Here is a 72,089-nt window from a genome sequence, read left to right on the forward strand (position 1 = left end):
GAAGGAAAGGAACATGATAGTAGGAGGATAGAGATGGGCGTACCGTACATCTTGCCCTCGTCCGAGAGGATGATCTTCCTTCGGCCACAGGGGGGGTAGATGGCCAGGGCCTCCTGGAAACTCTGCTCGATGTCGGGGCTCCAAACGCCCTCCGCATCATTCTCCAGGGTTTTTTCTAGTCCGTCTCCCAGCTCCTCACTCCCACCCCTGGGGGAGGGAGCGGGCACCCACTCCGCAGACGTGGTGGGACGACGGGAAGGGGTCCAAGGAGCAGATGATGGAGGGTCTGGGTTGGGGGAGACAATGGCAGAAAGGGAGAGACCAGTGCTCACAGCTTGTATGACATCCACAGAGGAGATGATGGTCTAGTTTTGGCAGGGCAGTCCTGGGAAAGAAAAAAAAGGAAGCTGAATTTGATATGGTGTGTAAAAAGTTTTTTTTTATCATATTAGTCAGGCAACATTTGACAAGGGTTTCACCGGTGACTCTTCAACATTGTAGGCTTCTTAAGTAATTCTAATTTACTCTTTCTACTGGTCTGACATATTGACCAACATGAACTATTTCACAAAGCAAGAGTAACCGGACAAAGAATACAAAAAAACATTAGCCTTTCAACTAATCTCCACATTTGTTTGATCAATCAGAGAATGTCTCTAAATGAAGTACATGAAGTACATTTCTTCAAATGCTATGTTTTGTGCAACCAACAGCAAAGCACTGCCTTAGAGACCGTAGGCTATACTCAGGAGATTCTCCAGTGGGTGATACAACAAATAAACTCAAGGCAACCAACATTTGCAGACCATCTTTTACTTAAACAATAAAGCCTTGCAAGGTCATCATAAAGCACTTTACTATAGTAAGAGCAGGTGACAACCAAGCTGCTACACAAAGGCAGTCATATGAAACAGTTCAAGATCAATCAGCCACACAGCAGTTCATCCTGATTAGGAAAAAGGCTGCTCACGTAATTAAAAAGGTTAGTGATAACAAATAATGTGGCACCTAGTGTCGGGACTAAAGCAGGAGCAGGGGGACACATGAGTCCTGAAGTCAGAAGATGAGGAGACAAAAGAGGGATCGCCATCCTCACACACACTTTGAGCCGCAGAGGATCATACCAGGACTTTAAAGGTCCCATGTCATGGCCATTTCCACTGATCATAATTCCATTGTTGAGGTCTACTAGAACAGATTTATATTGTGCAATTTTCCAAACTCACATTGGTTTCTCATACAGCATCTCTGTAAACTACGTGTATTCTACTGAATTTCACTCTCTGCCTTTAACGGCTCGTTGTAGCTCCAATAGCTCCAGCCCCCACCCTCCCTGTGAGCACAGTGTGCTCTGATTGGTCGGGACGTTGTGAATCGCGCTAAGCTCCGTGGAGGTGTTGTTTCCTTGTTTAGCGATACACAGCGAAACACAGCCAAACTCACCCTGAGCACACACAAAGTCACAGCCAAAGTAAAAACAATAAGTGTGGCTTGATATTGAGTAAGAGAAAGGTTGATAAACGCTGTGAGAATGGGTCTGCAGAGAGAATTTCGCCGCGATCCCAACTGTCTGTTATCAGCCTGCAGCCAGGGAGGAGAGATCAGCAGAGTGTTACGACCCTGGGTTGTTAGGTCATTTGTGTGTACATTTTCCCCTCCTCCTGTGTGTGTGTGTGTGTGTGTGTGTGTGTGTGTGTGTGTGTGTGTGTGTGTGTGTGTGTGTGTGTGTGTGTGTGTGTGTGTGTGAGCAAACAGGTGGTGCCCATTAGCTGATTAGCTACCTCCTGCATGCTGATTGGTCCACCTGAGGAGACAGGAGCATATTAAGCGGCGGCCGTGCAGTTCCTCGGCCGCTCTCACTGACTCAACTTCTCCTACTCCCAGCGCGGCGCTTATTCTGAGATTATGTTCTATGGTGCTGTTATCACACCTTGATGTCGTTGTCCTTCTCCTCTGGCTGCGGGCCATTTATACCTTACCTGTCTTTGAAAGACAGATGTATGTTCTCAGGAGTACAAAAACTTTTTGTTTTCTCTTCCCTTTTTGGATTGATCGTTTTCTCCTGTTTAAGTTAGTGTAGGTAAGAAGCCAGTATATTTATTTTCTCGGTTAGGTAAGATTTTGAGTTCTAAGGTTGGTTTCTTTTTTGTTAGTTTTGTTACTCCTATTGTTGTATCATTTTTGGTAAATAAATTTACCAAACGCTTTCTCTGACTCAGTGTCCGTGTTCTTGGGAGTGGGAAGAGTGGGGGAGAGTGCATTTTGTGCTGCGCCTAGGTTCCCCTAGACCTGGGCGTAACATAAATTGGGGGCTCGTCCGTCCGGTCCTTCCGTTCTTTCGTCGTGTTCATCGTGTTGGGTAAGCATGGCTATTTTTTTTTCTTCTCTTACATTCTGGGTCTCTGGTTGACAGTTTTCTGGTTGGAATTCACAATGGAAAGTCAATTAGAATTATTTACTACGGAGCCTTCCATTGAGAGATTAGATGACTGCACAGTTGCAGATTTAGTGTTAATTGCACAGTTTTATGACGTGTTTGTGCCTACAAAAACAAGAGTTAAAATACCTCTTGTGTGCAGAGCTAGTCAAGAAGGGTGTTTTTGAGGAAAAACATGAAGTGGTGGATCTCGCAGGTTTGTCCGCCCCACTCCAAGACCTGCCTTCCCGAGCTGGGATGTCTGTAGAGGAGCTACAGCTGACTCTGCGCATCAGGGAGGTAGAGCTAAGACACAAGGAGTTGGAGGTGGAAGCCATGCACCTAAGGGTAAAAGTTCTGGAGATAGAGCGGGGAGTCGCTCTACCATCCAGTCCAACACCTTCCCATAGATCACACACAAATCCTCATGACAGTTTTGATGTGAGTAGGCACATAACATTAGTCCCACCTTTCAGGGAGTCAGAGGTTGATACATACTTTAATGCTTTTGAACGCATCGCTATTATGCTGCAGTGGTCAAAGAGAGTGTGGCCTCTGTTATTACATTGCAAATAGGTGGGTAAAGCTCAGGAAGTCTGTAATGCCCTGACTATTGAGGAGAGCCTCGATTATGGTGTTGTGAAAGCCACGGTCCTTCGAGCGTATGAATTGGTACCAGAGGCATACAGAAAAACATTTAGGAATGATAAGAAAAATGTCAACCAGACCTATGTAGAGTTTGCGAGGGGAAAAGGTGGCCTTTTTCATAGGTGGTGTCAAGCCAGCAAAGTCACATCCATAGAGGACATGCGTGAGCTCATTGTTTTGGAAGAATTTAAAAATCAGCCGTCGGATCAAATTGTCATCTATCTGAATGAGCAGAAAGTTGCGTCGCTTGCTGCTGCCGCGGTACTGGCAGATGAATTTGTAATAACTCATAGAAATGTTCTTTATCTTCCAGTTCACCATGATCCTGGGGCAGGTGACGGAAGGGTCAAATCTCCTCCCCGTGGTAATTCCAAAGCAGCTGAGAACAGGGAGTGCTATTACTGCCGTGAGCAAGGACACCTCATCATCACCTGTCCTAGTCTAAAAAGGAAGGAGCAAAAGACGGGTAGAGAAACAGCGTCCCCTATGGGTTGTATCCAAACCAAGCCGCGCTCCTTAAGAAACGTTGCAACAAACGTGGAGGATAGCGCAATTGATGAGGCGTTCAGGCCACCATGCCTCCAGCGTCCTTCACAGTTCTTCAGATTCCTTCAGAGTCCGTTAGGGTCCTTCGAGTCCGTTGGAGTCCTTTATGATTCCATTAATCCTTAAAGAATCCGTCTTTAGAATATATATATATTTTTTTTAAACATATATCTGAGTCAAACATTTCTTTAGGGGGAAATGTTTGGTGTGTGTGTGTGTGTGTGTGGATTAGCTACTTCCTGCATGCTGATTGGTCCACCTGAGGAGACAGGAGCATATTAAGCGGCAGCCGTGCAGTTCCTCGGCCGCTCTCACTGACTCAACTTCTCCTACTCCCAGCGCGGTGCTTATTCTGAGATTATGTTCTATGGTGCTGTTATCACACCTTGATGTTGTTGTCCTTCTCCTCTGGCTGCGGGCCATTTATACCTTACCTGTCTTTGAAAGACAGATGTATGTTCTCAGGAGTACAAAACCTTTTTGTTTTCTCTTCCCTTTTTGGATTGATCGTTTTCTCCTGTTTAAATTAGTGTAGGTAAGAAGCCTGTATATTAATTTTCTCGGTTAGGTGAGATTTTGAGTTCTAAGGTTTGTTTCTTTTTTGTTAGTTTTGTTACTCCTATTTTTGTATCATTTTTGGTAAATAAATTTACCAAACGCTTTCTCTGACTCAGTGTCCGTGTTGTTGGGAGTGGGAAGAGTGGGGGAGAGTGCATTTTGTGCTGCGCCTAGGTTCCCCTAGACCTGGGCGTAACAAGAGCTGCATGCACTGAGTGTGTGTGTGGAAGTCCGTGGATTGGTCAATTTGGACCAATCAGCGGGTGTTTAACGTAACGGCTCCGTGGACGTAACGTAACGGCTCCACGGATTGGTCCATTTCCTTCCGGGTACGGTTGACATCATGCTTACCCGGAAGAATCAAATGGACAATGACGTATCTCCAACGAGGCGTTTTGGGGAGGTATTTTCTGTGTTAGAGTTTTACTCGCTACAGGGTGTACTTTGAGGGTTTGTGACTGCAGACCGTTTACATGCAGAAAAACCTTCATAATACACAAGGAGACGGGTAATAACCAGAAAAGCATGACATGGGACCTTTAAGGCCAGGACGCTTTTTAGGTTGCCCATTTCTTCCTCAGTATACTGCGGCTGACTGCATTATTAAACTTGGAGATCTTCAGCTGAGATTGTGATTAATGTGCTTGTGCATTGTTTTGGGTGTGGGAGTAAAACAATAACCAGCTCATTCATTAAAAGTTTTAAGTTGAAATTCCATTGGCTTTTAATGACAGAAAGAAAACAGTTATATCCACAGACTGTCTTCCAACAGTTTGATTTCCTGTTTTCTCTCCACGCCAATTTGTTTAGGATGTGCACACAGTGCTTTTACTTTCGGCTGGAGAGTATGAGACAGACGTCGACTCCACCACTTCCTCTCGGTGGACGTGCGGGAGAGATATGGAAACGGGCACAGATGGAAGGACAAGGTAAAGTAAAAAGAACTCTGCGTCAAAACAAACAGGGCCTTGTGTTTGTCATTTTCCTGCCACTGTGAAACTAAGAGACCTCTTCATGCCCATTTAGGGCAACATAAAGAAAGAAACAGGGACGAGTACATCAGTTACACTCCCAAACATGAGTGTGTGTGTTACGTGTGCAGGCAGTACAGGGAGCGACAATTGTGAGGCTGCAGTTGAGAGGCTCGTAGTGATCTAATGAGTCAGTGTGCTGTATGGAGTGAGTAAGACTCCCCCCCCCCCCCCCCACCTCCCTCCCTCGCTCTTCCTCCGAGTCCCTGAAGTTCCTACCACTTCCTGCAAAGCGTCCGGTCAGTCAGCCCCCCCCCACATGTATTCCTCCCTGTCTTTCACAAACACTTATTTACAGATGTAGACGTAAAAGCACACAGTGATAAATGAAACTCATGTCCACAGAAACAAAACACCAACTTAGAGAGCAGACTGGACAAACTCAAAGCTACATTTAGTCTCAATAGATAAACATAAGAGATATTGTTTTTGACAATAATATTAAGTAATATGTCGTTTAGTTACTTTAATTGAGAAGTCGCTTGACAGTTGCATTTCTCTGGGGTGTTGTCCATTGGTTGGACAAGACTGTACATTTGAAAACTTCACCTAAAAGTATGGACAACATCAGCTTGAGGATCCTCCTTTAGACTATACCACTAGTCAATTAAAATCTGTTGCTTTGAACTCAATGTGACCCTAGAAGAAAATCTGACTGCATATATATCAGGACCACACTGAAGTGGGTGTGACATAGTTTATAATCAACTAGTTAACAGTTCTCCTGATGTGAGGCTGTGAAGTTTTTAGTAACCGATTGCTTTTACAGCTTGTTAAAAAATTAACTTATCAGAGCAAATTGTCAGCTCAGATAATGAGAAGTACAACCAAAAAGCGTGTAGCGATCAGAAATGCTGCTGTACAGATTTAGTTTTGTTGTAAACGCAGACATTTGCCATTAAGAAATATATCAAAATCAACAAATACATAAAGAATATATCTATTATATAATAGATATATCAAAAGTAAATGCAATTTTTCTGAAATAAATCCCACAAACTAAAAGTAGCTAATCTTTCTGCTGCACAATACAATAAGCCCTAATCTTGATCACGAGCCGACCGGCTACTTGACAGGAAGCCAATGGCATTAAAACCACAACTTTGTAAAATCCCAAAACATGAACTCAACTTTTACACTTTTTATTTTTTCATTAATGAACTTTAAGTAACTGCACCTCCAGCTCAGGGCCACTGTAGGTCACTGTGAGATGTTTCAGGCCATAAACTATTAGTGAGCTGCTCTGTGCCCTCATCAAAGTTTCCAGGAGGTTAATTAACCTAAGCCATGCCTTTAACCGCCCCCCCCCCCCACTCCAACTTCTCCCCCATTGCCCCCTTCTCCCTCCACTCAGCCACCCCCAGCCAGGCCCCTCTTCCCTGGATCCGCTCAACAGGATAATCCCCCAGCTGGTCCTGCGGCCAGGGGGCCACGTAACCCCCCCACAACTGCCCCTTCAACACAACTGCAGACACACACACTTACCAACAGACACACACTCATGGCATTCAATTATGAGGTAAAAAAAGATGCTTAAATACACTCACTGAAGCAATCAACCTGAAAAACACACCAACACAGAGGCACATGACCACATGACGCTGCAGCTCGCTGAGCCTCAGTTCACCTTTGCCCTCGATGTCTTCCAGGTATCTAGGTTAGCAACCCAAATACGCTCAGAGTGCATTTGATATTTGTTGGTATTTAAGGCTCTATGGATGTCAATGTCCAGCTCTTTGGTCTAAACCAGGGGTGTCAAACTCAAGGCCCGGGGGCCAAATCCGGCCCGCGACTTCATTTGATGTAGTCCCGCAAGAGGTTGCAAAGAATATAATACGTTTATTATACGCTTACATGCTACTTTACAGAAGCAGGTTGCCCATAAACTACATGTCCCACAATGCATCTCGTTTTGTGACATGCGCACTGAAGAAACTTGCAATTGTTTGCCCTGGACTTCTGCTTTCAGACGTAGTTAATTACTAACTTATTATCCTATCCGATAATAATCCAATTCAGAGGCTATCATATAATACATTATTTTATATATATTATATATTTATATAGTTACCATCGGCCCTTTTAATGCAACCATAATGCTAATGTGGCCCGCAATGAAATTGAGTTTGACACCCCTGGTCTAAACTAAAGACAACTCAATATAAAATGGATATCCATTACATTTTTACTGACATGGTCCCCATTCAACGTGTCCTCGTACATTTGGTGATTGTGACTCATCTGTAACTATAGTGCCACAGGCATGGTGACATTTAAAGTTTTGGGGGATATGTCAACAACTATTGCATGAAATCTGGTTGACCCAAACACATTTATGTGATAATGGTCAGGATAATAGTTGTACTCCTCAGCTGACCTTTCATGTAGCACCATCATCAGGTCAGAATGTTACCAAATCTCTTCAAAGCTTTCCCATTAGAAATATCTTTACTCTCTAATATTCTTAACTAACACGGTGGACATTAAACCAACCATGGCGTGTAAGCATTGTTGCAGAGAGACTTTTAGCATTGTGACGATTGCAAATAGCTCAAGTGACCGAATATATTTTCAAAGATGTGATAGCACGGATATAAACTGTCTTTTTGATAATTAATCATTATCAGCAATCAATAGGAAGTAGAGCAAAGGTAAGGGTATGGCTCTGCATGTCAATATTTAAGATAATTCAAAACAAATAATCGTGAGGTTTTGTTTTTGTCTGCAGAGCTCAAAAACTCCAGTATAATATGTATACACTGCATTTATGTCTGGGCCTGCATTTATGTGTGATTTAATAAGAGTTGGTTTGTGTGTTCTCAACTGGTCACAATCTCCACTAATCAGGTGGGGAATGTAAAGGCAGGAAGCAGTCTGAGGATCAGGCTATGGGATGGAAAGTCGCAGTGAAGCCGGCGGAGACAAACACTGTTGTTTTGTTGGATTTCTGCTGAGAGCACATGTTCTCTGGCACTTAGTCCCACTGGGCTGCACGAGTGTGAGTCTCCAAGCCACACACACACACACACACACACACACACACACACACACACACACACACACACACACACACACACACACACACACACACACACACACACACACACACACACACACACACACACACACACACACACACACACACACACACACGTAATTGTTTCAGATTCATGTTAAAATGCAGGAAACGCCTCCATAAAACACACTATTTAGAAAAACCACACTACAAAGTCCTAGGAAGCCTCAGTTCCCTACCTGCTCAGTGCCTAACAAAAGAGACAAAGTACACATTAGTTGACTGTCTAACTAAATAATCTGCAAATGTTTTGATAGTCGATTTAATAATTTGTCAAATGGCAAAAATAAAAGATTTTCCAATGTCAAATATATAGACTGCTTTCCTCTGATTCATTTTGTTGATATAAAATGTTTTGAAAAAAAGAGAAACATTTTTACTGACATTTGCCAGGTGTCAAAAACCAACTTTAAAATGATTGCTAATTTCACTCTATGCCATCTGGATCTGTATACAGTAGGTTTAACCAGAATATTGCTATAAAAAATTCATATGACAATATTGCGCCAACAGCTCAATTCTGGAACCCCAAAGCGGGTGGAACAAAAATCTGTGAATATTTTAATGGAGGAAGGGGGATTTAAAAAAAGAAAGAAAAAAGAAGCAGCCTCTGACAATGTTATATATTTTACACGTCTCAAAGTTGCATATCCTTATCTAACGGACCAGGTGAGTGTTGACACCGTCCTCTCTTGTTGTCATTGACCAAAGAGTTGGAGCCACAGAGGACTGAGGGTCCATCAGATCAGCAGCAGATAATCCAACAGAGAGATCCAGCAGACTGGCTGGAATCAATGGACAACAAAGTCACACACACTGCACAGAGCTGTGGGTGAGGAGCACTGTTGGTAGAAAAAGGAGGGGAGGAGGGGAGAAGGGGGGGGGGGGGTGCAGAAAGTCTTTGTTCTACAAGGTTCATATCTGAGGCATTATGCGTTTCTCTCGTGCGAGCGGAGGAGGAATGATCACTATGTGGGATGAGCACAGCAGAAAAAAACCCTGCACTGTGGGACCTGTCTCAGGGCAACTCCACACACAAGGTTGAAACACAACAAAATGAAATGCTTGCTCACACATACCTTTTTTTGTACCTCCCTCCTTACTTGTCCCACTCATTCTCCCACACAAATACACACCTCTAGGCCCAGTCGCAGCCACCCACACACACACACACACACGCGCTACTGCAGTGCATACGATACAAGAGTTCACGTTACGATATAACTCATCTGAGACAATAGTGAACCCAACGCACTGAAAAACAAAAAGGGCCAAGGCCTTGAAAAAACACAAACTCCTCTGGCTGTCAGACACTTCAGAGGAGGCTTCGACAGGTGTGTTTCTGACCCCCCCCGCGCCCCCCACCCCCTTGTCACGCTGTCACCATGCTCCAATCCACCTGTTGCCCCTCTGGAAAACACACTCCTCAGCTGCCCTGCGGGACACCATAACACACACGCACACATCCTGGCAGGCCCTGTGTTAGTCATATCGAACCCTGACCGAAGATATTCACTCACACACGGCCTGCACAGCTCTGAAATGCTACAGAGTAGTGCAACAAAGCATGGCGAGCACACGCGGTATTTACACAATAGATACAGTTAATTTTGTAAAGTTGAGTATCATTTTGATTTCACAAGTAGTCTAACAGTAATGTCAAGCAATATTCTCAAAATCCCACTGGTTTCAGCTCCTCAAATGTTTGCTGGTGTTCCTCACCTCTATGATAGTAATCTGAATATATAAGGATTTTAAACGGTTGGTTTCACAAACCTATGCTTTTCCATTTTTAAATAAATCACATTGGCTTTGGAAACTAGTAATGGGTGGGTGTTCTCTATTTTCTGACATTGTATAGACTCTTCGCTCAGTCATTGTTAAAAAAAATCATCTGCACATTATTGAATAGTACATTTGAATTATTTGAATTATTTTCTCCTATTTATGAGCTGTTCTTGGGGTCTTTCACAAAACAGGATTATCAGGTTACTCTGCAAATTATTAAAAAAAACAGCCTGTGAAATGCTGCACATGTACAAGATATGCCTAAATCGTAGATCAACAATTTAAGTTTATTTAATTGTGGATTACCAGCCTATAAAATCCTTCCTACATTTATCTTAAATTAACTTTTTATATCTTTCTTTTTGAAAAACGGTATGACTTGAATGAAGAAACACCTCATAGCACCACTTACAGTATGTCTAAATTCCAGTTGAGTTTTTTTTACTAAAGTAGCAGAAACACGAGAGATATTACAGTTACCGAATAATGCCGAACCTTGCTTAAGTGAAAGCAGTAAATGTTCCCATTATGCAGCTGAATGACCCCAGTCAGTGTTATATTACATCTTATATATTACAATTACTTCATATTGTTGATTGTTGCTGAACAGTGAAAGCTGTGCCTTGGTTGAGGTAGCTCATTTCTAATCATATTTTCGAAGATGATCACGTTCCTCATGTAAAATACGAATCTGCTGTGAAGTGTAGGGGATTTTCTCTCTAACATGTTGTTAAAAGAAAATACTCAAGTGCTAATACCAGTGACTTCAAATGAGCTTCAGTTCAAATCAACAATATCTTAATACTAATTAATGAATTAAACTAGTAATCAAAGGACACATTCAGGATATCAGTATAATGTTTTGGAAAAGGACTTTTGCTTTGACTTTTTTAAGCTTTATTTTGCTGATGACAAAGGCTTACTCAACTTTACTTTAAGTGAAGTAGAATTCATCAGAACTTATACTTTGCTTGTCCATTTTCATTTCTTGCGTCCTCCACTTCTGTCCTGATTCTTTACACTTCTACACCGCTGTATATACTGCACATTGTATCTGACAGCTGAAGTTATTTAGTGTGATTTAAAATAGTGTAAGAGATTACATTATATAAAACAGCAATTATGAACCACAACATGTTAACAATAATGAAATGATGTGCCTAATGTAATAACAATTCTGACAGACAATTTACCAGCATGCTGAGTATACCCTACTTTTAAAAGTTAAGTCAATTTTGCTGGTATTACTTCAATTTTCAAATCCAGTACATTTGACAAAGTATTTTCATATTGTGCTCCAATTACTTTGTACTCGAGAAAAAGACTACGTTTTTCTACAATCATAAAATCGCAAGTCTTTAAAACACAGTTATTCTAATTATCGAAAAAGACAAATAAATCATGACATCAAATATAAAGCGTAACAACAACGGTAACACTGCACACACTTGGGAAGTTAATAATAAACAGTTGAATTTCCCCAGCTTTGCAGATGTCAAACTTTACCCGGACAGACGCTAATGTTTGACTGCACTTCTGTGACGTTATTCCTTCAAAAACACAAGAAAAGTTCCGGCTGCACGCACAGGAAGTTACAGCACACACTGCAGTGCTGGAATTAAAGACAAAAAATGCAGGAATTTGGGCGAAGAAATGCCAGATATTTGAGGAATGTTATTTCCGTCAGTGAGAGAGAAGCGTTGAGAGAGAAAGCGTGAAATACTCACAACCCAGATATTCTACAAACTGAAAGTTTACACTCCGGCAGAAGACGCGGTTTAAAAGTGAACATGAGCAGCACTTTGATTATTAGAAAACACTTGTTGAGCTTACCTGGGAGGACTGTCAGCGGACTGATACACACGCAGGTAGAACAATAATTAGTTTTTTTTATTAAGAATAACTCAGTCTAATGCTTTTCTATTGTTTTGATTGTTTTCTGCTGCCTAGTCTCCTTCCTGAAGCCGCTTGTTTGAAGCGAGAGGAGGGCAGGAATTTCAGGAATTAGCCGTGGTATGACATGAAGCCTGGAAAAAGCCAGAGAAAAGACCAAGGGAGGGAGAGAAGGAGGGGAGGTGAGGGAGGGAGGTCTGACCGGTCAACACGTAATGACGAGGGGGAGGAGAGGAGGGGAGGAAGGCTCCAAAAAGGAAAGGAAAGCAAAGGTTCGTGAGAGGGGGGAGTGCGAAGGAAATATCAAGAATAAAGTATGACTGTAAAAGCCACTGATTTTATGAGAGGGACAAACAGGATAATAAGAAAACAACTTCTTCATAATGACTTGAAATGGGTGACAACAGACTGTTGTCCGGATGTTATATACTGTATAAAATACATAATTATAAGCCTTGCTTTGACCTTTTTATCCTCATGTTAGAATTAAGTCTATTGAACTTTATCTAGGTTTAAAATGAACAACTATCCTAGTTTGTCCAGATAATATTGTAATACAATTTGAAAGATGTAGGGTATTTCTTTTGGTATTGTTACCTAGAAAGAAAAAAAAGGAACAAGATAATCTGACTAAAGAATTTGTTGCATAATGAGCAATAATTTGAGTCCATATTTAATGCTTTTTTTTGTTTTATTCATAACAACTTTCTCCAGCAGATCATGCCAGTTTATAACCTTTTTGTTGGGCTTAATGTTCTCGAATTAATTTGTGTATGCCCTATAACACATTATATTGAATATAGAAAAAACAATTGTTGTACCCTCCCTGTAGAGAAAATGCTATTGTCATGTGTTTTAGTTAAGGAGAAGATATCATTTAGTTTATGCTTTATTTAATTAGTTTATATTACAATGTTTGAAGAGATTCCCCCTGTGACTCTTTGGAGTCCCAGTTTTCAAACACATTTTGCTTTTATTCTCCAGCTGGTGAAAGCAATATAACTGCTTCTTAACATGGGCGTGTTGTGCAAGTCATTAGAGCTGATCTGAGATGTGATTCTGAGCTTTAGACTGTGGTGAGGCAACACATGAGTACATGTGGATAACAGAGACCTCCAGTGGACACTGTGGATATGACATGCTGCTGGTTCATGCTAACATCACTTTTCTACACATTAAGAATCGATGTATCATCTTTGTTTAAAAAAAGACAGCAGCTACGTGCAAGTGAACCATATTTATCACACAAAAAAATATTTTAGACTTACCAGTTGTTGAAATTCGCCGTTGTGCTCAGATGGAGATACTTCCTTGTTCAATTGAAATTCCCAACAGTGCCACACTCCTTCCATTTCTAAAACACGGTTGAATTTACTCCAGCGGATGTAATGTAGTGCATCGGAAAAGAGTTCGTTTTCATCCTCTGACTTGTTTTTCTCTATCATCTCTTCACTGAGTTGCTTGGAGTCTCCCTTCGACTTCATGGTGTTTGATTTTCCAACGATACTCACCCATCGAAAGCTGGGCCTTGTGACACAGGTGCATTTGTACAGCATTCAATGAGGACTCGTTCATGACCCACAGCTGATTCCAATCTAACGAATTAGCTAATGTGCCGCACCAGTGATGATGTAGCTGTGTGACATTAGGTGTAAAGTACTTATGATAACATGTAGTTTATGTTTGTACAGTACCTTTAAACTGTTTTTGTATTCTAATTTTCTCTGTTGTATTTTACTCACATTGGAGATGGGGACAGCGCCCTCTGGAGTTGAAGGGACTTAAGTATTTTGAGCACATAAAGGAACACCACTGATTTTACATGTCAAAGTCAATGTACTAGTGGCAGAGAGAACTACTCAATCTGTGATGCAGGGGCTATTGCTCTAAATTGGAAAAAGGGCCTCCCTCCCCTGTTTTTAATGTAAAAGGTTCATAAAATAAAATGGGATGGCTGTGGCTCAGTGGATAGAGTGCTGGACTTCGAACCAGGGGGTAGCAAATTCGAGTCCCACTGCAGTCAGCATGTCGTTGTGTCCCTGGGCAAGAAGCTTCACCCCAAATTGCTCCTTTGGGGATTGTCCACAGTATTGAGTATGTTAGTCGCTTTAGATAAAAGCGAATAACTAAAATGTTTAGATAAAAGCGACTAACAAATGACACATGTAATGTAATGTAATAAAAACACTACACTGTCATTGCAAGTGACACTCATTGACTTTCATGTCCAACTGCTAAATTCGTTATTCATGCACATTTTGTGCGGCCCATATCTCATTAAAATATCTAATGCTAGTAACTAAAATGGAGACAAATCTGTTTTAATGTAATTTGACAATTGTAACTGCTGGGCAGACATAGGCTACTGATAAAATAGGGCTTCTAACCAATTACCTTAAATAAACTCACTAATTAATTAAACCTGTTGAATACGCATTATTCGTATCATTCTTCATGAGCGCAGTAACGGCAAGGTATTTAATTACTTATTTATTTAGAATTCCATAACTTAATAACAGAGATGGTCAAACTGAAGTAGAGACATGGCAGAAATCCTACAATGAAGCGGAGCAGTGAAGTGTTCTCCGTGAGATGGCGATCAAGAAAAGAGAGTGAGCGGCCCCGTTGAGGGAGTTTACGGAGCAGAGTAAAAGACACAGAAAGACAGAAGCACAATAACAGTATATTTAGGTGTTATTTTTGTAAATAAGTAGTAAAGTCCCCAGGTTTGTCCCCTATACTCTAACGCCAGGCAGGAATTTGGTGTGATCACCATAGCCTATGAGGCCGGACTCGGAGGGCTTTCCTTTGCTTCCAGCTGTCACATTGTAAACAAAGTCACGTGACTGGGGCCAGATGACAGCGCTGATAAGTTATGTTTTTGTGTTTGTTTTTTTATCGCAGTGAGACTACAATACTAATTGTGGGCTTATCGTGTGGATTCGGCCACAATAGAAAACAAAAAAAACTCTCGCTCTCTCCAGAGGGGCAGGTCAGACAAAAATGGCAAACGGGCCGTTGCCCGGGCAACATTAGCCCGTACCTGTGCACGTCCCTGCTGTGATGTATAATTTATTGTAGCAATTACTCCTATAAAAATGTACTTATTTTTCACAGACAACATTTTGACCTTTACAAGCAAAGATGTAAATGAATGGTAGCTGATTTACAATTATCTGTCCTTTTCCTACTATGACAAGTCAACATGCCTATTGTCTTGTAGAATACAATTCGTAAAGGCCCAATGAATGAACCCATCGAGATACTGTTGCGTTGCATTATGGGAAATGTAGGCTTCAAGAAGTAAACGCACTATGGTTCACCAGCAACAACTACATGTACATGGGCATGGCCTCACTTTAACTGTATGTTACAAGGAAAACAAATACAGAAAGACATGTGTAATTCAAAACATTCAAATCACTTTATTTAAAAAGTTTAATTGCAATCAAGTTTGAAACCTAGTAAAATACTTTGATTCTGATTGGCCTAAGATACACATCTTCCTTCAACATCAAGTCTATTCAAACCATGTACTCAAACCCAAGTGAGAGATGCATTCACATTGATTTCCTTCTTTAAATGTTCCTCCTTTTGGTGCTCATTCCTTTTCCATTACAAATTAATTTACTTAAAACAGTGGTACATTTACCCAACAACCCAAAGTGGTCTACAAACAGTCTGGAGTAGACTCTGTTAAATAAAGCCTATTACTGTACAAACTACAGGAGTGTTTCTTGCACTCATTTGAAGGACATTTAAAAAAAGATATTAAGTTGATCTAAGAAGAATATAAATTAACTTAAAAGCCTCCTGTTGGTGAAGAAGTTGTACTATTGTATTTAAAAAAACTTATATATAAAATACTTGGAATGTAAAGGAAGGTATGTACAAAATGGGACCTTTAGTGACACTTCCTCATGCAGGTTTATACTATAGGTCGGGTTATTGACCGAGAAAGGGAGAACAATGTTCATAAAAACATTTACACTTTGCTGTGCTAAACAGTGACACACTGCAGGGATTGACGTTGACAGAAAACCCAGGCAAAGGTCTAGAGAGACCCTCTTAGACATTGCCTTATGGTGTTAGAAGGGAGTTTTGGTCCACGTTGAGTAAACCCTTCACAACACTTATGGAACGACACATGGAACCCTAAGTTTACCCACATTTCCTCATGTTCACAATGTATGAGTCCAGTTCACTTCAAGGGTCTTCCTTTGTTTTGCCCCATAGACACTTCTTCCTCTTCTCATCCTCCACGTCCAGGGACTTTCTTCTTCTTTTTTAAAGCATTGTCTCTTCCTGCCTTTTTCTACTTTAACACATGACATTCACACTCCAAACATCATTTCTTTGAAAGGAACTTCATCTTGTTTCCTGAAAAATAAGAACAGATGTGATTTAAACTTAACAGAAACATACCCAAAATCAGTTGCACTGTATATGTTAACTGTTTGCAATACATTGAAGCTATAGAGTAAATCTTACCTAGACCCTTGAGAAACTTGTTGACTCCTCGCTGCTCGCTCCCCGGCAGTGAGTCGAGATACTCCTGTGCTCTCACCTCAAATAAACCTGTAAATCATAATAAATGTAAAAGGTGAATATTACGGGTCAAGAATCTATACAGGTCGAATGCAAGTATTTTGAATTTTGAATACATGTTGACATAAGAGATGACAAACTAAGACGGATCGGAAATGTATTTCGAGTTGACCAAGGAACATTAAAAACTATAACGAGATCCTTGCTCCTCCCTCACTTGTTCTGGAGCTTTTGAGTGTCGTCATCATCAAATACAAGTTATGGAGTTTTAGACCACTGTTCTAGTGGCTAGTGTGCCTCCCCATTTTGTTTATTTTGTGCATTCTCTTCGTTTATTTTCCATTGAAAGTTTAAATATCTACGGTTCCATTAAAACGTTTGCTGAGGAAGATCTTGTCATGTGATTGAAGGCTCCAGAACAATACACTACGTATTACAACTAAATTGAGACAATTTCAAGGAACTGATCCCTAGAAAAAGAAAACTTGATCAAAGTTGAATAGTTATTAAAAAGACAGATACAACTTTTGCTCATATTAAGATATAATAGGTATTAGTTTATAACAAATGTCTATACTTTCACTCTAATAACCTGTACTGTAACACTACTGTAGGTGATGTAACATTTTTACCTCTGAGGCCCTGCCTGCGCAGCTCCCTCTCCTGGATGAAGCCAGTGAACATCTGGGTCTCCATGAACACCTCCAGGAACCTTTTCAAGCTCTTGGATGTAACCGCTTTGCGAAATTGTTCACGCTGAAAGGACGAGGAGGGGGAAGAAGAGGGGCTGGGCAAAGTTGGGGAGGAGACAGACTCTTCATCCCGTTCTCCTCCTCCCATGAAGAGGGAGTAGTGACCCACCATCTCCACGAAGAAACGCACAAAGGCCTCCGACACCACCGTGCTGAGGGAGCTGGAGTCTGAGTGGAGGTGATGATAAATGAATTTGAAAAGATTAAATCACAACATATTCACTGACGTATACAAAAAAATGATGACTACATCCAGTATCTGCCAAAGATTGATCAATAGCAATTACTCAAAGATTATTTTGCAAAGTCATCTAAAATGAAACGTCTTACTCAGCAAGTAGTAAAATAAACTCCCTATTGACTGGAAACTCACAGATACTCCCCTACTCATACAAATCACTTTTGTTTTTACAAATTACATTACACTCTTTGAAAACCATGATATCAAGCACTTGAACGCCACAAAAACAAGATTAGACAGCAAAAAAAAATAAAGAAATTCTGAAAAGATTATTTCTTCCTTAGTCTTGATCATTTTACAGCACTGTATTTGGTACTTCTAATACTCACTCAGAAATACATAAGTTGTCTGCATACATAAAAAGACAGTGTCTCTTAGCCTTGTTATTAGTGTGCCTTTTACACCATTATTCACCATTGGGCAGATCTCCTTTATCACAGGCCAGCTCCTTCCTCTTGTCCAGCACATGCTCCAGAGCCGCCTGCAGCTTGTGGGGAAGAATGGTGTCCTCATCATCCAGCTGTGAAGTGAAGACACAGATGTTAACACAGTAAACATTCTGCAGTCAATCAACATATCTTACATAACATCTGGTAGAACCACTGTTATAGCAGAATGTTTAATTGACTCTATGGTTTGGAGGACAATGTTTCCAGGAGGGGTACAATGGGTTTATTGTTACATTTAGTAATTGAATTTTAAGACGTATTTGATAATATTTTGTTTCCATCCCAGGTGAAATCTTTCATTATTTATTTTTTCTTTTAATTATTATTATAATATTATTATTATATTATATATATATATTTAATTAATTTTCACAGTTTTCCTTATTTTTCTACCTGTCGTAGGAAGCGACTGTTCCCTAGGTCGACCACCAGGACCTGAGGGAAGAGCAGAGGGAGAGTGAAGTCATTTCCTGGAGCTATTGTTAAGAGGAGGAAAGCCCCAGAATCAAGGCCACTGCAGTCAGTACTTCACCAACAAAGGATAATCATCGCACCTCTTCGATGGGCAGCTCTTTGAGTCGAGGCAGGGAGCTGGAGAGGAGGCCGACTATAAAGGGGGTCGGGGTGCAGACAATATCCAACATGGAGGGTGGGAGCACGGGGATGTACGTGTGCTGCCAGGTGAAGGGGTAGAGTAGAGCCACTACTGCATGGCAACACTGAGACAATGTGCTGTGGAGAAAAAGAGAGGGAAAGGAAAAGATAAATGTTTATTCAACAACGACAAATCATTGGGAGGTAATACAGAATGGCATCAAAAAAACTATGTTTGAAAGAACATAAGACAAACCTTTAAACAACTGTGAGTTAAACTACAAAGAGTACTGTATATCGACTTTCAGCAGAACATGTAATAATGGAAGTTTTTAAATCGTTAAACCATAATGTAGCTATTCAGTAGCTTTTGAATGTATCATTTATTGCATGTCAGACGCAGTATTTAAGCTAACATATACAACAGGTCCTTAAAGGGTAATCAAAATAAAATGTTAATATCTACAATGTCATGGCAACTCAAATCAATCTGATAAGGACTGTAAGGCAAAATAACCACTTAAAACAACCTTGTTGTGAGATTGTCAACTTCTGCTTCTAATGTCAAGAATGAACTATTAACCCTATCCTGATTTATCATGGTACAGTAGTATGATGTTATCTCATACCCCTGTATTGTAACGTAGCATAAATATAATGTACAGTTTAGTATTGTTTAATGTGCAGGCACAATCTAGCACCATAGGGAACGTATTGCAGTCAGCTGTGGATATTAAGTATAGCAGGTCAAGAGAGTAAGAGTGATACAAAATAGAGAGTATTTCTTGATCTTTGATTTTAAGACACTGGTCAACAAGAGGTAACATTGTACTTAACATGTAAAAAAGCACAGTATAGAAAGCCTCAAAAATCTACAAAAAAGCGAAAAGCTCATCCCTGAAGGCCGTTTATAATGTCTGTGTGTTATCTTTTAACAATCTAAAATACTAAAGGCTAGTCTCTGCCACAAGATGGTGCTAACCCACTCCTCCAGGAACTACATCTTTCCTGCCATCGTTTCTTAATTTGGAACATTATGTTAAAACTTCATTCCTTTTGCTCCAACAAACCCGTTGTTACCCTGAGAGAAATGTTAAAAAGCATCTCTTCGGGGAGCGTGATGTAACACTTATAAAAACGATACAGCGGCAGCAAACACACTCACCCCCCGCTGCTGACTTAATGTCTCCCGGGTGTGCATCTGCTCACAGTTAATTCATTAAAGAATTGATTGATGGGGCCAAGTTTCCACAGCGCAGTAGAGAATGTGCAAACGACTCGTGATCTGCTTGTGAGCTCTGGTGAGAAATTCTCTTTATACTACCTTTCAAACAGCAGTACGAGATGTATGTACGAGATACACAGAACATCTTAACCTATATCTGAACTGATTCTGCTTGAACACAGTGGACTGCAATACTTAAAGTTTTTACGTGGACAGTGTGGGTGTGATGACGTCGATGTGAACACGTGTAAGCTCTGAAGCCTAGCTCCTTCTATCTGGCGTCCATGACAGTTTTCCAGAGAAGAAGTGATTGTTCCCCAGGCGACTGTATAACATAACAGCATTCCTTCCTCTCACACTCGGTCGGGATCTTCTTTTCCTAAGACTGTTTGTCGACTTGAGGTCTCTCTGTCACGTCCTTCAAACTCTATACTATTGGTCTTTCTCAGCATCAAAACACTTCCAGTGATAATTCAATCGCAGGAGATGTATTAAACGATATGCCTGTTGCGCTTGGAAATGTCATCTATAGGTCGGAAAGCAGAATAAACACCCTGCTGGGTATCACAATATTTGCTGCTGGAGCCAACCTGAGTTTGTCGGCAGTGAAGATGACCCTGCGCTCCAGAAGCAGAGAGGCAAACACTCGGAGAAGGAGACGTAGACTCAAGGAGGAAAAGAGACATTCAAAGTCCACATGTTCCAGTCGAGAATCTGAAGGCCTACACAGCTCTATCACCTGTAGGAAAGGGAGATAAAAAAAACTATATTAGATACTTACGTACATACACATTAAATCACTAGTATGACTATTGAGATCATCTTTATTGCATATGGGTTTTGCCCAAAAGAGAAGGGGAAAAAACGACTGGTTTTCCACTGAGACACCACCATCATCCCACAGGTTCCATTATTATTAGATAGATACAATTTGGTGTATTTTACAATGCTGGAATGTAATTTGATGTGCTGCCTGGAGAATGTCCCTTTCCAAGCCCCTGGAGCTTTAGGCAATCCTCCTTCATATTCCCTTAATAATAAAAACAAACAAACCTCTGTCCCAGAGCCAGGTAGGAAGTTTTTGACAGTGATGGTTCTTCCTGGAGCGGGGAAGGGAGCCTCCATTATGCCTCTCATGAAAGGCTGCACCAGAGCCGGGGAGATAGCCCTCCTCTTCTCCACTTCATCCAGGATCTGCAGAACACAGGGAAAGGACAAATATATATGAGTCTACAGATGACAACTTTTTGTGTTATTTAACTATTTCTATTTTAGATTTGGGGGATGATTTAAACTTGATACGACTCAACTTTATTGCCATTCTTTATGGCTTTAATTCAATTTGTATATATCATTTTTTCGTCTTACTGATACAGTGGAGTACAACGTCCCAAATTAAAAACAAAAAACAGCCTGAAACCATCATGTGTACTCCTCTACATGCATAGAGTACACATCTGTATAGCATTACACTTTAATGAAGCTGATATGATACAGATGAAACACATTCAGAACATCATCAGCAAGGAGTACTTCCAATGCAGAGTATGAATGTAGACTGTAGTTAGTTACCCTTCTCCTTACAAGCCCACTTTTAGCATTCACACATGTACACGGCACATCTATAAGAACACATGCATATAAATCTAAGGCCCAATACAGGGAACCTTTTTTCCACTGCGGTAACCACATCAGCTGCACTTCACATGTGCGTCTGTACTGTAGCCAGCACTGCACCGCTCTGTGGGAAAGAAGAGCCGGCAGAGGGTGGGTGGGGCTCTGCGGGCACCGAGGGTGGTAGCTCTGTACTCTTCTAGTGGGGGTGGGGTTGTATGTATGCTTTGGTCGGGTATAACACAGGGGTGTCCAAACTTTTTTCACTGAGGGCCACATACAGAAAAATATAATAAGGACTGGGCCCCTTACTAGAGATGAGGTACATTGCGTCATAAGTTAAGTTATAAGTCAGCAAAATCAATCAAATGTTGGTAAATTATGCTCGATTCTTGAAAATGTCTTCAGAAAATAATTGCCTACATCACAACTTTCCATGAGGTTTTCGTTTATTTTGTTGGCAGCTCATTCCTTAAAAGAGAAGCCTCGGATGGATTATAAGGAGAAATATGAAGGGTACATTTGAAGCTTGTTATGTAAATAAGTTGTTGTGCTTATTTCTTATCAACTAAGATTTGGTAGAAAATGTTTTCAACTTTAGTAGACTGAATTTATTTGAAAAGATGGCTTATAACACATGAATACTACTGTGTAATATATGTTTACATATATATTTAAGAAGTAAAATATAAGACAAGCGCCATTTTCATTTATGGGCCATATTCCATTATACTTTTTTTATTTGCTAAGGGCCGATTCAAAATGACCCACGGGCCGCATTTGGCCCCCAGGCGGTATTTTGGACACCACTGGTATAACACATGAGATTCTGGGCAAACTTCTGTTTATGCTGAGCGCAGTATATCTACCTTGGAGAAAAGGTCGAAGCAGCCCAGGCGGCTGACGATGCAGTAGACCTCAGGAAGCCTCCGGCCTTTACCACTGGGCTGTGAACAGGAAAAAGACAGCTTCAAAACCCCGCGGTGTCACAAGACTGCTCACCCAAGTATAACCACACGGATTAGACAACTGGAGCAAAGCAAAGCCTTTGTTTGGCAGAGACTTTGTAGACTTTCACTTAAATATGTGGGAAATACTTTACATTGCACAATAAAAACAACAAAAAGAAAAGGGTGAAAGTGCCATCAGAATTTGGATGAGCATGTGAAGGGTGAAGTATGAATAAGTATGAATAAGTAATGAAGGATTATCTAGAAGCATTATAAGAGCACACCATATACTGTACCAATAACATACCAATAATCGCCGACAGTAGCCAAACCGCCTGCTTCCATCCTCACCCGTCAGGACGAATGAGAATGTCTCGCTGGAAATAAAAGACAAAACAAAAGTGATTCAAACTTGCTGGAAATATGTATAGCTGTTGAAATTGTGCAGAAAAGACTGAAACAGAAACTCTTGAACATGACTTTGTTTTTAGGCAAACAAGGGTATGACTTTGTACTTGGGAGGGAAGAGCCTCGGGACAGGCTTATTACACTGCAAAGTCTCCACACAAATCTCCCTTATCTCTCTGCCTGACAGGTACTTATTGACGGATGACGACCTTCCTGACAGGCTACAGTGTCAGCAAGTTCAATGCAGGTGTGTGTTTGGTGGTGCCCCCCCCCACAACTCATCGAACATTTGCCTCCAGGTAATTATTAGCCAGGACACACTTCATCACCTCTCTGAACAATGCACATGTTGAGAGGCTAAGTTAGGAGGTATTGGGTAATATAGACACTTTTTAACATTACACAAAGAGGGCGGATTCTGTAATAACAAACCAGGTGTAAGGTGCTAAACCCACCCTCTCTCCCTATAATCATTTGCTACCATCAGCACCTAATCATTAAAGAAGGAACAGACTTCTTTACAAGCCAAGAGGTCATTTAGTATTTTGGGCTTTCAGCTTCTTCTCTAACAAGTGTCTATTAGCAACAGCTGAGCTATTAACACTGTGCCGGGAAGTTCCTGTGTCCCTGTTTTGTTTCCCTCTTTTTATTTGTGGAGACTGGGACTGACCTGGGGAAGTTGTCGACAGGCGCCCAGTCTTTGGCGTCAGGAAAACAGAACTGAGGGATAACCTTCAGCTGGTCCTCCGTCTCCCGCATAAACTTAAAGCTCCTCTCAAGCTAGATGGAAAAAAGAGAGGAAATATGAAAAGGAGTATATTCAAAGAAACCTGAAGTATAATACTATTTAAGTCTTAAACTCTCATGTTTCACACTCACACACAGACAGATATCTTTCTGTTTAACTTGCTGTCTAATATTGAACTGAGGTCAATCTTAAACAGAAACATCTGTATACAGAAATTAGCTAAGAAAAAAACACTGAAAGTGCAGATTGTTCTAATGCCAAAACAATGTTAATCTTTTCCTAATCCTTAATGTTCATTATCATAATATTGTAGTGTCGTTGTTTAAGTTAATGTGAGTAGAGCCAAAGGTAATTCAAAGTGATAAGATAATGCTTAATGACATTGTTGAAACCACAATATTGAGGAGTCTTGCACATACTGGATAACATCACTGTTAAGAACCCGAAACTGAAAGTTGTGATGAAATTGAAGTTATTTTTCACCTTTTTTTTGTCAGTAGCACAACAGTCACACTGCTCTAAATATATGAGGCTATTTCTTTTTTTACTGCATGAAACCTGCTGTTGCTGTTCCAAGAATCAAAGAAAATCCCTTTTTCTTTTCCCAGAAGAGTTCAAACCAGGTGCTCATAAACCATAGGTTGAATTATTGCCTTTGGTCTGTCGGGAAACTTGACATTTCTTAAGATAATAATATCTACAATAATGTCTCCTTCTTCCAACATCATTTCAGGTGTCTTAATTTGCGACAGCTAAAATGCCTCTCCCTGTTTACCTTGAGAGGGAACTGCTGTGTGACTTCAGGCAGGTATGGGACTCCAGCCTTGGTCTTATGGAGCGCAACAACTATAAAATATTCAAAGAGGTTCCTCTCCTGCAGCTCCATCAGATCCCTCTCCAAGGTCCGGTACCGCCCCGTCTGCCTCAGCATGGACAGGACCGACACCAGGCGCTGGCTGTGAGCTGAGGACAAGAGAGACACATATTATGCAAATACATCCATGGCATGTTTCCACACATAAACACGAAATGGACAGAGGGTCAGCGTGAGGCCACCATGTACATCTGCAGCTGTGTCAACACAACTATTTCATATCTACACAGCTTAGCATCACTTAAGCACACAATACTGTGGGTAAGTATACATTTTCTGCCCTCACCTTGTAGTTTCTCCTCTGTGTCACTTTCCGACTCGCTGTTTTCATCCGTCACTGAATGGACAAAGGAAAACAGAGTGTGAGCAGACTGCGAAAAACTATCTCAGGAAACTAAAAGCACATGGAACCTGCCCTCCTTGCTTTCATTACAGCCTCCAACACACACCAACACACACTCCTCTCACACACACACGGGTCACTCTCAACTGACCACAGAATGTTTCTCTGCCCATAAAACTAAGTGGATACATGTGATCGTCCCTTTTATGGGGGTAGACCTGTAAAGTCTTTCTGGTCAAACTGAGATTTGTAGTAGAGGTAACCTGAATAAAAGTGTTTGCAGAGTGTTGATGGTGATTCAGGGATCAGTGTATATATTTTATTTTTTATTTATTTTTTATTATTTATTGTACAGGCTACATACACAACACATGGACATTACAATAACAAAAACAGACATTCTTATCTCAGACAACAACAAAAAACAGAAACAATTATAATAAAATACAGTCAGTTGGTCACTTCAACATTTCATAAACAAAAAATAAAAAAATAGGTTGACAATCCAATATCATCAAAACTATTTATTATTCCTTTTTATCCCACTCTTCGCTAGAGCTGATTGTTTCCCATTACATGGTGTGTTGAGCCATCCTTTGATTCTTTGTGGCAATCATCCTTTCCAAAATAAATTGTGTTTTAATCTACTTTTCACACAGCTTAAATTCAGATTTCCCCTTGATTGAGCTTTAAAAATAAGTATTTTTGCCAGAAGAATAATTGTATTCATCAACTGTGTATTGTCCTCATCCAAAAGCCCAAACAAAAGACCAAAGGGAGTAAATGCAAAATCAATATAAAGTGTATTAAGCCAATTTCGAATCTCAGTCCACAGTCTTGCAACGTATGGACAATAAAAAAATTAATGCATCTGGTCTTCCTCTTCCTCCTCACAGAATCTACAAAGTGGTGACGGTTCGATATTAAAAGTGTTGAGTTTAGAAATATTTTAACGGCATCTGAAATTGAACGTGTTGCACATTTAGTAGTTTGGTATGATTTAGGATTTATTTTTGCTTTTTAACTTAAACTAATATGCTAATTAAAACTAATACTAATATACTCTTAATACATGTGTTTGTTGGTGCGGGTTTTTACTAGTATTGCAATGGTGGTGTGTCTTTTATGTTTCGTGATTTGCTTAACTAATGTGTTTTTTTTTTATGTGCATCATCAACCGAAACGGCTTCCTTCCATATCAAAATACCTCAAGTGCAGCAAATCATGGACTCCATGTGCCACAATGCTGAATACAGAATAGTGCCGCATCACATGACAGTTGTGTAAAGCTGATTTAAATTGCCTGTAAATGTTACCGTCTTGATAGAAGCATTGAAGAGCAGGACATTTTTAGTACGTAAAAAAAACCAGACGATGTGAATTAAATGATATTTATGTGGCCGGACTCACCTCTCCCTGAGCTGGACTCTGTCGACTGAGACACCCTCTTCATTCGTTTCTTCCCTCTCCGTGCCTCGAAGATGCCGTTGATTTTCAGCACCATCTGCGGGAGTAGGGGGGAAAAATGTCCATCTTTAACTTCTTAAAGCTAATAAACAAAATTGGCCACGCTCTTCATAAAATCAATTCAATACAGCTTCTGGGAGGCCTTCCTCTGAGCACACTTCTCAAAGGAAATATCCCTCAGAAAATGTTCCCATCCCCAGACGGCAGCATGAGTGGACCAGCTCTGAACTTCCCGGCACCATAAATCACAGCCAGAGCAGAGTGAGCTCAGCAAAATGCCTCTCAGACTCCCGTACCTTTGGGATTTTCCTCCTTCTGCGATTGCACGGGTCTCCGGAGAGGCAAGGGGTGTCGTCAGGGCTGCTGGGGGTGGAGGGGGGGCTGATGCGGGAGGGAGAGGAGAAGCCAGTGTCCCTGCCGGTCTTACGGAGCTCCAGGAGTTTGAAGCTTCGCCGTTCGGAATTTTGTCTGAAGAAGCCAGGTTTGGAGGAGAGCTGGGGAGGGGAAAAGATACATAAGAACATTGTTTTTAGTACAGAAGTATTTTTGAATTAAATCTAAATGTTTTTATATTGATTTATCAACAAATTGGTACCTTAGTTGGCGTGTCGGGGACAGGAGATGAGGAGGCAGGTGAAACACATTTGCTTCCCAAGCAACTTCTCTCCAGCTCTATATCTTCATAGGGATTCTCCTTGGAGGGAGGATCTTCAGAAGAAAGAAAAGACATTAAAAAAAATTAAAATAAGAAATCTATGTTACCTTGGTTACACAACAGCTTCCAACGTCTTTCCAATATGCTGATAAAGCTGTCTTTCCATATCAGTTATATTTGTTTTGCCAGTTCCATCGTACTCCAGATGTGCTGATGGAGAACTTCCAGACTCTGCGTCCCCAGCTCATATTTCACTGTGATAAGAAGCTTGCACAGCTAATGCTAACTTTACCCACCAGTCCTCCCCTGCAGATTAGTAGTGAGGACGTTTCATTTTCCTGTTTCTCCCTTTGTATCTGTCTCTCTTCTCCTGTGCTTTATCAATTCCTCCGCCAGATGTGAGCTGTAGGAGTCGGAGGAGCTCCTTCTCCCTTCACAAAAACAAGGGATCAGTGTACTGTTTTTCACATTGCCGGCTTGTGACACACTTATCTCTTCAGTGTGTTAGTGCTCTCCGTCAGCTGTGCAGATGTGAGATCAGCCATCAATGTGTGTGTCTGAAAACAAGTGGTGGTGACAGTAGCTTTCCTCTCACTCTGAAAACACCGTCAGGCATGTGGATTGTTTTTCAAGCGTGTTGGCGAGAACCTGGTTTGCGTGTTGATGGATGACATGCCAGGGAGGATATCACAACGTTTCATCCCTATCTATATCTAGGAACTCCCAAAGCTGCTGTTTGTGTAGACAGCTCTTTGAGTTGCTTTACCCATGAGACACTGCTGAGAGATCCGTGTCTGAAAGAAGGAAACTATAAAAAAGAATTCAAAATAAGCTGCGGTATCACTCAGATATAATTAAAGTTAAATGGACTGTTGCTAACAAGCGTTTACTCATTACTGGTCTCTTGGATGAAAAACCAAAGACACATTGAAGCCATTGCCAGTAATGTGCCTCACACGCGCCCCGCCCCCCCCCCCCCCCCCAGTAGCCGACCTCTGCTACAACCTCACACAACGCCACTATTGTACCTTATGAAATCTCGCAGGCTCTAGGTGGGGTTGGCATAACGCTGCAGACAATAAGGTAGGAACGTGGGTCACATTTTGCAGTATCATTTTTAATAAAAGTTAAGCAGCGTGGCTCTAAATTAAAACCTGAGCAGAGTAAAGACAGCTTGGCCTCCTCATCACCTCTGTTGCTATGACACACGCTGATATGAGAAATTAAACTACAAGGTCATGCAGTGTATGAAGGGTATGGCAAATAGGACAACATCCAACCTATACACTATGCAACAATGGTTTCAGTTTTACACAATAAAGTTGAACGCTTTGAAACCACATGTCTAAAAGGTGACTTTCGACAGACTGTTTTTGGACGTTTTGCTTAGTTAATGACAAAGAAATGATATATGTTGGTATGTATTGTTTTTACCTATTATGTCCTCGTAGACATTCTCTTCTGATAAAGTGCGTGTTAGGCCCAGCCTGGACTGAGCGTACCAGTCCGCCCTGCAGCCTTCTGTGGACGACTGGAGCAGATCCTCAAATTCATAGGATTTCCTGGAGGACAAAGCATTACAAAGATTTAGAAATTGCACGGCAGATATAAAAGAAAAGAGGAGGAAGGATGGATTTTCGATGGTTTCCGTTGGTGCTTTTCAGAATGTTTAATAGGCCAAACAGGAAAACTGATGTTACCATTTGATAGTTGACACATTTGTCTGACCACATCTGTGTTTCATCACTGCCAAAGATTAAAGCCAAGCAGAATGAAGTGCTCACAAGAATCTGTGGTTTGACTGCATTCCCACATGCACACACACATACAATTAAAGGGGACCTATTCTGCTCATTTCCACATTCATATCTGTATGTAGTGTCTCTCCTGTGACATGTCTCTATGCTTTAATGTTCAAAAAGCTTTATTTTCTCATACTGCAGCACCTCTTTTCACCTTCTGTCGGAAACCAGAGCCCAGTCTGCTTTGATTGGTTAGCTGGCCGGCTCTGTTGTGATTGGCTAACTGCTTAGAGATTGATCGGCCGTTAGCCTATCATCGTGCAATTTGTTGGGGCACTAGCCAATAGAAGCAAGAGTGTTACAAAGTGATATCAATTATAGAAGTAAATAAAGAGGCGTTTCAGGCAGGGGGGGAGTGTGTGGGAGAGAAACTCCCTCTAGGGAACTTTGGGATGTTAGCCTTTGCAGACCATTTACATGCACACAAACCTATATCACACACTACAGGAAAGGAAAACTTGCTTCACACACATTCACTTTTTGAAGCTGCATGTAAAAATGAACAATTTAGCCAAATATGTCCATGATAATAATGTCAACCATTATGCATAGTCCTTGATATATAAGGAAAGTAAATGACCGTGAAGTTAAATAAACCCTTTTCTGACAGAGTGAAACATAAACTGAACATTGCATGCTTGACAAAAGTATGATTTATAGCAGAGCTGTTGGATGGAATCAGATGATGCCAAGTGTAGCTAATGAACTGGCAACGCAGTGCATTCGTTCACATGCACAAAAATGCACAGTGCAGCGGACACTGAGAGACAGACAGCCTGAGCAAACAAAGGGCTTGACACAGCACACTTGAGCCGAGTGAGGCCTCCACATATGGTATGGAATGCAACAGATTCAAGGCAAGCTCCAAACAAGAATTCAGACCGCTGCAGAAAGTGAACAATAGATGTGCTCCAATAACGCAGAGCTCACACATTTTTGTGTTTCCTTGCAGAAATGTGTTCATTGGACTGAATGTTACTAAGAAGACTCTGGTAAATTCCAACATGGTAATTGCTCTTGGCACGAGAAGCGACTCAGATTCTGGATCCGACTTTACACTTTACCAGTACACACATTTTTGTAATTACAAATCCCCGAAAAAGGCCTAATAAAAGCCAAATGCCTTGCGCAACCGTTTTTACCGTCAAGGCATGAATTGTTGAAAAAGCGAAGGCCCTCTTTGACATGACTCACTACTCTGCATGTTGATCTCCTCCTCCAGATGAGTTTTGGAAAGAGTAATGAGTTGATGTGTACATTCCTCAGATCCAACCAATGAGCTCATTCTTTGGGATATTTAGAAATAGGATGATGTCACCGGTGGTTTTGATTTACAGCAGATGTGGGAAATGTTGTTCACCTCAGAGTTTGTTCAGAGAAGGTGGGGGAGGGGTTCAGAGGAGAACCAGACCCTCACTGGTGGAATCTGATTCCAAAAGCAACTTTAAATTGTTGTGAATTTTGGAATAAGACAATAGTAAAAGGATCACTTCCCCTACAAATTTGGCTAACATTACCTACAGGTTCTAAGAAGGTTTTAAAGAAACGTTTTAATCTGATTTTCAAATAACCTTTTTAGGATGTTTATTTTTTCAAATAATGTTCCTATAAGGTTTAAGGTTAACTAAGGCATAACGTTTTAACTGCAACAGTCAGAGGATGTTTTGAGGATGTTATTAAGGCCTGAGATGACGGAAAGTTTTTTTATAAAACGTTCCTTTAATGTTACATGATAACAAATGAAGAACATTCTCCAAGAAAAATTCTAAGGACGTGTTTTGGGCGTTGTTGGGTAACACATTAAAGATGTTCTTTATAAAACGTTCCCTCAATGTTACATGATAACAAATGAAGAACATTCTCCAAGAAACATTCTGAAAATGTTTTCAGGATGTTATTCTTTTTTTATAAAACGTTCCTGTTATGGCAAATATTAACAGGGTCATGGTCAACGTCAGATTTATTTCTAGAGCGCTTTAAAAAACAAACTAGTTGCATTTGTTTGAAAAGGATGTTTTAAAAAAAACATGATGTCACCATATTTTCCTTTTGAAAAAAACAAACTAAGCTGTAAGCTGTAGCCTAAGCAGATATTGCATGTTTGCGGTGGCATGTGTGAGTTCCCAGCTAGAAATGTTTGTTACCATTCGTTGTGAATGTTTTCAGTGGGACGTTTTATTTTGGTTCCCAGAATGTTCTTCTGAAAGGTAGGATAACGTTCTCTAAAAACATTCTTAACATTGTTGGTGATAACTTTCTTAAGATGTATGAGCGCATTGAGACAATGAATAGGACATATAAAAACGAGTTTATGCATGCCAATATTCACTCACATGCACTTATAATCACACTAAGGTATGTAGGCCCACAGTATTCATAATATCATTTGTGTCAAATATCTGAAAATAATCCGAAAATAATCACTTTTTTCTGACTATAAAGGTTGTGTCTCGTATGTAGGTTCTAACTGTTAGATAAGCTATCTGGCCGTGTGTGGTTTGTGAGGGCTGCGTATAAACAGTGTCCGCTGTTTATGCATATTGGATACAAATCGTTATTGCACCCTTTAGATTTGAGACCGACAGACATATAGAAGAACGGACCGACTGTCACTGCCCGTCCCTGAAACCCCTGTTAGTGTTTTTATGTGTTTGTTTCTACTGTGTCTTTCTCTCTCTGCCTGCTGGTCTGCTCGACACGGCTGGGAGCAATCTCCAATCAAACACACCTGCAACCTGCTCATCAGCCACACTATGAAAGCCGGCAGCCTGCACTCATTCCCTGCCAGATTGTTGCGTGCCGCTCTAGCTTTTTACCAGCATATTCTTTGACAACTTTGCCTCACACTCATTTGTATGTCTCTCCCAGGAGGAATCAAAGGCCTTCCACACTCCAAAGACCAAACAGGCCTCTCCACCCTGGAACAACTGTTTCCCACTGCTACCATAACCAACCTCCACTCCCAGCTCCCCTTTTCTAATAAACAAATGTTACTTTCACCAACTGATTCCGAATCTGACTCTGGGTCCCTCCAGTGTTTTTAGAAGCAAACATTTCTAGCTGGGTATGAATAACTAGTTTCTCTAGGTATATCCCCGTATGTCTCCATAGAGAAGTTATTCAATCATTAAAGTGAATGGAGGCTACGTTCAACAATAGAACTATAGGAGAAATTCGTTTTTTCAACAAATCTCTCACAACTCGTTCATCATAGGTTTTATTTATACAGTCGCATGTTTTCTACTTGTAAAAAAACTCATGCAAATACTAAGCCTGAGCAAAAACGCATGTGTTGGCCAAGTAGCGAGCATACAACTGTTTTCATCTTCTTATTCCCTACCTGTTATTACTGTCCCGGGCTTTGTCTGCCCAGGTTCTCCTGCACACTCCAGGTGGGGGGCACGTGGGTAAAGGGGGAGGAGGAATGGAGGGCAAAGGGGGCAAGTTCCTCCTTCCCTTCCCCAAGCCGAGGCCTGAAGTTGGGGTTGTGGGAGGGGTGTGATGCTGGAAGGTCCTCTGAGGTTTAGGTAGAGGGTTTATAGATGGAGCACCTGGCTCACTGTACAAGTTCTCTGGATCCCCCTCCCTCTTCCTCCGCGAGCTGCCAGGACGAACAACCTCCAAAGTCCCAAAAATGGGCTCGCCGACCCTCTTTTCTGATTCCTCCTGCTCCTCCTTTGAAGGAGGGCAGAAGTAATTCCCTGGAAATGCCAGTGAAGGTCTGTGAGGAACATCCTTTGTTGCCTTCTCCAGTTTCTTAACATGAGTTAAAACACTTTTCTTGTCCTTAGGTTGTTCCGTTGGTTTTGAGGCCCGAAATCCCCTCTCTAAGATCACTTCCTTCTCCTTGTTTGATGGGCCGTCTGGAGATTTAGGCCTCAAATCCGCCAGCTTTCCAACATTTTCCTTCCCTGAGTCCTGTCTGTCCCAACTAACAAACCTCTTGCTATCTGTCCTTTGGACTTCTGAAGCTTTAGGTTCCTTTTTCCTCACCGTCTCAACTTCCTTCTCTGCCGTGATCAGAGGACATGTCCCTGTAGAAGACGGGGCAGTCTCCTTTTTGCCCTCCCATTGTGAGATCTTATCTCTGATGCTGGCCGTCTTGGCTGCTGCCGGGCTCTTGTTGTTGTTCAGCTTCCCACACAGCCCGTTCTCCATGTTGGGAGTCCGCGGGTCGGTGGCTCTCCTGTGAGCCAACATGGTGTCAGGAGGGCCGTCAGGAGGGCTGAGTAAGGGGGAGAGGGGACGCTTGGTGGACACAGCGGTCTCCCTCCTGTCTCTGTCCCCCGGCGACCCGCACACCTCTTGGCGCTGGGGCACCGCAGACGACGGAGCCTCCCCGACCTTCAGACCACAGCACTGGAGCCTGGAGAAGAACCACACACAGAAAAGTCAACAGACATACTCGACATACTTGCTAACAAGAGTTGAAGGCAAACCACAAGTTTCATACATGTTCACCAAAAAGCTGCCCAGCCAACATGAACCCACAAGAAAGTATTTCAATGATAGACAGAGGCAACACAAAACAGAAGGAAAGACATGTAGATGTATGGTTCTGTTTTCATGTGTCAAAAAACATTGTGTATTAGAATAAAACGTTATTCTTTTATAACTTGTAAATAAACATACAACTCTCTGATGCGTTGATAGTAAGCATTAATACAAAAAATCAAGATGTCTTTAAAGTAGCAAATTGGGTCCCTCTAAAAATGCTTACTGGCCCTATTGTACAATAAAAAAAATATATATGTAAATTAAATGCAAACAATTCAATACATTATTGCTTGATAGCAGAGTAGTTAGTAGTAACAGGACGACAGAGTAGGATCTGAAAACCTAGCTGAAATACAGATTGCCATACATCAATAATTAAACAATTCAGACGAACCTTAGCTTAATAGTCTAACAGAAATGTTGCTTGACGTCATTATTTATAATTGGTAGGAAAATGTGTGATTTCATCCTCTTAAATCAATATATTGAAGCTTTCTTGAATGGTCAATTTCGCAGTAAGGCCCTGAGGCATATTTCAAATTTTCAAGTTATTCATGTACGCAGAATGAAAGGGGGAAACGTACCAAAATAATCTCAAACAGACAACGTTTGAAAAGAGTCTTCTCTTAGCAACGGGCATTGTTTACCACATCTGCACTTATTCACACTGGATCAACAGGCTGAGAAAGTACATTGAACTGTTGTCAACTCTAATCATTTATAGTGCAATTATTTCCATAGAAATGTAACGTGCTGCCTTCAGTGTACACAGCTAAGAACCGTGCTCCCCATAGCTCTTTAAATTGGCTGCACAACGCAAGCACTTACAATTAAGTCCAAATAGATCTTTGTTTTATGAGGCAAACAAGAATTCTTGTAAAGAGGGCTCAGACGGCTGTTTGGTGCCTCTGTTTTCGCTGTGAGTCACTCCTGGAAGATTACTGGGTCACGGCTGTTTGAACTCTGGGTTTCGGGGTCAAAGTTTACAAGCTACGCACACAGCTATTTCTGGAGAATAGATGAATGTATACACAGACGAGGGAAGAGGCAGAAGTGCAGACGTGCATGTTTGCTTCTCTACTGCTCAAAACTTTCTTTTTTGGCCCCAAGACCATTCATCAAATGATTGAATTTCCAACAAACAGAGGAAACGCGGCCTTGGTGACTTCTGATGACATTGCTGGATGTGAAAACCAACAGTCATACAATCTAGAGGAAATCTCAGGGGGAAATGACTAATTCAAGTTTCCTCAGAGACCCTTAAAACAAGGGGGAAAAAACATGTAACTATGGCCGACAACGAAACCAAGTAATTTTCTTTTAAATTGCTCTGGGTTTTATTGTCTTGACCTCTCTTCCCCTTTATTTTTCGTTTTGAGTACCTCGGTTGAAACAGCAGTTCTTATTAAGCATGAAGCAACAGATGGTAAAAAAAACTAGGTCAAATAAAAAGCAGGCTAAAGGGAAGGGGGCTTGTGTAGCGAAGGAGTTAAAGAAAAATACGAGCAGATGGAGGAGGAAATTAATAATGTTTTTCACCTCGTCTCAAAAAACACTTGATTGTGATTAAGAGACAAAGAGAGATTGAGGGACAGAAAGTATGGGTGGAACATGAAGATGAGTGTTATTGAGGGCGGAAGGAGATACAAGGACACACAATCTTCTCCAACCAGCTGAGCTAACACGGGATCAGAGGATATGAGAAAGGGTTGGAAATGGGGAGGACAATATAACAGAGATAAAGAGTATTTTTAATGTTCCGGCAAATCCATTTTTGAATATTTCCAGGAATAAATGTACAGAACATATGAGCAAGGGTACAGACAAAACTACAGACATTAAAACCTCCCACAATCCCTGTTGTTGTCACAAACCAAAATCCCCTCATTTTAATTAAAATAGAACTACTGAATATTGCAAGGATGACAGATGGGACTATGGAGAGTGGTCAAAGAGGCATGAGACAGTGGCAGCAGGGGGGGGGGGGGGGGGTGGCAGGAACAGTAACTAGATGCCAGATGGCTAATTCTGCCCTGCACTCCTGCCCTGCTATTGTTATGTTGCTGACCCGCATGGAGAGGGGAGTCTCCAGCCTGCCTCAGAGCAGTACAGAGCTTCAGGATGGGAAAAGGGATATGTAGGCCCAAGCAACACTTTTTTTGCTTCCTTCAGCACTCTGAACATCTGCTAGTTTCCAACTAAAAGCAAAAGGTATAATAGATAGATATAATACAGTAAGTATATATGGCTTCATCTTCATGTCTTGCATGTCTGTGGACAACTTGGAATGAGAGACGGCATCAAAATCCTATGGTTTTTTGTATCAGTTTAGTATAAGCATTTATGCTTGTTGATGATAATTTCATCCAACTTTAACAAATGCGTAAACCTTAAGTCATCTGGTCAATATATAAATTGGATAGGACTTATACTTTAACAAATCCGATATAACCTTGCATTCCTACTACAGTATAAACAAATAAAGACCACCACTTTCCTACTCCACTAACTGATTTTATTTCCTTGCATATCGCTGGATAACATTTTGGTATAAATCAGGAGGAACTGTTGCTCTCTCTCAAGTTTAAAAACAAAATAATTGCAATGTTAAGCAACAGCAAGGAGAATCTCACAAAATAAAACAGAAACAATAGAAATACCAGCCAGTGCTGCAAGGATTCTTTCTGTCTAGACCATTGTCTCATTTTTAGAAGAATCAGTAATTATGGCAATGAGAGACTGATGTTTAAAAAAGCTTCACTCTAAGTGGTGGCTATGAAAACCTGATTCAAGGGAACTTTAATCATTTCCAAAAAGAGACATCCCCATAGTATTGGTCATAGCACCGATATGTTGGACTGTGATTATTTCAACTACTGAATCAGAAATGATTGAAATATTTGATTGTCTTTTGAGGCACCTACCCGTTGACTGATTGGTAGATACAGTTGTCAGTGTTTGTGCAGAGCAGCAGGGCCCTCCCTCCGGTCATGGTGCTAGCAGCTGGCATCCTGCACACAGAGAAAGTCACCGACAGTAAGCACAATATATTTATTTGAAGTGTTAAATGCATTGTGTGGATGGTAAAAGTTTCTCTAAACAAATGAGAATGCAAAACAGACCAATATCTCAGTTTGTAGGTTGCAAACACAAACATTTAAAAGTCAAGCTGTTACAGGAGAGTTGGAAATAATGTATTTTGTACCTACAGTATGCAGATGATACTTAAAAACAGGTTGATATTCAGACAAATGAAATCTAAGTGAAAAGAAGAGCTGCTCCCACAGTAGTCCCTTAGGGTTAGAAAACAAATCTAACTATAGTGTGTGAATGTAAACTACCAAAAAGGCTCAAACCTATCATTTCTCTGGCTACAAAAACTCAGACCTCACAGGTTGCACGCCATCCCCCCAAAACTGGCACAAAAAACCCCCACACTTGATAGAATTGGAGGAAACAGATGAAAACAAAACTTTAACAATTGCAAGCGCGCAAACCCCAGCTCCTATGTGGCAATATGGAAAAAGTATGTAATGTACTAAAAACACATTGTAACAAGCCCAATTAGAAAAACATCAGTGGCAACTAGAAGACAAAGAAGGGCACTGAGTTCAACTTTTTAAAGGTTATCACTCAGGCTTTTCGTACTCGTCAGAAGTGATTTTAAGTACTGAGCAGACGTTGCACTTCGGATCCTCTCCGCAAACTCCTTTCATTTTAGGATATCACTTCCTTAAAGTCTTCCAGCACTGCACATCTCCCTCTGTTCTTCATTAGGACAAATGGTGCCAAGGCGACTTTGAGGGGGGAACTTATTATTCGGTCCATTTGTCAGCATATCATAAAACCAGATCCACTTGGAGCCATTGCAAGACTATCCGTAAGTAACCATTGAATGAGAGCCGCTAGCAAAAGGCACGTGACTCGGCCCTAAAGATGGTGGAGGGTTGGCATGGGCCTAGCATCAGTCTGACACAGACGTGGTTAACATTAGAGAGAGGGGGGGTGAGGGTTAACTTCTGTTGGCAGATATTCACATGTGTTCTTAAGTAAATTCAAAGAGACACCGATACATGCTTTGCCACCCGGCTGCATACCCACACACACAAAAAACTCGTATAATAACACACCTATAGATCCCACATCCCGCCAAAAAGTCCTGACTGCAGACCGACTCAGTGATGTGTGTGAATTAGACCAGATGTGCTGGGATACTTTAGGGTATCCGTAGGCCGTTAAACATTTCCTGAGCACGGCTGGGCCCAATCCCCCCCCCCCCCCTTCAATTCTCTCCCAATAAACCTGCATTAGCTAACTTTGACACTTCTCTCCCTTGCCCCCTGACTATGGAGGGAATGTGAGCCTTTTTCAGCCAAATTCCACAAATTGTTGTCCCAACTGGCAGTCAGAAGAAATGCCACAATTTCAGAAGATTACGTAGAAAAATGCAGCCAAATAGCTGAACTCTTCCCTGAGTTAACAACATAATTGGCCCTCTGGGTCCAGTGTTTTGGAACGGCTCTGGGCTTTTCCTTTTTTTTTTTCTCTCTTGCAGAATGAAAGAACAAATGGACACGGCGGAAAAGCTGTGGTCTCGTCTGACAAGATGTCTACTTAAAGTACAATGGTTCATTTTTCAACTTCTTTTTGCTCAACTTACATCCATCAATTGCTTTGTCTTTAGCCCCCACCCCATCAAAAGAAGGGGGAGGGTTTGCGTCAGACGTCCACCGGCCAAATTATTTTCAGCTGTGAGCCGAGCAGAGGTCACATGTTTGAGGGGAAACATCAACCAATTTTTAACCCGTCCTCCCCCTCTTGATTCTTTTCTCTTTACTAAAAGCCAACACAGAAATGAAGAACAGAAATCCTGCATGGGACGGGGACGGGGACGGGGGGGGCTGTAAAGAATGTATAGAGCCTCCTAGTTTTACAGTTACATTTTTCTCTAGGTTGGGAAGGGTTTTGGATATCACGGGGGGAGAGGAAAGATGGACGATTTGAAGAGAGATAGAGCACATCGAAGAGGAGAGGGGGGGGGGGGGGTTGGGTGGACAGGGGTTGTCAAAGCTAAAGAGGAAAGTGGATATTGCAAAGAATAATATAAGTATACTGTTGCACTGTGAAAATAGGGAAGGCTTTTAGGCTGTCCCATTTCATTGTGTGCAGCCCCAAGGCTATTCAGTGTAGATGCTGGTGTTTAAAAGGTTATTTGGTATTTTTACAAAAATCTGACTTACTCGGCTTGAAAACATCCCAAACTTGACTCATACAAGACAAGGATTCCCCAATTGTGCCAGAACCTGACAAGCGGTAGAGTCCTGGCATCTCGTAAAAGCACTAAATTGTACAGCATTGTTAGTTTTACAGCGTTTGGTAACTGAGGAAACTCTTTTTTTGGGGAGCAGCGAAAGCTTTTGTGTCCTACAGCTATTGGCAACTATTGTTAACCCTGACCCTCAGAGCAAGATGGCCACCATAACAAAGCAGAGGCTGAGGGAAGCCATCTGCTGAGGCCAATAAAAACATCACAGGGAAACTGCCCCCCCCCTCAGCCCCAGGCCTGTGAGGTGTGACAGAACGTGGACAGAGGAAGTGGTATTGTTCAGCAGCTGGGTGAAGAAGGTGGCGGTGGAGAGTGTGTTGGAATGGAAATAACTCATATTCAAAGACATTCATACCTTTTCAATTAGACCTGAAATACACCTGTTGAATGTCGTTGGGATTCAACAATGACTCCCTAATGACCATTAAGAAAACACCAATATATTCCTTGAAGGATGACCTCCAGTCCTGGACTTAAATCATAAAAGATTGGTGCTCAGGGAACAGCACACAATCTTAAATGCCTTGAGGCCTTTAGAGATAGCAGCACTCAGGGTCAGAGGCAGGCCATCAGAGCCAAGCATCAGCTACATAACAAACACTGAGGAAGATTTTTATCTGCGGATGGATACAGACCGATTCTTCTTATAAACATGTACTCGTATAAACCACTGAGAGAGGGATGCTGTTGTTTATTTGGGGACTATTGGATGAACCATAGCACTGCAATTATTACAATTTCATTTATCAAGGGTCAACACCTGTTCTAGAAATGTACAGCAAAGTGGAAAGTGGAGAAAGGGAACCATTGAAGGGTTTATATGTGAGCAAGTGTGATACTGACTGGAGACAACTGTGGTATTTGTATCGCATGTGATGTGTGGCAAACTGTCACTGTGCAACTTTTGACCTGAGGTTAACACTGGGAGGACTGTACAGTAGCTGTATCAAATGGGCTGATCTTCATACAGTGGTTATTATGAAACCTATCAGCATTACATTTTCTGACCTTTGTTGATAGGCTTCTGTAACAAATGGCCTTTTGCTAAGAGCTGTGTGCAGTGAGTGTGAAATTTTTCAGAATCTGATCAACCTTTTGTAGATATAGGAATAGCTTCTCCATCAGGTTTAACAGCACGGCTGGCTCAGCATTTATTCGTGCTAAAGTGTAACTTTACATTACTAATAGGCTAACGTTATTATCAGCCTCAGAGGCTTCCGGTCATTGAGCAAAGGATGAGGAGACAGAATATCAACAACACATTAGAACAAAGGGATGAAAAAACAATCAGCCCAATTGAATGGCAATGCTAGTAAAAGAGGAGCCTATGTTGTGCCTCCTGTAGCACCTTGGGATTGCTGTGAGCAATGAAAGGTGCTTTATAAATCGAATTTATTATTATTATTATTATTATTATTATTATTATTAGGAGCCATGCATCTGGTACGACAAAAGAAACAACATTTCCTGGTAAGTTATGTTAAGCAAAAGAAACAGATCTGAGATACCAAGTTCAAATATTCACAAATAATCATCATTTGATTCTGAAAAGCCATTTAAGCAGATGATAATGATAACTGTCAATGATACACATACTGTATAGGGACCCTATGTTTTTTCCGATTGGCTCACAGACTAATTATCCCCCAGATGTCAGATCTGCATTTGGTCACCTCTCGACAGAACAGGCAACTACATTGACTCCGAACTCCACACATCTGGCACCCTGTGTGAGCTACATACTAAAGACTGACCTTGATCTAGTCATAGAGTTGTAAATGAATCCCTGACTCACAAAGACTTGGCACATTTGTGTACAGTATGTTGGCCAGCACACAGATGACTCAGCAGCATGCAGACCCCCTAATAGATTACACTTGGCTTATCTGTTTTACAGTGAACTCACAAGATGTTGAATAAAAATAAATCAGCCTGGAGTCATTCAATGGCAATGTGATGACACACACATTTACACACACACACACACCACATTTTCCACAAGTGAGTTGTTCTTCAAGATGGGGCAGTTATGAGTTGGTCAACATCATTTAGACAGGGATATTGTCTAAATTGATTTTAGACAATACCCCTGCCTTTTTGGTTGATTTCTTTGTTGTTCAGCTCTTTGTATCTTTAGGTGTTGACTGTTGATGATAATCACACCAACTATTGCTGTAGAGTTGTAGCTTTATCACACAGTATGGAGATGGTGCTGTCAGAGTTTCCTAGCTTTATCATCCTCTGGGTTGTTGTCAGCGGGCTGTTTGCTGGCTGTTTGCTGGCTGTTTGCTGGCTGGCTGCTTGCCGGCTGGCTGTTTGCAGGCTGTTTGCTGACTGTTTGCTGGCTGTTTGCTGGCTGTTTGCTGACTGTTTGCAGGCTGTTTGCTGGCTGGCTGTTTGCTGACTGTTTGCAGGCTGTTTACTGGGTGTTTGCTGGCTGTTTGCTGACTGTTTGCCGGCTGTTTGCTGACTGTTTGCTGGCTGGCTGTTTGCTGGATGTTTGCTGACTGGCTGTTTGCTGGCTGTTTGCAGGATGTTTGCTGGGTGTTTGCTGGCTGTTTGCTGGCTGTTTGCTGACTGTTTGCTGGCTGGCTGTTTGCTGGCTGTTTGCTGGCTGGCTGTTTGCAGGCTGTTTGCTGACTGTTTGCTGGCTGGCTGTTTGCAGGCTGTTTGCTGGCTGTTTGCTGGCTGGCGGCTTGCTGTTTGCTGGCTGTTTGCTGGCTGTTTGCTGGCTGTTTGCTGGGTGTTTGCTGGGTGTTTGCTGGCTTTTTGCTGGCTGTTTGCTGACTGTTTGCAGGCTGTTTGCTGACGGTTTGCCGGCTGTTTGCTGACTGGCTGTTTGCTGACTGGCTGTTTGCTGGCTGTTTGCTGACTGTTTGCTGGCTGTTTGCTGGCTGTTTGCTGTCTGGCTGCTTGCTGTTTGCTGGCTGTTTGCTGGCTGTTTGCTGGCTGTTTGCAGGCTGTTTGCTGGCTGTTTGCTGGCTGTTTGCTGGCTGTTTGCAGGCTGTTTGCTGACTGTTTGCTGACTGTTTGCTGACTGTTTGCTGTCTGGCTGCTTGCTGTTTGCTGTCTGTTTGCTGTCTGTTTGCTTGCTGTTTGCTGGCTGGCTGCTGCTACAGCACTCTGGAGGCCAGCCTCTCCCCAACAGCTGCTTCTCATTAAGATTTCATCCTCCCTCTATCACTGTGTCCCTCCATCCCTCTGTCCAGCCAAAAAGCTAACTCCATGACATCACCATCCCTCGCTTGTTCTTCCCCAAACTGCTCTCTTTTTTCTCTCCGTCATTTCGAAATACCTAAAAAGGGCAAAGTTGCTCGCGGCCCACACTGCATTTCACAGTTATCAGCACATGGAGTCACACAGAAGGCAACCAAAGAGAGGCAGCCCCCTTACCGCTTCTCATCCTTTTACAGAAAGTAGAGAACACGATAGCTCAAAATGGGAATAATACACTGCGAAGGGAAGATTATTTATTTTGTTCTTTTTCTTTCCGCACCCACGCTGAGTCGAGGACCCTATCCCCTGGAAGATGTGGCTCACATGTGCCAAAGCCCTGCCTGCAATTAATTTAACGCACTACTGCACATTTAGCCTGCTCTTTCTGGAATGGCAAAGTTGGCTGCTTTTTTCCTCCCCACCGTCTTTCACTCTTTATTTCTCCCTTTCATTCTCTCTCTTTCATTCCCATTCTGTCATGGCGTTGAAGGAACAAGTCAGATGGAGGAGGGAGTGATGGTGGGGCACTGTTTTTAATCCTTTCAACCTTTCGTTCCCTTTCATACTTTTATATGCACCGTGTCTTACCTTCTGCAGACCTGGAGCAGAAGCTATTTATGTAAAACCAATTATTTTTTAGCACTTCCGGGTTGACAGATCTGACAAAGTGTTTGGTTTGAGTGATATGGGGATTTCACAATGACCGACATTCTGACTGGCCCTTGAAAAAGTAGAATAGGAAGGGTTGATGGTAAAGGAAAGGATGTATGGTGAGGAAGAGTTAAGGAGAGGGACGGGCAAATAAACAAAGGACTTTTATCTGGGCTCGGCAGTCTCTCCCTCTCTCTTTTTTCTCTCTGTTTCTGTCTCTGAGTCCTGTTCAGGGCCCCTGTTGCTTTCCCAAGCTGATTTCATAGCAAGGTCTTGGATATGAGCCAAACAGGCCAAATCCATGACTACGTGTGTGTATCTGTGTGTGTGTATGTGATTGACAGCCAGAAACAGCTTTACAATCCTAGAAGCCGGACTCATTGAATTTATCAATTTCCTTGCATGCCATGTTAACCTTTCTCTCATCTCCTTCTTTGTATCTCCCTACTTTCACAGACATTAATTCTCCACCCTTATCTTCCCGTTCTGTATCCGACCACAGACCACAGGGATCTGCGCTGTGTGAAGTACACCGGTACAGATGCGTATCAGCTGGCCTTCAGGGGCAAACGCACACATATACAGAACATGCACCAGCTATCCTGCTTCCCAGTGTCCTGTCCAAATGTAATGATAGTCCTCCTGCCCTGCTGAGCTGTGTCGTCTTGCCCCTCCACGTCTCCCCCCCCCCCCCTGATCCCTCCATTGTTAGCAGAGGATGGATGTGAGACAGCATAGAAACTGGGTTAGCAACAGAACCAGACAGGAACTGACGGGGGATACCGCAAACAATTCACTTCTCCCTGCATGTATTTTTTCTTATCAATCTATGCTTAATATAACACATTGTTGTAATTCTAAAGTCACGCATATGGCACTTCTTGTTATTGTGGTTGTTGCTTATAACTGAGACTCTGATGGCCTGGGTGTCTACATTGTATCCCGCTGAGAGCTGGAAGAATGGGTAACAATATTATCTCAGAAAATGTATAAACAAACCTTAATTATAACAAGGGCCACAGAGGAAGCCACTATGGATGTAATTATGGTGCACAGACACAACCAAGAGACAGTATGCTACAGCATTTAGGAGGCTTCTTATCCATGAAATGAATAGTTATTTTCTTGTTTGTTTGTTTGTGTTTGTGCACACAAACTGACAGGAAGTGTGATGAGACTTGCAGGAAGTTGGATTAAGACTGACTGGCTGTTCCTCCTGAAATTAAGTGATCAAACTTTTTGCAAGGCAAGTTTTCTTGCTTAAGAACTCGCCCCGTATAGTACGAGCTTGAGTATGAGGTTGAGGTTGACGAATGAGACAGCCTATTACCACAAGGTCAGAAAAGCAGGAAAAGGAAGGAAAGCGCCATACAAACTCAGCAAAATCCTCCAAAAAAAGTCTTTCTCACTCGCTCCACCTGTCAGAGTTTACAAATGACCACCCCGTAACTGTTTAACCACAGGCTTTTAAAGAGAGGTCTCCCTTTTCCTTTGGAGTTTGTGGCTTCCATTCCACATTCCACTGACTGCAAATGGTGTGACTTGCAAGCTAATGATGCCCTAGAGTCTTCAAAGTGATAAGCCCTTCTAGAAATACAAGTTTGGACGGGGAGCCTTTGACACCGTTGGCCTGATAAGAGGTGGAAATGAAGTGGATAATTGAAAAAGATATGAGCTTTTTTCAAAGCACAGAGGAGTTTTTTTTAAAGCTGGACTGACCTAGTGGAAAATTGGAAATGAATTCTTCCATCTCAACAATTGCTCTTACCGCTCGCCAACAAATACAAAGAGGCCTTAACTAGCTCAATGGAGAGAAGAGAAGCCTATGTACCAGAGAAAAGGACACAATCATCACAATGAGAAGAGAGACAGAAGTGGAGGAGGAGGATGGATCTGTCTTGGAGGCAGAGCAAACAAATCTCTCTCTCTCTCTCTCTATCCCCCCATCTGGGTGAGGGTGTCGTGTTACGTCTCTTTGCAGAGTCGGAGCATCTGTCCGGAGACTCCCACAGACACGTCAGCTCCTCCTCCCCACAGACAGAGAGCTCCCATCAGCAGAGACCCTGACTCATCCCCAGTCTGCTCCCAATTACCCCGCTGGCTCCACAGACCAGTGTCCGTGCCAACACATCCCACTGCCGGCTTTTAACCAGCTCTCACTTCGGTCTACACCACCACATCCAATATTGCTTCTGTGAAATGCAAACATTTGGTATTTGCAGCTGAAACACTACACTAGCTTTAGCAACATCTAGGGGCTAAGTGATACTAAATGGCTTATTTGAAAATGTGTTGCTACTTAGTGCGCTGTCATATTATATTCCTTATATCGATGATGTATTAAACCGTGTAAGCACAGGCTAAAGGGATGGAGGACGTCAATCAGTAAGTAGCTCAAACAAACTAACACTTTTGATCCCAAATCCCCCCAAAACAACTATTGGACGGATAGTTATGAACATTTCTACGGATATTTGTTCTCTATTCAATGCTTTAGTGACTGGTTGGTCCAATGGTGAAAAAACCTTATTGCCTTTCTAGTCGTCCGGTCAAGCATTATTTACACGACATGTCAATATTCACATGATTTATTCTAACAACTTTGATGATCCCCGACTATTCCTATAGTGCCATCATGAAGTTGTAATCTTTGGTTTTGAGTGTAATGTCTGGAAACTATTAGATGAATAGCTCTTCATTTCCAAATAATAATTATAAGCATGCTTACACACTAAATGACAATGTTGAAGATATTTACCGGTCAAAATTGAGTAGAAGAATTAAGCCTGATTCAAGAAAGACTGCTATCCCTTTCATTTATTCTGTATTCTGCTCCCTTCCTTCCAAAGACAAATTAGCGCACACCACTGGCTCATCTGGCAGCACGAAACAAGACCTTGGTGTAAATGCACCTGCGGTTGGAGCACTGTGCCGCAAGCATAAATCAACACTGACAGAGTAAGTAAGGCCATTGACGGTAAAACTTGCCAAACAAAAGAAGCCATGGAGCTCTTCCTGGCATTGAGCCTCGCTGCTTGGCAGACTGTGATTAATTTCAATGTATGAGGTAATTCATAAACAGCCCCAGGTAATATGCCAGAACACAAACACACACACACACACACACACACACACACACACACACACACACACACACACACACACACACACACACACACACACACACACAGTCGTCTGCAGCCAAAGCTGTATTTTGTTTCATTGTGCCGTTTAACACAGGAGACAGACATGGCATGTTGTACACCTCAGACAATACCTGTCTCTGCTGCTAACAACTCCCAAAGGGCCTGGGTTTTACACTGGAGGAAGTGTCATTTAATACAACATCATTCACAGGGGAAAAAAAGGCTCCCAACAGCGAGCAGTATTTACAGCATCTGATATTACATTGTGCTGAAAGACAATGTGGGATTTTTGAGCCTAATGGTTAAACCTTTTCTCTGTAAAACAGGCTCAGCCACAGTTTATGTGCAGCATTGAGTGGACCTACAGATCCTTTCAACAATAACCTGCCTTCTTCAGCACACTAACATTATTCTCTGGGCCCCGGATCAGATTTCTCCTCCAAGCCACAGTCTCTGAGCTGAGCTCCAAGCCCAAATCCTCTCCTCTCTTTCTGCTTCCTGTTTCCCCCCCTTCACTTTTAAGGGTTCCGCATGAAAATTCCCAGCAGAGCTCCCCCGTCCCATCCCTGCTCCCCTGCATGCCTGCACAGAAACACATTTTTATAATTCACCCGCCAATCCCCGGGGGAGCCAAGCAAGGCGAGAGCTTGGGAAAGTGCTCTTCCGGAGTGTAAACTCCAGAGTCAGAGTCGACGTCTTTGACCTCCACACACCCTGTGACCGACAACTGAGGCTGAGCCAAGAGCGCCAGTGGACAAAAAAAGTGAGTGAAATGGAGAGGGGTGTTTAGCACCGCTACAGCAAGCCAAACTAAACTGATCCAAAGGTGTGCGTTTCCAATCTCCTCAGGACAAGTTGTACTCTACACATGGCAAATATACTCTGTAGTTTAAATGTATTTAGTACGAAAGGACTAAATCAGAGCAACTTCAACATGCTTGTTGGTTTGTTATTTTGGCATTCTTTAGTCCCACAGAGGGGAAATTTGCAGCGTTACAGCAGGAAAGAGCCACAGACAGCTAAGTGTTGCATATCTTAAATGCGTTAAAAAAAAGTACTAAGTTAGAATATAATAAAAAAACAACACAACAATATGCTAAAAAGTAAAGAGTTATAATATAATAAACAATATCCAAAAAAAAAAGATAAAAACTAAAAAGGTTACATAATTTTCAAAAATACAGATCAAAAACAAATCAAATCTACAAATCAAATCCTTTAGCCGTTCTTAGGATTTAGCAGCCCGGTATATATTACAGTTATTAAAGATGGCATATGTATATAAAGTATATATTGCACATAAATCACATATTGCACATAGTTTGATGGTATTTAACAGCAGCAAGTTACACAATCTACAAAATACAAGATAGATACCTAAGATAATTGTATCTCCATATCATGAATGTTGCAGTTGTTGTACTTTCACTAGGTGTTTATCTCATTAACAGTGTACATTTAATAAAATGGCATTAGGAACGTGTACTAAGTTACCAGAGTACTGTATTTTACTTAGTCGGATCAGCCTAAACAAATATTTCAGAAAATGCAAAAAGTGAAGAAAATATAACAAAAGGCGCGTTCACACCAAGTACTTTTCCCACAAAGGTTCCTGAGAACTCTTTAGTTCTCATAAACTAAGTACAGATCGCGTTCACACCGGACATTAGTTCCTGGGGGTGGATTAGGCAAATGAAGCCGCTGACGTCAATTCTTCTTCTTCTGCTGCTTTGGGTTTACTGGCAGGCCGCAAACAACTTCACGGCTGGGACTCCCAGCAGCTTCTACTGAAGCCTTCCGAGTAAACGGCCAGAAGGCCGACACCTCCTCATCTCCACCGTTCCCATGTTTTATTTTGTGTTGCCATAAGTTAGTCTCTCTGCGTTTCTGCGCTGGGCTAATGCTAATGCTAATGATGCAATGCGAGGATAATAAAATGGCGGCTTCACAAAAGTTTTTAGGAGTTTGACGGGGCGTGGTTTGCATTCCGCCCAGCCAATCAGACACAGGAACCTTTTTCTCCCACGACAGTCCCTGCTCTCTAGCAGGGACTGAAAAGGGGGTAAAAAAGGTTCGATAGAACTAATTTAGTTCCTGGGACTTTTTAGTGTGAACGCAACTAAATCGTAGTTCTCAGGGAACCTTTGTGGGAAAAGTACTTGGTGTGAACGCGCCTAAAGAGAATATATAACATTTAGCTACATTTTTATCTGGGTAACGTTACTGAGCCTATTTATATCCAAACTACACATCTCTACAAAGCTAAAAAGGACTGATTTAGACTAACATCAATCAAAGTCAATCCAACTTGAGGCTATACTGTACTGTAGGGATGATGAGATTATTACAACCCCCTTTACACCGGAGACAGACAAAGAGAAAACTACTACTTTCCCGGCTCTAGAGCTTAAAAAGACAGTGTTTAGATATGATTTGGTGTGATCAAAGCTCCTCCGTGTCTGCACTGTGTCTGCACTATCTACTCATTAAGTTGTTAGACTTGGATGAACCTCCAGACAATGTTTTAATTCTCATTATAGAGCCGATCCCTAAATTGACAGGTAAACAAAACTCTTCTCATTCTCAGTCATTGCTGCAAGCGAAATACGAAAAGAAGTAGAATGATGATTTAAGGTCATTGCTCTTAGAGTTTTTCCATCTCAAATATTAAACACACGCAGCATATAACCAAACTAACAAAGCATGCAATAACCTTTTTCTTTCTTTTTCTTGGAATGCTCATTATAACATGGCAGCCGGAGCCTAAATCAACGAGCTGTGCAGCCACATTAGAGTTAGACTTTGAACCCAGATGGACGCATTCCTTTCCAGACAGCAGCTTTCCCCAAATTCAAGTTCTTTTTCCAGGCTGGTGATGCCAAACGAATGGTAAATGCATGTTCATGTCAGTAAATGTTCAAGCATCTGTCTGTGGGCATGTGTTTGTCTCCATGTGTCTGTGCATTTTCTGCTCTATATTTCCACTTCTGTGTTTGAGTCTGTCTGTGCTGTCTGTGTGTTCTGTAGTTTGTGTGTGTGTTTGGGTTTGTGCAACTAACGCACGCTGCCAGTGGGCACGATTTGCAAAGCCAAAGCCAAGATGGAAACCCGGGACTTCTGGATAGTCTTGATAAGCATAGGTTTTCTGTGATGATTTTATAACTGTAGCTGCCTCTGCCTTTGCCCCTGAGACTGAACTCTGCTAAATATCCATAATCGATACTGTACTCTGTGCAAACCACGCAGCAAGACACTGATTCTGCCTGCCGTGTCATAGATACTGTCCCAATTAGAGTCGCTGAAACACTTTTCTTTGAAGCCATGGTTAAATTACTTTTCAATATCAAAACAGACACTTAGCAGAGTGATACTTCCAGACAGAGAAACAAGTGAAAGGCTGTAAGACAAAGAGTGTGTGCACTGCATACATGTGTGTAAGGGTTAAGGGAGGGTCTAATGAAAAAAAACATGCCCAGATCCCAACTGGTTGAGTGCTTCCAGTATCAAGTGTGATGGTATGCATATGTATGTATGAGCGTTAGTATGACACTAATAAGGACAGGGTTATGGGTGTTTAAGATGGTATGCATTATCAATGTATCTGTATGTGTGATTGTGAGGAGGGGGTTGGGGGTCTTTTTGATCATGACTTAATCCATGGCCATATACCAACATCACAGACAATGCGTCCCACACCATATCTTTGAAACAGGAGGAATTCTTTCACCGTCACCACAGGACACATTCTTTCAGAGCGCGTCACCGTGGTGACAGCAGCAGTTTGGGGGCGGCAGGAGATTGGCCCGGTGGGGTCTTTAAGTTGCGGGCCACCCCCGCAGAGGGCCTGTCAAAAGCCAGTTCCTGTAAGAGGAGGGGTACACAGGCTGTAACCTCCTAAAGGCCTGCTGTCACTTCGCTGAGCAGAAAAGAATAGGGAAGACAGATGTCACTGGCTTCATCCGCTAACATACACTCACACACACAGACAAACACACACACACACACACTCAAACAAACACACACACACACACTCAAACAAACACACACACACATAAAAACAAACCATGCAACCCAGGACAGAAATCAAATAGAAAACGTAAACCGTGACAAATCAGAAATGTTATCATATTGTCAAATGACAACAGTCACATAAATGCAGACTTGTCAACAACACAGAGCACACACACACACTTATTGTACATTGAATGTAAATTAAGTCTGAATGTAAACAGGTATCAAATAGTTAACGCTCTTTCAAAGGAAGGCCATAGAGACTGTGAAGCTAAACACTGTTTTCCTGGACGAGTTTGCACTCTAGTGACTCATACCAATCATCAAGACTTTTCTTCACTTCAGCTAATTCCAAGAAAGAAATAGAGAGCTGATTCAGTTGTGAGAGATGACAGATTGAGTCATGATGCTAAACATCTGGTGTTTTCAAGAGTTGTCCTTTTTCTTTTTTAAACATGCTTGCTAATAAGTAAAACACTTTTTGTGCTGCATGTGTTGATATGCCAGGTTGTGTTTAAATGCTAAAACAATCTTGAGTCCCAGAGAGGGAAAGGATAGATGGGCATTGGGTGAGAGTGCTATAAATATCAGGGTGTCAATATTTTCATGGTGAAAAGAGCAAAATATGCAATTAGAGAAAATGCCTTGAGAAGAAATAAGTGTGTGTCTGAGAAATGAATCACTCGATGAGGAGACTATGAGTGTTGATATTCTGAGTGGTGAACACAAAGTACACTATTTTTTCTACCACAGTGCACATTGTCTTGCACGGCAGTCATGCAGACAGTTAGCCTCAGAATGTAAACAACTGACCCAAACTGACAGACCTCTGTGTGTAAAAGTAACACACACACACACACACACACACACACACACACACACACACACACACACACACACACACACACACACACACACACACACACACACACACACACACACACACACACACACACACACACACACACACACACACACACACACACACACACACACACACACACACACACACACACACACACACACACACACACACACACACACACACACCCCCCTTCACAAGATTGCAGCCCACTCATTACTACCTTGCTGACTATCAGACAGACTCTGTCTTTATCTCCAACTCTATAAACCTTCTCCTCACAGCGCCGGAGAGTCAGCCTGTCTCAATTCAATAAACTCCCAACTTTACCCCGTTAAGTAAATAAAACGCCAGGACAGACCGAAACAGGAGAGCAGAGGAATGTTGATTTGTGGCCGTAAAACTCCTACTGACGAGCTGAATCTGCTCATTTATGCCAATATGAAAAATAAAAACGGAATCTAAGAGGCTGTGCTTTCTGCACTACTCACCTAAATTCCTGACCTAAATCAAGGAGCACTTTAACTCATGTTACTATCAAGCAAATTATATCAAATCTTCCAGTCCTGTTCTCAGGTTTTAATGATTGCTTAGCTGGCTGAACTAAAAGGCCTGAGGACACTGCTGAGATGGATTATGTTGGCTGGTTGATAACCATCTCTTAAGGGTCATTGCTTATAGAGCAGACATTCCTGCTGCACTGTGCTATGACATGCAACAGAGCATCAGTTATCTCACATGGAGTGATATGGCTGAGTCACTACACACAGATACTGTAAATGGATCTGAAATAAACCACTGGTGGCAATGTAGAGCGATACCAGACGATGAAAACGGCCTTATATTGTTCGTATCTCGAGTCCAGCCATATTTATTAATGGGAAGGCTCAAGAAAAAGACTGCTAAAGTAATCCTTGTTTCTTGCAGTTCCCTCTCTTGTAAGTTTCAAAATATTTGTATAGGATAGGAAAACATTCAATATCCTTGGTAGGCCTTAAGAGTGCATTGTGCAGAGGCAAAATCATGTTTGTTTCCTAGGAAAAGTCCACATGGTACATTTACCAAGGGATATATGTCAATATCCTTGTACATGTTTTTCTCTTTGAACATAGCAACTCATTTCAAGTTACAATCAAACAGCAAATCACCTGACTCACCATTTATATGTTTTGAAGGTGTCTTTATTAGGGATTGTTCATTGTTGTGGTCATTACAGCTGCTTCCTCTAAACACTTGGCAAACAGTGTGTTTCATTCATTCATCTTTGAAAAAGACAGAATTTGCAGGTAGTGCTGTTTGTGTCTCTGTTACGCCTCTGTGGCTCTCACCTTATAATTATTGTCCAGCATTTCTATATCCCAAACAAACTGTTGTTACTGAAAATTCAAAATACATCACTTCCTGTACATCCGCACATTTACAAGCTCACAATGGAGAAGGTCAAATGAAAATGTTAAACCTGCCACTAACGTTGAAACACTCTCATATCTTAGACAGCCATTTAAGATTAATATTATTCTTTCAAATTCCCAACTGGCATTACATTTGTCTGTTCAAAAATGTTAGTTAGAGGTACAATGTAGAACTTTCAAACCAGCTGCACAGTTTGAATCCTGCCTGATCATGAATCTGCAAACAAACATGTTCAACTAATCCTGGAAAAGCTGACTTTATGGAGCCACCTGAACTCCCCTGTCCTCCCTGGGGAGCTCTCCACCCCTGCCTGCCTCCTCACAACAATACAGGCTCTGGGACTGAATGAAGAGGTGCCTTTGTTCACAGGGAAGAATGCTCATCTCACTTATCCTGTCCTCTTTGCTCTCTCTCAGAGCCGGTTTGGAATGTGACGGTCTAAGTGTGCACGCTAACTATCCTTTAAACGCTCACAAAACTATTTTCTACACTTTGTTTTCATTTAATAAGCAGATGAGGGCTGACAGCCGTTGAGTTAGCTTCAGATGTGTCAGTGAGGTACAGATGGGTCTCTTGTGGGCAGCAGTAATGGACCGGGTGCAGACAGTTTGAGACTGGCTACTTGAGCAACACTCAGGCATACTTTAACTGGAGCCAAAGCAATCCAGAATGAAACAAGGCTCAAATAAACACAGACAAAACCACATCCTGACATTTACCATCCATAATACTTGGACGTACATTTAGTTCATGGACACACAAGCATGATGATACATTCAAGGTCACACGCAAGCATGGACATGGAAGTTGATGCACAAGCATGAAGATGGATCCTAAAGCAGTGATTGTCAGACTGAGCCGATCACTGTGGCTGAGTTTATTCTACGCTTTAACTGATCAAAGAGTATATTGACTCAATCACTATGTGCTCAATCAATTGTATAGAAAGAAATACAACTTTACTGACTGTTATTGAGGAAACATTATTTGAAAAAACACATTCAAACACACATCACACACCGACACTCTTGCTCTGCACATTACCTTTCTGAGCTGGGTGAGCCCTGATGAAGTGCTCGTGGAGTAGTTTCTCATTTTGCGTAACCTGACCCCGCAGAAGGTAGCATCCACTTGCATGGTTCCTTTCCTTCCGAGTAGCTTTCCTTTATCCCCCTCTCTCACTTTGCAGAGCCCCTCTCTGTAGCTCCCACATAAACACACAGAGAGAAAGACTCAGAGTGCATCTCCAAGCGCACAACAAGTTTGAAAAAGCCACAAAAGTCAAGGGAAATCCCTCCTCCCGTCCAGCCTCCGGGGTTCAACTGTTTACAGCTTCTCCTCCACTCTCAGCTCTCACACTCACTCATTCGGACTCCTATCTCTGAATGACGCTGGCTCCTTCCCTTTCTCTCTCCCCTTCTCAAACTTTTCCCACCCCCCTCCTTCCTTCCTTCCTTCTCTCTTTCTCTCTCCTCCCTCTCCATTTTCCATCATCACCCCCCTCTCCACATTCACTCCCACCCACCTAAACCCCCCACCGCTGAACTAATCTGCAGCTGGCCGGCCGATTGGAGCCCTAGTTGCCGGGGAAACAGAGTGTCCTGCTAAAAAAAAAGAAAAAAGAAAGAGGAATGGAGCAGGAAGGGGCAAAGCAGAACACAACTGAAGACATAAATAACAGCTTCCTTGGGGAACCAATTAAAGATGCCCAATCTCTTCCTCTCTCAATGAGGGGAACAAATGTTCATCTGTTTTATCTCTGGAAGACTTTGTGTTCTGGTTCACATGTGCCATGCAACAGCAACAACAACAACAACAACAACAACAACAACAAATAGAAGTAGTGTAGCAGTGGTGTGTGTGGTGAGAGTGAATGTTCTCACACAGAAAGTGGTTTGGCAGTGTTTGGCTTGATTACCGCCGACCTCTGCTCAGACAAACCGAGGAGTTCAGCTCAACGTCGGCCCAGAGTAACTCAATGCCTCTGTGGGGAGAGAGGAGGGAAAGAAGTGAGAGAAAGAGCAGGAAACAAGGCTGGACATGCATACTGATGACCAGTGTGATTAATAATTAACCTGTTCAACCCCACAGACCCTCTTCGGCGAGTCCATTAATACAAATGTACGTTTATGGTCAGTTTTCAAAGCATATTATAATCTTTGAATGAAAAATATATTATACTGATTTATAAAGACAGACTTTTCCTATTTGATGGTCATTCAAGTGACATTCTGGATTGTAATATATCGACAAATAACATTGTGATACAGAATCTTTGGTTAAGTAAGGGCACAATATTACATACTGTATGGAAATTAGAGATTTAACTGATTTGTTCATTTTATCGAGATGTCCATCTAGAAAAAAAAAATCGCCAATTTTATTAACTGCGTATTGTTTAATGTTATTTTTTATGCAGAAATACCAAATATCCCCAAGTTTCAGTGTGAGATGACCGTGGTTTCTTTTGTTTGTATTTTGTGGCTGCAAATTGGATATGTCTGGATTTTGAATTGTTAGACGTAATTACCAAAACTTAGCATTTTAAAGTTGTGGTGTAGCTTTCCGTAGTTTAACAATGAATCATAGTGAAAAATATGATCCGTTTACTATGTGAATCCAAATACGCAAACACAAGTACACAAGGAGTACAAAAGAATCCCTCTAAACAGAAAAAGTATATTTCAAATTGCTGTACTGTAATTAGTTTCTTTCAAGGCAAGGCTAGGCAAGTTTATTTATATAGCACCTTTCAACACAAGGCAATTCAAAGTGCTTTCCAAAAAATGAAAGACATTAAGAAAATGGCAAACACTAAAAGTAAAAGAAAACTTGCACACAGCAGAGACAGATATGTGCATGAAAACTATAGAGGCACAAAAGACTGGGTATCAGAGTATTGTTTACTCTACAGATGTGCCATACAGCTCAATATCTCTATAGCAATGCACCCACATTCCTCTAGTCATCTCAGCCTTCATAAAGTGTCTAACAACATCACCTCTGCAGAGCAACCATTCTGCTGACCTCTGAGCCCAAACCCTGACCTCTCCTTTGAAATGCAAGGGAGATCTAAAAAAGCCTGGCTTGTCCATCAATAGCTGTGGGGGGAACAGGGCGGGAGGTGGGGGCTGGTAACATCTGTTTGGTGTTTATCCCAACTTATTGTGTTGCAGAGTCCACTATCAGGGCTACAGATGGGACCCTGGGAGTGCACCGGGCCCACTGTCCAGGGGACTCACACCGTGACTGGGAACATGGCGGGGACCAGTTCTCAGTCCCTGACGGAGCATGCTGGGCTGATTGCAAGATCTCTGGTTTAAGCAAGGAGGAAATGACAATGAAATCAAGCCCAGGGTGTGTTTTGTTCCCTGCCTCCTCCTTTCCTTCATGACGTAAAAACAAAGGTTGCCAGCCATAACAATACTCAAAAAATAATACAGCGCTGAAGTCATCTTTCAGCGATTATGTTCAGGTAAACATGGAGTATCCTATCAGGAAGTGCCATGTATTGCCACTTCCATTAATGCCAAGGCAACATGCTTTTAACGTCAGTGGCATTAGCTCACAACTGACCTACAGCTTAAAAAAAAGGTATTGTTGATTTACTTTGTATACTTATATCATATACATGGTTGCTATAATTGTACAGCCTATTTGTGTCCTTATGGCCCATTTTCTTTATGTTATATGCTTGTGCATCTTTTAAAACTGCAACCATTGATCAAATGATAAAATTGTTAAGTATTCATTTCATTAATTGGTGCTTAAATGCTGCTTTGTGTCTGTGTAATTGTCAGAGAAAACCAGCCATTAAAATGTCACATTTGGCTTTAAGAAATTCTGATGGCCAAGTAATTTATCAATGAATCAAGAAAATACTGGATAATAAAAACAAGAAGACTTAGTTTCCCCAAGTAGCCCAATAGGATTGTTACCTTCAATGTTTGCTCTTCAACTTACCGAAATGTCTTACAGAAGCCAATGCACTGCACATTTGGACAACAACATCTTAAAACACACTTGTTTATGACATTAGTTCAGGCCTTTCTTCTCTCCGGTAGGGAAAGAATCCGTGTATCTACCGTCCAATTGTTTTTCTTTGTTAAACACGTAAACGGAAGAGCGTGTGAGAGGCCTTTTTGCTTTTTGCTTTTTACCTTACTAAATTGTCAAATGGTCCTTGGAGCGAGGGGCGGGGCGAAAGTCACAGAAGTTATTTCAAAACAAAGCACTCGTTTGCTAAAATCACACTTTGAATCACTACAGTATCCTGCTGAAGGAACGGTGATTATTATAAACAAGGGGAATTTAGCGATCACAACGAAAACGGCCAAGACACATATTGAGCTCAGAAAATTGATGTTATTAAGGGCTGTAAATATAATAAGCCTATGTCTAAAATGGACAACATTGTTAGGAGATTTAAACTATACAGCGATTCTGCACTGCGGTCAACTCAGCCGCCACTCGAGTTTGTTTTTTCAAATCAGCTGCTCTTCATTATTCCTGCTATATTTGACGAGTGATACAAATATGTTTTACCACAAGTTCTTAAGGAAACTGACACTGTTGGACTCGGTTCTAGTTTGACTTCTACCAGAAATAAAATGAAGAACTTTTACTGTGTACTTTGTGATAAATCCTCTGTCAAAGTCCCCTCCATAATGCATGTTTTTCTGCTATCTTTGATGAATGATAAAAATACATTAGCTCTTAATGAAATTGATACTGTTTGACTTTGTATTAGCATACTGCTTACAATACATTGAAGTACTTTTACTGTGTATTTTTGGAGAAATACTCTATCAAAGTCCCCCTGCTGAGAACAAAAGCAAGCAGCTTCTGCTCAGTTTGATGAGGGTATTCTTTTTTATTGCCATTAGTTCTTCGTGAGATTGATCCTGTTGGACTCAGTACTAGTGAAACTACCCCCACAAGTACTATGAAGTACTTACTGTGTACTTTTCCAACAATCCTCTGTCAATGTCCCCTCCTGAGAACAAGAATGCATGTTTCTCTGCTATTTTGAATAAGCGTTAAAAAACCTTTCTTCATTAGACTGATGTTGTTGGACAGAGTATTTTGAGAGGATGGTAGACTTGATATCAGCAATACTTCCAGTCAGTACTCCGGCAGCAGCATTTCACACCTTGGAAAATCTTTAGAGACTTGCCTGGATAGCTGGTCACAACTATCCTTCAGCACACTGACACACTCTTGTTGGCCTCTTATGATGCTGCTGTCTTTTAAAATATGATTATTTCTCTGCTCCAGTTCATTCCTCGCAGATTCTTCCATCAGTCCCAGTGATTGCATTTCAGTCAATAGAGCTTCGAAAAATGTTTCCAATTCAACAAAATGTTTTTTTGTGAGTGAAAGCCAGAGCTACATTACATTGTTTGATTGTGTAATTACAAGGTGAGAGAAACTAAATCCACATCCTCCTATGAAACCTATTTTATTTCCTTTTTCCATGTTATAGTTATACTTACTTGCATTAGAACATTTGCATGTTGAACTACATGCTGATATATCTTCCCCAGCCTCAAGGAAATACATTAAAAATGAATGGATTCATAATTTTAAAAAATTGATAAAAATGTATAAATTAATAATGTTGTGTACAAACATTTCAAATTTAAATATAAAATGAAAAAAAAGTTTACATTTGAAATGATTTCTCACAAAAATCTTTCTAAATTATAGTAAATCATTAAAAAAGTTTTAGTCAATAAACGTTTTTCTGCCTAAAATAGTTGAAATTGAACGTAAACTATATCAAACACCACATGCATGGCAATTAACCCATTTGTGCCCGCTATTTAAAATTGACTTTGGTTAGTTAATACAAATATTGATATTATGTATAGCATATAATTGATGCAGTCTTTCTGAACACTTTTTTTTTTAAATACTGCAAATGAAGAATATTTAAAATTGTCTGCACAGAGAGTGCCCTAACTTACAGCGGTTGAAAAGATTTGTGGAAGGATAAATTCTTCATGGGCTTCAATGGCTCTCTAGTAAAGGGTGTTTTATGGCTGCTTGTAAAATCCTCAGATAGTGGTTTGTTTAAATAACTAGTGACATCTTAATAAATATCGCAAAAAATGGCTCCAAAAAAGGCATATAACCTGGCCGGCTTAGCCAGTGTGTATTTCTTCAAGCACCACAAGATTCAGAGTTTATAAAGTACAATTATTGGCCATTTATTGTGTCATTTCTCCAAACACATACAGTAAAAATGCCTGTTTTTGAAGCCTTAAAATGGTGCACGAAAAGGACTTTACATTGTATTATACTTAAAGACAGGACTATTCAGTTAAGAGAAGAGAAAAAAGGAAAGAAAACTGTTATAATGGGTGATGTAACATTAATGACATACATTATATGAGGTCCTCTGCACTTGGATCATTTTGTGATCATGGGGTTTCACCCTTACAGCATCAGGACAATATCATATGGAGTCAGACACTGGAAGTGTGCTGGAGGCTGATGCGTTGACTACAGGAGATTGATGGAAGGATGAGGCTGATGAGACAGAAGAATCTGTGATGAACGAACTAGCGGCTGAGAAATAATCATATATTAAAAGACAGCAGCATCATAAGAGGCCAACAAGAGTGACAGAGTGTGTCAGTGTGCTGAAGGATAGTTGTGACCAGCTATCCAGGCAAGTCTCTAAAGACTTTCCAAGGTGTAAAATGCTGCTGCCGGAGTACTGACTGGAAGTATTGCTGATATCAAGTCTACCATCCTCTTAAAATACTCTGTCCAACAATATAAGTCTCATGAAGAAAGGTTTTTTAACACTTATTCAAAAATAGCAGAGAAACATGCATTCTGGTTCTCAGGAGGGGACATTGACAGAGGATTATTGGAAAAGTACACATACTTCATAGTACTTGTGGGGGTAGTTTCACTACTGAGTCCAACAGGATCAATCTCACGAAGAACTAATGTCAACAAAAAAGAATACCCTCATCAAACTGAGTAGAAGTGGCTTGATTTTGTTCTCAGCAGGGGACTTTGACAGAGGATTTCTCCAAAAATACACAGTAAAAGTACTTCAATGTAAGCAGTATGCTAATACAAAGTCAAACAGTATCGATTTCATTAAGAGCTAATGGTAAAATTGTATTTTTATCATTCATCAAAGATAGCAGAAAAACATGCATTATGGAGGGGACTTTGACAGAGGATTTATCACAAAGTACACAGTAAGAGTACTTCATTTTATTTCTGGTAGAAGTCAAACTAGAACCGAGTCCAACAGTGTCAGTTTCCTTAAGAACTTGTGGTAAAACATATTTGTATCACTCGTCAAATATAGCAGGATTAATGAAGAGCAGCTGATTTGAAAAAACAACTCGAGAGACGGCTGAGTTGACCGCAGTGCAGAACCGCAGTATAGTTTAAATCTCCTAACAATGTTGTCCATTTTAGACATAGGCTTATTATATTTACAGCCCTTAATAACATCAATTTTCTGGGCTCAATATGTGTCTTGGCCGTTTTCGTTGTGATCGCTAAATTCGCCTTGTTTATAATAATCACCGTTCCTTCAGCAGGATACTGTAGTGATTCAAAGTGTGATTTTAGCAAACGAATGCTTTGTTTTGAAATCACTTCCGTAAGTTTTGCCCCGCCCCTCGCTCCAAGGACCATTTGACCATTTAGTAAGGCAAAAAACATAGACTGTATATAAATAAACATTGATGGATTGATTGATATAAAAACCTGTCTGAAAATTAGCTGATCAGATTTTGGCCACTTTATGATATGATTTGTCATAACGTTTTTTTGCCAATAACCAACAAAGGTAACCCCCCCCCCCCCCCCTTATCACCTGAATCTCCTCCTAGAGCACCATTGTGTTCTTTTCAACCAAATATCTCTCAGAGGGGCGTGGGGAGTGGCTCCTTATTTTTATCTAAAGCAAGGTTTCTCAAACGTTTTCATAACAAGAACCACTTAACCAATAAAAAAACACTTGCGGACCACCTAACTCTACAAATATCCAAAATCACATCGTTTTTCTAGAACAGATTACAAATTGCCTAAAAATTGTACAAACAAGTGGCAACATGTGTTGTGAAACGTAAGCTCGCTCCATTGCGGAGGTATTCCCGCGAGAGTGCGGAGAACTCTAATTAATTATTTAATTTCAAATGTGAAATTTCCCCAATATACCAACGGACCACTAGAGGCGCTCACGGACCACTAGGGGCGCTCACGGACCACTAGGGACGCTCACCGACCACCAGTGGTCTGCGGACCACACTTTGAGAAGCACTGAAGTAACAGACAGAGAATCAGCAATTTTGAAACAGGGCTGAAACAGAGGGGATTATGGGATGCTGCAATGATCTGTTTGGTATTTCGAGCCAAACACTTGAGACATGTTTTGTGTATATCTGAGGCCTGTAATATATTGATGAAAAACAGTATAATAGGGGACCTTAATATCACTGGTATGAGATGTGACCACAGACAGAAACACACCGTTTTAATTTGAGGGTCCGGCCTTACAGTCGTGTCAACATTTGCTTCAGTCAACACTTGGAGTTTGTTGGATAAAAGTCTCAGACCTCTTGAGATTCGGAACACATATGCAGAGTCATGGAAAGGGCAAAATGGACGATATGCATACAGATAGTGTTGAATCATATTTGTGTGTGGTAGACAGCACCATTAGTTTATTTTTATAAAATGAGGAGCACGTTTGATAGACTTTATCATTAAATACTAAAATAATACATGAAAAATAAACATATAAAATGATAAATACTTTCTTAAATCTTCATGTATATGAAGTGTCTAAAAAAAAAGTTCCCTTCTTGTTGATGTTAGTAAGACAATATACATTAACAAGCAGTGGATGGAGGAGTACTACGACTGCTAGCGCCCTCATGTGGCGAGTTAAAGGACTGTTGGCTCTTACTGTACATTCATTGTAGTCTACTGATACAAACTGGGCTGAAATGATCATAATTCACTTTATATTGTACACACATGAAATGGTACTCTACACAAAAAGCATAGCATTTTAAGCTGTAAGCAGCAAAGTTAGAAAGTGCAGCGTTTGTGAGATGTTGGACAAATTGTTGGATTTATGATTCAGTTTGGTTACAATTCACTACCTCCAATGGTTTGTGACCATTATTGACTGCCCTCATGTGTATAGCACAGGAAGCGGAGCTGCACATTTCTTTTTTGATTTGAGCTGACTGTAATGAGCTCCAGTATATTGTAATGAGGAAGGGAAGCTAAAAGAAGTCAGCTGGACGCTGTTCGACTCACCTTGAACTGAACAAGTATTCATACATTCCCAAAGCATAAAAGTGTGTTTATTAATAACCCTGTTGGGAAAATTGTAATCACATGTTCGGTTCGCTTGTTCTGCCAGTTTCATAACGTTTTATCCTCACAATTACTTTTAATTTGAGAAACTTAGGGTAATGAATGTACATAAGTCTACTTTGGAAGTACAGTAATAATTGTTATGTTGTGTTTAAGGAAGTTGAGGTACAGCAAAGAAGATGAATTTAATTTATACAAAAAAAAAAGGATTATTAAAAACAATACAGGGCATGCCTGATTTTAAATGAAAGAGAACAGTAATATTTATATAACAATGAAAAAACATCTAGTAGATAAAACGTTACTTTTTACGAGCTACATATCAAATGTTGGCCTATTTTAAGAAACATTTGTCAAAGAACCAAAATAACTAATAGACTGCCCCTTAAGATGACAATAAATTGATAAAAGAGTATGTGCCAAGCCAGGTTCCACAGAGGTCTGTTAAAAGTGAAAAATATTTGCTCTAAGAATAGTCTAATGCAAGTCTGAAATGTTTTCTTTAAAGGCCTAAAAGTTAAGTCACTCTAGGTCTGGCCTTCCCAGAAATAAAGAAAGTGTTTCCATTCAACCGGTCAGCTGCTGGCAAATATCAGAAAAAATATATCCGACATGTGGTTTTTAAACAAAGTTTTGGATCAAACAGTGAGACTGAAAATACTTGTAACAGACCCCAGGGACGTTTTGTCTTCTGCTACTCCTTCACTCATCAACAGTGCTGAGCAGCATGAAGCTTTAGCACGCTCTGTCTTTTTAAAGAGTCCCATTGTACCCAGAATTTCAATTGAACTATACCTTTATAGCTGAGAATAAGACAGCTTTTTAAAAAATCTATAGACATACTTTTTGTTAGATCTATAAACCAACCTTAATGTGTGTTTAAATAAAAAATCTCCAAAGGGACCTGAAACAAATTAAAGATGGAAAACACCTACAGTACAGAGCAGGGCTGTCCACAACTAAAGACATTTTAGTCCAATCGGAAAAGTCGACTAATCGATAATTTCTTCTTCATCTGTAGAGCTACATTTTCTCCACAAAGAAACAACGCTTTAAATCGTGTGTTTATCGTGCGCCACAAAGTGCCTAAAAAAAAAAGGTATCATGAAAGGATACATTTTTGAAATGGCAGCCCTACTACAGAGAGATGAGTGAAAACAAGCTCCAAAAGAACATTTTGAAGGAGGTGTCGAAAAACACGCCAACCATCCCTGCCTGTTAGCAGCCAGGAGAAAGGATGAAGGGCAACCAGGAGAGACTGAGAGACTGCAGCTCAGCAGGCCGGCCTAAACCACTCACACTATTTCACTGTTACAGTCCAGCTACTTTACATATCCAAGCTGTAGGTGTGTCTCCAAAGTGAGAGCAGAGCAGGGTAATAGACCTTGCATAGTGCTGAGAGTATCCATCACAAGTTTCCCTGCACTTCTTCAAATCATGATTTCACCTGATGAAGGTGCTCTGCATGATTGCATCTATGTGGCACAAAACAGCTTCTGATATTGCATCGCTGTTTAAATACTTTACACACCCAATACAATTCAAACATGTGGCCCACAATAACAAAGGGCAATAGCTGTTTTCATTTTTATTAAAGTGTTATTTCTGGTAATAATGATTTTAAATTGTATCTACAGAATGTCAGAAATAGGGAAAATGCCAAACACATTTCTGCAAAGGCCATGATGACATCTCCAAATTGTTTGTCCTAAACCCAAAGATATTAAGGCATAATTTACACTTAAACGTATCCAGACAAAGAAAAAGAAGACCCCTGTTAAGGTTTGGAATGACTTTAATCAGTTCAAAATCCCAGGTTTGTAATAATGTCACTGATTGTAGTTGCTGAGGCCTTCCTCAATCTTTAAATATTAGCTTAATCCAGACGCATGAACAAATCCCTTTGAATCAAGATAAATAAGAATGTATCAAAGTTATCCAATCTTTTTTGAGTTTATAACAAATCCCTTTTAACTTGTTTTGAGTTTGAGTCACACAGGGCTGTGCAAGCAAACAAAGCTCAACAGAAACAGAAATGCAGAGTGAACATCGTTCATTAGGTGGACAGAGACACGACTCCAAATCAATATATTTCCAATGAACGTGAAACATTTGTTTATAAAACGTGAGATTTCACATCTTTACAGGTGGACAGGTCGACTGGCCCAGATGGATTGGTCGACAGCATCCATCTTTTTTGATGTTTTCCTGCCTTCTAGTGGCCAACAGCTCCAACAGCACTACATTTAATACAAAAATCCATTCAGCCAACATCTCTTGAAACTGGTCTGTGTAGTTAAGTCAGCATTAGGTTTGCATATTCACTTGAAAACGCAACATAGTTAATTTAAAGCACATTTGCCATTTGTCCCCAGGCTAATTCTGAGCAGTGAGCATGGCAGCTATCAGAGTAACCAGCCGACAAATTAAGAAAAACAATTACCGAAGAGAGAAAGCATTACAGACCACATAGACCTATATTTAATTTTCCTCCCTTGTGTTTTTCCTCACATGTCAAAAGAACGTTGGACTGTTAAATTGTTCAGAAGGCATAAATGTTGCTGCTGTGAACAAAGTGGGAGCTTGAGCTCTGTCAGATTGTTTAGTTTTTAGTCTCAGGTCGGTTAAATGAAATCCTTGCTTCCCTAACTTGCGTCGTTTCCCTGCATTTAGTCCCTCCCTCCAGGGAAGCATGGAGGGACGCAAGGAAACCACGAGAAGCAGGGGTTGCGTTCCAATAGTCGATTTAGCTTAGGAACCTTCCTAACCAAGTGAAATGACCCGGAAATAAGTCAGTGGCAGCCATGTTAAGTGCCGTTCTAATTCTCCAAATGAAAGGAAAGGAGGTTTCAAACTTCCTTTATAACCTCCTTTAGCTTAGGAACCACTGGACCTCCCTTACCGAAAGGAGAGGAGAAAATGCTGCCCCACAATGCCTTGCAGCCGCAGCATTTGCGTCACACAACAGTCGGCCGTTCACGGAAACAAACGATTATGACGGAGAAATTATATCATGAAAGTTACGGTGCTTATTAAGCATTTTAAAACGTATGTGGTAAGTTGCCAAAGTGCTTTGTTTTGAACGTTCATCAGTATTATAATCAAAAAGAGAAATATGAACGTTAGTTTTACTGAAATGATCAAATAAAGTCAACATTTCACTGAGCTGTGTGGAGTTTGTTCAACTTTTAAAAGATGTTTGAATGATGTACACAGTGATAGGTGTTAATGACTAACGTTTATAATAAATACATTTGTATTGATTTTAAGATATTTTCATACAATCATACGTATTGGGATCATTTGTATTAATGTGGACCAGAGGGAGAGGGAGCATAAATTTCACTTTCCTTTTTTATTTCAATTACAACTTTGTTCATGAAGAATATGTTTCTCTGTTGTCCACGTTCATAAAGCATAAAACAACAGCATCAGAGCACGGTGCAGAGTCTCTAGATGAGTCCCTCGTTCTTATTAAACATCCATGTAGTCCGTTGTATACACAAGTTATTGAGCCGTTTCCGCTCTACATCCTGAACTCCTCCCTTCGATGCAATGCACTTCCGTTTTGGCGGACTGGGTTTGTTTTGCTAGCTAGCTCCGTTGTGCCGACAAAGCACCTGAACGAGTGGTTAGATAGAGAGTGCTACGACCACAAACCAGCACCCAGCCATGTTGTTCATTAAATACAGATAAACACAACAAATACTGCATGCATTGTATTTTTTAATATTATATATGAATATTTTCATAGTGATGTAATTGTGTGGGCTGCTTTTATATTTTAATTTGTAATACCTGTTAGGATTAAACATGTGATCTTTCTTGTTGAAGCCATTTCTTTAGTTTCCTCTCAACAATTAATTAATTCAGTGTTATTTATGTACAGTATGAGCTTAATATGAATGATGAACTGTGTTAAAAGAAATTGTAGCACTCTAAGGAACATATGAAATGCAATAATGCAATAACAGTGCAATAATTAAATTACATCAAACTTTATTTTCACTCAAACAGTACAGGCACATATGATATATTGCACAGCATAAAGAGATCATGTAAATTGTGCATTATGTAAACAACAGACAACTGTTGGCTCCTGTGGGCATGACCTAAATAAGGCAGTTTATTTTGGTTTTATGCTGGGCCACGTCGTCATGTTATCCTCCCAGTTTTGCACTGAATTCGGGTGGGGGAGAGTAACGCCATCTCCAGTCAAAGAAGTAGAATCGTGTTCCCAAGCTAGCATCACTGTTAGCATCGAAATCGCTGTGTTTACACCAGTGCCCGTCTGACTGTTTACATCGGTTTACACCGACAGACGCTGTGCAAAAGACTTCCGGCGGAAATGAAGTGCATTTGTGTAGTGTCATGGCGCTACCCGTGTTTTGGCGCGTAAACTTGTCTATAGAACACTGTAGTTTCCATAGTTTCACCACAGCAGCAGACGCACACAATGACGTCCGCTGGCGCATCATAAACACGTCAGATAGTGAAAGTGCATTCGGATTCTCTAAAGTTCCGCAGTCTCTTCTCCTAAGTCCTTTTGAATTCTCCTATCCACTATCCCTTAACCCCGTGACGTTTCACTCAGAAGTCAAGGAATAGGAGATAGGGTTCGAATTTAGGAGCTGATTTTTGGATTATCGGAACACAACCAGGGAAATTAGTTTTAAGAGCAATGAAACGTCCTTTCCTCCGGAGCGTCACGTGAAGCGACGTCCGTTTGTGATGACGCCACACAGCTGTTCGTGTTGACAGCAGCTCCGTCCCCGTTATTTTCACAAACACCCCTGCCACACATTTACTGACATGTGTATCATCTGTTGTAGACCCCAATAAATCAAATCAAATAAGAACTCATTCTCAAAAAAGATAAACGCCATTCTTAAAATGTATAAACGAACAATAGTTTGATTAATATTGATTAGAGTGCACAATAGAAATACAATAATTGAGAGAAGAAAAATATATGTATTATCTATCAAAACCCAGTTAGATTAACATTAATTGGATTGCACACTTTGTTTGTTTGTGTGGATATGTAGCACATTGACATTTTAATAACACTTAATGACTGACTGAATGGAAATGACAGTAAATGAAAATATAAAACGAAAAAAGCGATCATGAAAATGTTTCTAATAAATGAATACAATGATTTCTGACCACTTTGTTGTTCAGATATATCACATATTTGTAACTAAATGATACATGAATTGAAAAAAAACACAGTTTAAACTGAGGAATGACTCTCGTGAGTTTCATTTATGTTCTTCACTCCGCTGGGGTACTGCTCTCATGTCAAGAACAAGAAGCATGAGATCAGTGCATGCACTGCATCGTCCAATCAGTGAGCGATACACAGTAAGGGAGCGGGGCGAGTATCTGAGGATTTCCTCGGTGGTTCCTCGATTATCGCTCCTCCATTATCGCTCCTCGCTCCTCGCTCCTCGGTCCTCCGGCAGAAATAAGAGCCATGGGACGGTACTCAAGATGGCGCAGACAAATCAACTTACGGTGAGACCGAGGACCGAGGAGCGAGGAAATGAAAATAGTCGACCTGAGACAGGGCCTATTTGGCGCTGGAAAAATGTAGTTTCCATAGTTTCCCCACAGCATCAGACGCACATTTATGACGTCCGCTGGCGCATCATAAATACGTCGGATAGCTAAAGTGCAGTCGGATTCTCTAAAGTACCGCAGTCATGGATGGTCTCTTCTCCTAAATTCTTTTTGAATTCTCCTATCCACTATCCCTTAACCCCGTGACGTTTCACTCAGTGGTAAAGGAATAGACGATAGGGTTAGACGTTAGGAGTTGATTTTTGGATTATCCGATCGCAACCTTCGACTGCAGCCATGCTCTGAGGTGATATCAATGATGCTTCATGTTTATAGCTGATAAAACTTCTGCTACAGTAGAGAGACAGATGAACCATGACACTTATCGACAGCCAAAACAATGCAGTTCCCTTCCGTTTAAAGGAAAATACAGTAACGACTGACCGTAAGTTAAATGAATTTGTAGTAAAACATTCTTGTATCGTTAGCAACTTCAATGTAGCATTACACTCAGAAGGTGGATTTCCTGCCATTAAAGATGTTGACATGTAGACTGCATTTATGATTTTCGCTGGTCATATTTAACTGATGATTTTACAGATAGGTGATTCAGAATAGACAAGTCGCCTTTGGACTGATCTGACAGCCCTTTGACATGATGACCTACTTTGGAGCACGAGCAATCCTTCTCAACCTGAGGTACAGTTTCCATAAAGCAGGCTGCTTTACCAGAACCAGGCTCATCCATAGCTCCAGGACATATTTTGTAAAAAGAGGGCAGATACTGTCGCAGATACCCAAGGTGACGTTGCTATGTTGGGGTGCAGTCAATGCATCACCCTGTGCAGCCAGATGCCAGGAAGCCATTCTTCCACATCCAACCGCAGGCAAGAAATCCCTCGCCAAAGTCGAAGTGCGCAAATTCATATTTTTTCTTCGCATTAGCCTTCGTGCATTAGTCCTCCTCCTCAAATTTGGCCCCCTACTCCTCCTCTCGCCCCTGACTCTGGTGTCCACTCGCTGGGCGTCTTGCTGGCTGGGGGCTCTTCTGTGGGTCACTGAAACATCTGGTCCTACTTTCATCAAGCTGGGGCAGTGGGCCAGCACCAGACGGGACATCTTCCCTCAGGAGTTTTGTGAGCGCTTCTCCACGCTTCATGTAAAGGTGCGCCCTCACCCCTGGAGCCACACCAAGCAGTGTCTCCGGAGGGCCTTTGGGGAGGGCTGGAGGAGAGTTTTAATGTTTGACAGCAAAGAGCCGGTGGGTTCAGGGTGTGTGGCTCAGGTGTACAGAGGCTGGGCTAGGACAGACCAGGTGGAGGATCCAGCCTTCCAGTTGTTGGTGGAGGAGATGGAGAAAGAAGACCTGCTGGAAGCATGGGAGGTCCCTGGACTGGGAGGAGTCGCAAGGGCCCTGCGACAGCTCTGGAGAGGGGGCAAGGAGGAGGAGGGCTATGAGGAGAAAGGTCGCTTTGAGGACAGCAGCATAGAGAAGGGCCATCTGATACCTGTGGCTATCAAGGTGAGTGTTAAAATCACAAAACAGCATCAATGGAGTCATGCCAGAATCATGCCTTCAGTAACCGTTTCTCGGAACAGACTTCTCTATATTTTGGCTGTCAGGAGCAGAAGCTTATAAATAGTTTCTGGGGTTGTACAGGTGATTCATCCAGGCGTCAGGAGGCAGGTGGAAATGGACATCCTGCTGATGAAAATGGGCAGTTGGCTCCTGCACTGCCTGCCTGGACTCAAGTGGCTCAGTCTATGTGAGATAGTAGAGGAGTTTGAGCAGCTCATGACTAAACAGGTGGGAATATTCAGATCCCTACTTTTAAAATATACAGAATTTTCAAAAACCTTATTTCTTTAATTGCACATATGAGCCTATTTGTCTACTCTTTTGTGATACTTAAAGAAATACACCCTTTTTTCAGATTGATCTCCGCTTTGAGGCCAAGAATATAGAGCGTTTCCAGGAAAATTTCCGCAATGTGGATTATGTCAAGTTCCCAACTACGTTACGACCATTTGTTACCAGATCTATTTTAGTGGAGACTTTTGAGGTGAGTAGAGACGGATTCAAAATGTATACAAAACACTGACAAACATGATTGAGTGGTAGTTTGAGCTCCAAATGTGCAATGTAACACATATCAGAATATCAAAAGCAAACATCTACAACTAATGAAAGATAGTCTTTCTTTAAATAACTCAACAACAATTGACAAAATGTCAGATTTTCAGGAAACATAGAATAACTGTGGTTTGAAATAATTATGTACATGAAGCCCCCGTTGTTCTGTTTAATCCCACCTTTTTTTTTAAGGAGAGTGAGCCCATATCCAACTTCCTGAGACCTGACATTCCTAAGGAGGTGAAGCAGAGAATCGCCAGAATGGGAATAGAGACCATGCTGAAGATGGTGAGAAATGTCACCTGCAGGATATCTGTTGCATGTTATTTTTACCATTACTCTTATTTCATGACTTGTGTGAATGTGATTAAGATCTTTTAGATTGTATGTTTGCTTATTGTCTCCATCTATATGTCTGTTTTCCAGGTTTTTGTTGACAACTTTGTCCACGGTGATCTCCACCCGGGGAACATTCTGGTCCACTGCTCTGGGCCTCTTCCTGGTTCCTCTGACGGGGCTGGGGTCTCAGGGGAGGCTCAGGGTAAGACCACCCTCACTGACCTGTGGGACACGGTGGTGGTCAGCATCAGACCGGAGCCCTGTCCTCTGCAGCTGGTGCTGCTGGACGCCGGCATCGTAGCCCACCTCAGCGAGCACGACCTGTCCAACCTCAAGGCTGTGTTCACTGCTGTGGTGCTGCATCAGGTAATGAGGTTCATGCTGAACTATTATATAAGGAAAGTCTATGATAAAAATGATTGCATATCATGTAGAACATGGGGGTCCAAACACTAGAGCAGTGGTTCTCAACTGGTCAGGACTCGGGACCCACTTTTTTCCTTGTCAATAAATCACGACCCACCCCCATTTTGAACCGCTCAAATCTATTCAACAAAAAATCTGCATACAATTGTAATTAAAGTGAAGTACAGTGCATATATCCTTATATCCCTTCAGAGAACTAAAGTATGCTTTTAAAGAAAGTGTCATCTGATGAAGGTCTTTAAGTTTCTAGAATCAAAGTTGAACTCATGTATAACAAAAAAAGGCGCACTTGACTTGTATTCATTCAATAAAAAGGCAGACATGTCGCCAATCCTGCAAATTCATCATACGTGAAAACGTGTCATGCTGTAAACCCAACCCCAGCAGGGGGGTCTGGGGGGATTCTCAGAAGATTTTTTTAAATACTAACATATATATACGCATTCTGGTACACTCTGAGAAGAAAATAAATAAATCTATTACCACCAGACATATTTAATAATAGTTTATGCCATTTTTAGATTTTTGTTCTGACAGCTGAACTTGCTGCTCCTCACAGAGAGAAGAGTAAAGAGGAGATATCTGTGTGAAATACATTAAATTGTGGGTAAGGGTAGATAGCTCCCATTGTTCTGTGGCCTTTCAATCATCAAACGGGGGGTCGTATTTCATTACGTGTTAATTTTTATCTGAATATGTACTCATGGATGTATAAAGAGTAGTTCTAGCGAAAAGTTATTCTCTGTCGGGACTTCCAGCAACAAAACCATCCCGTTATCTTGATTCTGATTGACCAGAAGACTCAAACAACCCTCAGCAAACATGTTTTATTGAGAAGATTATCACTACAGTACGTCACTGAAGTTTTCAAAACCGTTGATGTTCTCCGGCATCTCCAGTCCATCGCCTAATGCATGCGCAGAATTAGAAAATCGGGCTTTCAAAATAAAAGTTAGACTTTTTTTGGAAAAGAAAAAAGTTATTTTCTTTTTTCACTCCCACATCTGCGACCTACTCGAAATGGGTCGCGACCATAGACTGTGGTCGCGACCCACCAGTTGAGAACCACTGCACTAGAGGTCAGGTTTATTGCCTCATAAGTGAAGTTATAAGTTAGCAAAATCAATCAAATTTAAGTAAATGATGCTTGATCAGCCTACATCACAGCTTTCCATAGGGTTTTGTTTATTTTGTTAGCAGCTCATTCCTTAAAACAGAAGCCTTGGATTGATTATCATAAGAGGAAATAGGAAGGGTATATTCAAAGGTTGTTATGTTAATAAGTTCTTGGGCTTTTTTCTTGTCAATTTAGTTTGCACACCCCTGATGTAGAAGATGGGTTTCAAGCAATGTACTTATATTAGCCCTTAATGACCTTTTTTTAAATGGCTAACAAGAAATGTATGTAATCTGTAGTTCACATAAAACCTCCAGCTTTGACTAACTGTTGCCATGGTTTTGGATTTCCTTCTCTCAGGGCGAGCGAGTGGCAGAGTTGCTCCTGAATCACGCTCGGGCCAATGATTGCCAAGATGTCCCGCAGTTTAAGAAGGAGATGGCCCAGCTGGTGGACAATGCTCTCAGCAAAAGCCTCTCCCTGGGGAAGGTACTTACCTGGAATGGCAAATATCTCAGTGTTATACTTATTCCTATGCACACAGTTTATGGTGTTGGTTGGTTTTCTGTTGGGCAATAACAGTCACTAAAGATTTCTCATGATGTGTTTTGTTTGCTGTGTTTATAGTTTCAAGTGGGGGAATTGCTGTCCAGAGTATTTGGTGTACTCATCAAGCACAAGGTAAAATATCAGGAGGTTACATATTTATGTTAAAAAAAAATACTACTGTAGATTTAAATGCTGTACTTAGGATACTGCCAACTGTCAATCAGGGGAGGAAACATCATTTGAATCCCTGATGGGACGTGGCAATGTAGTTTAAAACATAATTATACTGTCAATGAATATTTGGTTCTATTTTCTTAACTGAGAAATCTATGAATAATAAAAGTCTTTAAAGACATAATGCTATACTTCAAGGTCTTCAAAACTATCTTTGTACACGTGTCATTTGAGCTGGTTTAATACAAGTACCAGCTTTGTTGCAGAAAGGTGTTTGATCAGCTATTAAACTCGATGTTGATTGTTTTTCTAGGTGAAGCTGGAGAGTAACTTTGCCTCCGTTGTGTTTGCCATCATGGTGCTGGAGGGTCTCGGCAGGACACTGGATCCAAACTTGGACATCCTGGATATTGTCAAACCTCTGCTGCTAAAAAACTATACCTCAAGGCTCTGACACACACACAAGAGCTTAAGCACACTGGGCATCTGTAACAACGCAACGCACCTACACTCTATATATTTTATACATATAGTAGATCTAGAGAGAGTGCATGTGTGTGCTGTGTTCTCGATATAGTGGTGGTTGTATTCAAGCTAACAAGATGCCACTGTGGGGGCCAAAAACACAGTTTCTTCACTACATTTTAGCAGTGCCCTAAATACCTCATTTT

General features: G+C 41.2%; 3 protein-coding genes across 11 annotated transcripts in view; 1 reads left to right on the plus strand and 2 right to left on the minus strand.

Moving 5' to 3' along the window:
- tead4 (TEA domain transcription factor 4) overlaps window positions 1-187 on the minus strand; it is a 23,753-nt gene extending 23,566 nt beyond the window's left edge. For 4 of the 5 annotated variants that reach the window (XM_079684045.1, XM_079684043.1, XM_079684044.1 and 1 more), the window contains exon 1: window positions 44-178. In XM_079684045.1, coding sequence (XP_079540171.1) covers window positions 44-50 — 7 coding nt within the window. In that variant the 5' untranslated portion in view covers window positions 51-178. Of the gene's footprint in view, window positions 1-43 lie in introns of all 5 variants that reach the window. The other variant, XM_079684046.1, reaches the window with a different exon arrangement.
- Window positions 188-15,356: 15,169 nt separating this feature from the next.
- Window positions 15,357-55,942, minus strand: LOC307039535 (DENN domain-containing protein 2A). 4 transcript variants are annotated; one of them, XM_079681666.1, is made up of 22 exons: window positions 55,712-55,941; window positions 53,632-53,732; window positions 52,793-52,946; window positions 36,048-36,134; window positions 31,967-32,992; window positions 28,259-28,386; window positions 26,765-26,877; window positions 26,466-26,663; window positions 26,113-26,206; window positions 24,646-24,696; window positions 24,261-24,448; window positions 23,408-23,517; window positions 22,637-22,706; window positions 22,249-22,326; window positions 20,819-20,959; window positions 20,356-20,504; window positions 18,501-18,678; window positions 18,340-18,381; window positions 17,912-18,017; window positions 17,137-17,424; window positions 16,448-16,534; window positions 15,357-16,336 (listed from the first exon to the last, which is right to left on the minus strand). In XM_079681666.1, exons 4-22 carry the CDS (start codon window positions 36,131-36,133, stop codon window positions 16,305-16,307), a joined length of 3,165 nt encoding a protein of 1,054 aa, XP_079537792.1. In that variant the 5' UTR covers window position 36,134; window positions 52,793-52,946; window positions 53,632-53,732; window positions 55,712-55,941; the 3' UTR covers window positions 15,357-16,304. The 4 variants fall into 4 exon arrangements, with proteins under 4 accessions (XP_079537792.1, XP_079537795.1, XP_079537794.1 ...); XM_079681669.1 differs by lacking the exon at window positions 52,793-52,946 and having other exon boundaries at window positions 55,712-55,942; XM_079681668.1 differs by lacking the exons at window positions 52,793-52,946; window positions 53,632-53,732 and having other exon boundaries at window positions 55,712-55,942.
- A 10,624-nt stretch (window positions 55,943-66,566) lies between these two features.
- Window positions 66,567-72,089, plus strand: part of adck2 (aarF domain containing kinase 2) — a 6,007-nt gene continuing 484 nt past the window's right edge. The window contains exons 1-9 of one of the 2 annotated variants that reach the window (XM_079685473.1): window positions 66,568-67,124; window positions 67,280-68,201; window positions 68,340-68,486; window positions 68,614-68,742; window positions 69,006-69,101; window positions 69,240-69,518; window positions 71,056-71,184; window positions 71,323-71,376; window positions 71,732-72,089. The exon at window positions 71,732-72,089 is cut by the window's right edge and continues 484 nt beyond it. In XM_079685473.1, coding sequence (XP_079541599.1) covers window positions 67,335-68,201; window positions 68,340-68,486; window positions 68,614-68,742; window positions 69,006-69,101; window positions 69,240-69,518; window positions 71,056-71,184; window positions 71,323-71,376; window positions 71,732-71,872 — 1,842 coding nt within the window. In that variant the 5' untranslated portion in view covers window positions 66,568-67,124; window positions 67,280-67,334 and the 3' untranslated portion in view covers window positions 71,873-72,089. Of the gene's footprint in view, window positions 68,202-68,339; window positions 68,487-68,613; window positions 68,743-69,005; window positions 69,102-69,239; window positions 69,519-71,055; window positions 71,185-71,322; window positions 71,377-71,731 lie in introns of both variants that reach the window. The other variant, XM_079685472.1, reaches the window with a different exon arrangement.

Source organism: Notothenia rossii (assembly GCF_949606895.1).
Source record: "Notothenia rossii genome assembly, chromosome: 5".
Taxonomy (NCBI): domain Eukaryota; kingdom Metazoa; phylum Chordata; class Actinopteri; order Perciformes; family Nototheniidae; genus Notothenia; species Notothenia rossii.

Excerpts from the sequence above, each read along its gene's own strand:
- LOC307039535 (XM_079681668.1), bottom strand. The coding sequence starts at position 36,133 with ATGCCAGCTGCTAGCACCATGACCGGAGGGAGGGCCCTGCTGCTCTGC. Across the intron at positions 23,518-24,260 it reads CACAGCAGTTCCCTCTCAAG|CTTGAGAGGAGCTTTAAGTT; the intron begins GTAAACAGGGAG and ends TTTTCCATCTAG. Across the intron at positions 18,382-18,500 it reads AAGAGCTGCCCATCGAAGAG|GTCCTGGTGGTCGACCTAGG; the intron begins GTGCGATGATTA and ends CTCTTCCCTCAG.